The sequence below is a fragment of the Ipomoea triloba genome, chromosome 9, assembly GCF_003576645.1.
Source record: "Ipomoea triloba cultivar NCNSP0323 chromosome 9, ASM357664v1".
NCBI classification, from domain to species: domain Eukaryota; kingdom Viridiplantae; phylum Streptophyta; class Magnoliopsida; order Solanales; family Convolvulaceae; genus Ipomoea; species Ipomoea triloba.
This window is the reverse complement of record NC_044924.1, coordinates 21,540,495-21,612,583: the sequence shown is the minus strand read 5'-3', so window position 1 is coordinate 21,612,583 and position 72,089 is coordinate 21,540,495. Positions and strand designations below refer to the sequence as shown.

At 36.9% G+C, this 72,089-nt stretch overlaps 3 protein-coding genes and 1 long non-coding RNA gene across 6 annotated transcripts; 2 read left to right on the top strand and 2 right to left on the bottom strand.

Annotated features, from left to right (window-relative positions):
* Nucleotides 1-11,448: 11,448 nt before the first annotated feature.
* LOC116030193 lies at nucleotides 11,449-18,097 on the bottom strand. 3 transcript variants are annotated; one of them, XM_031272360.1, is made up of 14 exons: nucleotides 17,983-18,097; nucleotides 17,541-17,600; nucleotides 17,230-17,431; nucleotides 17,008-17,082; nucleotides 16,826-16,927; nucleotides 16,695-16,726; nucleotides 16,318-16,431; nucleotides 14,973-15,087; nucleotides 14,624-14,814; nucleotides 14,393-14,509; nucleotides 13,434-13,514; nucleotides 13,025-13,257; nucleotides 12,901-12,940; nucleotides 11,449-12,192 (listed from the first exon to the last, which is right to left on the bottom strand). In XM_031272360.1, the coding sequence occupies exons 1-14, from the start codon at nucleotides 18,001-18,003 to the stop codon at nucleotides 11,608-11,610; spliced, it is 1,968 nt and encodes a 655-aa protein (XP_031128220.1). In that variant the 5' UTR covers nucleotides 18,004-18,097; the 3' UTR covers nucleotides 11,449-11,607. The 3 variants fall into 3 exon arrangements, with proteins under 3 accessions (XP_031128220.1, XP_031128219.1, XP_031128221.1); XM_031272359.1 differs by lacking the exon at nucleotides 17,983-18,097 and having other exon boundaries at nucleotides 17,541-17,954; XM_031272361.1 differs by lacking the exons at nucleotides 17,541-17,600; nucleotides 17,983-18,097 and having other exon boundaries at nucleotides 16,826-16,925; nucleotides 17,230-17,377.
* Nucleotides 18,098-28,083: 9,986 nt separating this feature from the next.
* On the bottom strand, nucleotides 28,084-31,269 carry LOC116029749. The gene is made up of 2 exons (XM_031271790.1): nucleotides 29,111-31,269; nucleotides 28,084-28,099 (listed from the first exon to the last, which is right to left on the bottom strand). Exons 1-2 carry the CDS (start codon nucleotides 31,267-31,269, stop codon nucleotides 28,084-28,086), a joined length of 2,175 nt encoding a protein of 724 aa, XP_031127650.1.
* Nucleotides 31,270-52,036: 20,767 nt separating this feature from the next.
* Nucleotides 52,037-53,282, top strand: LOC116029748. The gene is made up of 2 exons (XM_031271789.1): nucleotides 52,037-53,198; nucleotides 53,275-53,282. The coding sequence occupies exons 1-2, from the start codon at nucleotides 52,037-52,039 to the stop codon at nucleotides 53,280-53,282; spliced, it is 1,170 nt and encodes a 389-aa protein (XP_031127649.1).
* An 8,362-nt stretch (nucleotides 53,283-61,644) lies between these two features.
* LOC116028525 lies at nucleotides 61,645-62,348 on the top strand. The gene is made up of 2 exons (XR_004100168.1): nucleotides 61,645-61,734; nucleotides 62,190-62,348. It is a non-coding gene; the product is annotated as an uncharacterized LOC116028525 (long non-coding RNA).
* The last annotated feature ends 9,741 nt before the right edge of the window (nucleotides 62,349-72,089 follow it).

The following is a 72,089-nucleotide window of genomic DNA, read 5'->3' as shown; positions in this document are numbered from 1 at the left end:
GGTTCTAGTTGACCGGAGTCCTGAAAAAGGAGTCAGCAGTCGGTCAACCGTGCCTCCTTGGAAAAAGGAGTGGGAAAATGTGCTACAAGGCGGTTGGTTCTAGTTAGACGGAGTCCTGAAAAAGGAGTCAGCACTCGGTCAACCATACCTCCTTGAAAAAAGGAGTGGGAAAAGGTGCAATAATGCGGATGGTTCAGGTTGGCGGGAGTCCTGAAAAGCAGTCGGCACCCAGTCAACCGTGCCTCCTTAAAAAAAGAAGTGGGAAAAGGTGCTATAAGGCGGATGGTTATGGTTGGCCAGAGTCTTGAAAAAAGAGTCGGTACTCGGTCAACTATGCCACCTTGAAAAATGGAGTGGGAAAAGGTGTTATAAGGCGGTTGGTTCTAGTTGGCCGAAGTCCTAAAAATGGAGTCGGCACTCAGTCAACCGTGCCTCCTTGAAAAAAGGAGTGGGAAAGGTGCTATAAGGCGGATGGTTCTGGTTGGCCGGAGTCCTGAAAAAGGAGTCGACACTCGGTCAACCGTGCCTCCTTGAAAAAGAAGTGGAAAAGGTGCTATAAGGCGGATGGTTATGGTTGGCCGGAGTCTTGAAAAAATGAGTCGGCACTCAGTCAACCGTGTCTCCTTGAAAAAAGGATTGGGAAAAGGTGCTATAAGGCGGTTGGTTCTGGTTGGCCCGAGTCCCGAAAAAAGAGTCGGCACTCGGTCAACCGTGCCTCCTTGAAAAAAGGAGTGGGAAAATGTGCTATAAGGGTGGATGGTTCTGGTTGGGCGGAGTCCTGAAAAAGAAGTCGGCACTCAGTCAACCGTGCCTCCTTGAAAAAAGGAGTGGGAAAAGGTGCTATAAGGCGGATGGTTCTGGTTTACCAGAGTCCTAAAAAAGGAGTCGACACTCGATTAACTGTGCCTCCTTGAAAAAAGGAGTGGGAAAAGGTGCTATAAGGCATATGGTTATGGCTGGCCGGAGTCCTGAAAAAGGAGTCGGCACTCAGTCCGTGCCTCCTTGAAAAAAGGAGTGGGAAAAGGTGCTATAAGGCGGTTGGTTCTGGTTGGCCGGAGTTTTGAAAAAGGAGTCGGCACTTGGTCAACCGTGCCTCCTTGTAAAAAGATGCTATAAAGCGGTCGGTGTGATTAGCCGGAGTTCGAGACGATGGTAGCTGCAAATAAGAGCAAGTATCTTGTATCTGATAATCAAGATGATGATCAGACGATCGACCCGAGGCGACAATAGTTGCAAATAAGAGCAAGTATCTTGTATCTGGTAATCAAGATGATGGTCGGACGATCGACCCGAGGCGACGATAGCTGCAAATAAGAGCATCTTGTATTTGGTAATCAAGATGATGATCGGACCATCGATCCGAGGTGACGATAGCTGCAAATAAGAGCAAGTATCTTGTATCTGGTAATCAAGATGATGGTTGGATGATTGATCGGAGGCGACGGCAAATCCCGTTGGTGCTACAAATAAGAGCAAGTATCTTGTATCTCTCATTCACTTGTCAGTACGAGGAACGGTCTCGTCAAGTTGGGGGTCTTCCTAGGGAGTCAGTGCCAGAGGACCAGGAGGAGACGGTGGCTCAGTTCACGGCAGAGCTGGAATCAGAGGAACATGAGAAGAGTCCCATTCATCCGCCTCTATCTTGAGCGGCACATGCAAGGTGTTGGGGGGAGAGTCTTTGGCGCCCACCTCCATCTCCGAGAGGAAATCCAGATAGTCTGAATCATAGTCCGAGTTGGCAGAGGAAAGAACTTCTACCTTGGGTGGCACAAGGACCATTGTTCCTCCTTCCTCGTTTGATGGAACCGACAAGGGGTCGTCCCAAGTATCACCGATCTCGTGGCCACCATGTGCGATTTTTCGTTGTCGAAGCATCTCGAGCCGGGCTAGTTCCGCCAGGCGCTTTGAGCGATGCTTCGGGGTCTCGGTATCAGGTTTCTTTTGGTCTATAACAACCTACAAGGAATGATTCAAGTAAAGATCAAGGTGAGATAGTAAAGAAGGATGGTGCGGCCTATTTATATTCACAAACGGAAGACGAGTCATTGGTATTTGTGATAGAAGGAAAGAATAATGATGAGACCGGAGAAGGCAGCATATCTTTGAAGGAGATTTGGGAGACAGATTTGGTAAGAAATCTCCTTGGTATATAATCGAGTAGATTAGAGATTTGATTGATGGAATGGAGGGAAAAGGGAGGATATTACAGGGATTGCAAATCTTATTGTCAGAACATGTACTTTCCCAGGTCGTATTTTCTCTAGACCTAGGAAAGTGAGGGACTAGATGATGGGATATGAGTTGAGTCCGAGTGGGTGAGCGATTCGGATGGACTAAATAGAGCGGGTTCGGGAAAAGGCAGTGTAACACCCCGACTCGGCTATACCGAACAACCGGAGTAGTTACCGCCACACCTAGACTGAACCCAATCATATGCATATAGGATTCATTCTAGATGCACAGGCTAAAGATAAGGATACTGCACAACATCATCATAACCATCAAAATAAAATGCATTTTCATGGCATTGATTAAGTGTAGCTAAACGAGCTACCAAAAGAACCAAGGTTTAAGATACAGCCCACCAAAAAGCTACCAAAAGAACCAAGGTTTAAGATACAGCCCACCAAAAGAGTTTAGTTAGACCCGGCCTTGAAGATACAGCCCACCAAAAGAGTTTAGTTAGACCCGGCCTTGATAGTCATTCTAGAACTGGCACCGCTACAAAAGATATGTACGATAGTCATTCTAGAACTGGCACCGCTACAAAAGATATGTACCCAAAAGAACTGACTGCACTCCCCACTCTAGACACTACCTAGTCTAACGAGTGGTACACTGGGCTCGTGTAGGTGCCCCAAACAACGTGCCACTCACCCTCAAACCACATGATGTGGTCTAGAAACCGGCACGTGTTCATATACATCATCCACTCGTCGTGGTAATCCGGGGGACTCGGATCCCACGGGTAAGGATAGTGGACCACAAACTCGAGAGGGTTGCTACCGGGTAGGATCTCTATGGGGTAGAACCCATAGCTGGCTTGGAGGGCGTCGAAAGGACACATCGGCTCGACGGGGACGGGGGACCAAACTGGTACCAACGGTGAGACAGTAGCGGGAGTAGGCTCAGGAGTACAAGTCAGTGTAGGCGGATCTAGTGCGTAGCCTGGGGCGTAAGGGTCTCCATCAAGCAGATAATGGGTGTAATCATCATAGTTGAGCACTGGGAACTCGAACTCAGAGGGGTATGAGTCCAGTGGGCTCCAGGAACCCACGCTAGATTCCATCTGGTAAGGGACACAATGAAGTGTAGTTATCATGACGGCTAAGTAAGGAAATCCATTGTCACTCGAAAGTAAACAAAGGTTTCAAAAACAACATAATATTCATAAAATGTAAACTTTACCCAACAGTTGCATTCTACCTGCAGTCATATTAACAACAAAACAGCACAATATAGTATACAAGTGACATCAGCATATAATACTTCCATTTCCAAGAGTTCCATCATTTAATTCAAAAGAGTTTAACAACACACACTTTACTATTCAACTCTTGCGGCATTTTATTCTGCGATCTAGTTACGGAGTAACTAGATTTTTATAATTAGTGAGATCACTTAATTTCCTTTTTGGATAATTATAGGATAATCTTAGGATGTTTTCAAGAACCTCGGGCCACGGCACTCATGCCTCCCGCAGGTCAAACGTCTCAATAATTTCATAACTCCTTCTCCTCTCAGCGAATAGACTTCGCTCTGCAGTATGAATTAATCATACAAAAACATTTCAATAACGTTCTCAGCGAATAGACTTCGCTCTGCAATATGAATTAGTCATACAAAAACATTTCAACAACTTTCTCAGCGAATAGACTTCGCTCTGCAGTATGAATTAATCATACAAAAACATTTCAATAACTTTCTCAGCAAATAGACTTCGCTCTGCAGTATGAATTGATCATACAAACCCCGGGCCGTGGCATTTCCAGCCTTCCTGCAGGTCTCCTTATCCCAACCTCGGGCCATGGCACTCCAGCCCTCCCGTAGGTCCACCCTTATTCCAACCCCGGCTGTGGCATTTAAGCCTTCCCGCAGGTCCCCACCTTATTCCAGAAATTAAGGGTTGTAAACATGATTCTTTATTTTCCTTGAGTTTAATTAGCATATTCACATGATGACTCAAAACAATTATACTTATCCAAATATGTTTCCAAAATACACATATTTGTCAATGGCTTTTCACCACGAAATTTCCAAGTGACAAGAGTCACACTTGTTTCTTAAAAACACAATTCTTCTTCCAAATTGATTGTGACATTCCAAAATTTCGTTACTATTTTTATTACAAAATATTTTTGTCAAAATTGTTCCTAACCATTCTTTTCCAGAAAATTTCAGCTTGGCGCAGTCCGAAAGATTGAGCCGGTAAAAATAGTTCCCGAACTCTTTTTCACTTGAAATTTTTATGGTAGAACCCCAACTTATAGTACTTGATGTCCATAAAAAGTTTTGGTCATTTTGATCCGCGAATAAACACAGAAAATTCCATTTTTACCCTTGGCAGTGTGCTGTCCAGAATTTTTCTCTCTGGACCAGTTTTGGAAAAAAAATTCGAAAACCATACTTATACTACTCCGATAATTATGAAATTTTATATGCAGGTTCTACACTTATAGAACTACATGTCTAAAAAAAATAGGATCAAAATACCTTACCAATATTTCCCAATAAATCTCGGAAGTTACTGCCAGAGACTATCTTTATTATTTTTTTTTCAATATTTTCACAAGTATAAGCCTATATGGACATAAACACAACATATACATGCATAAATTAACTATGAACATGCATACCAAAAATTACTAAACATTAAAGTGTAGTTTCTTTGAGCCAACTTGTAGATCCATAAACTTAATACATAATTTTCACATAAAATTCCTAGTCACATAATTTACTAGCATTTGATCACCTTCAAGTGACTAAACCAACTTAAGGGATTCCTTACCTCTTTAGAAGATTTTAAGACCGTAAAAGTTGATGATTTCCTCCTTCGAGCCTTTCACCCAAGATCCTAAACAAAAAAAAAAAATCACCATAATAACAACATTTTCATGCACCTTTAGTTTACACTTAAGTTCTAGGAAGGATTTAACCGAACAACACCAAAGTCTTACCTATACTAGAGCACTTGAGTTGAGGAGATGCTTAAGGTGTTCTTGATCACAAAGTGGAAGATTAAGTTTTTCCTTCTTCTTTTTTTCCCTTATGATTTTCGAAACTATGGAGTAGGAGAGAGGGGATGATGATGAGTCTTGCTTGATGATTAAGAAACAAGTGCAACATTCCCATACTTCTTATGACATGCATTAATTACCTCCACCATGTGGTAATTAGGAGTGCCACATGTCAACTCCCTATGGTGGCTCTTGAAGAATAAAAATTCACTTTGCCAGTTTGGGGTTAAATCAGATGAAAGTTCGGAGGATTATAACTTAATTCGAGAAAATTCTAACACCACAATCATCCTAAAAATAATCCCGTCGATCACCACTAAAATTGAGAATTTTTCGGTATCTCGCGAAATATAAGTACGAAGGTCCGTAATAATTTTACCCTTACAGTCCGTTTAAATTCTTACTTGAACTAACTAGAAGTTCAGGCTTAATCGTATCATACTTAATAATCTAATCTCTAGGAAAATTCGAACTGTATAAGCATCCTTTAAAATTTTACGGTTCGTGACCGGTACGTAGATCGCAGCTTATTAATAACTAGTCTAAAAAAAAAAAAAAAATTCTTTCGAACACCGAGAGACCTTCTCATAAATGTCATAGCTTAAAAAAATATATTCTCGAACCTTAACTTTGTCGGCAAAATCGAGGGGTTACAGGCAGGTAGTCCCGATAACTAGAACATAAAAGTTGGGTGAGTAGGGAAGGATTAATTACGATTAAGATCACCTCGAGCGATTGGCTTGGCTTGGCAGACGGGCGAAAGAGTTTAGAATTGATCGGCGGAGGCATGAGCTGGGATACGGGCTGAGATGGAACCTTGTGAAGAATATCAAAAGCAAGAGACCAACTGAGTGAGAGCTGGAAGGCCAAGTATAAAACCTTCCCTAGATCATTTGGAGGGGGGACAAGAAAAATACAAGACACGAGGGTTTTTTGAGAAGGAATCTTTAGTGTTTTTACATTTTATCATTGGTCTTATCGGTAGTGTTGGCTCGCCGGCTGACCCCCCGTTGGTTAGAAAACCATCAGGTGCATTAAAAAATAGATCCATGGATAAGATTAATTGGGAGAATTAAAAACGTTGGGCATATGAAGCATTATGATGTGTCATATTAAGCATGTCCCTATGTTGCACACAACACAAGCTTAATATGCACACACCATAATGCTCTATATGCACACTATAGATCTATTTTTCTAATGCACCGGAATGGTTATATATATATAGGATTTGAATCCAGTGAGATCACCTCATTTAGATGAGATTGTGAGATTAAATCGTGGTCATCAATTGTCTGTTTTTAATGGTTTAGATTTCATGTGTATTTTAGTTTATTTTGTGTAATTATAGTATAGAGAGGGATTATTCAGTCTTTTTACAATTTTGTTAATTTATTACCATTTTAAATTAGGTGTTAATTTTTAAGTTGTTTCATTGTGTGATTGGTCCACACAGCCGTTTATGTCTTCCGTTTCTCTCCTTTCCGCGAAACCCAATAGTCTCCGTTGTTTTTCCTCTTCGCGAAACCATATGCCTTCGGTTTGTGCATACCAGCAATCTCCATGGTTAGTTCTTCTTCCAAGCGATCCATGCGGCTTAGGAGGAGTTCGTTCAGTGGTGGTCCAGGTATTCCAATTTTTACTTGGTTTTGTGTTTTTTGTATTCGTTTATATGTTGTTTGGGAGGCATTTTTTATTTTTTGGTAGGGTTTTGGTCTATTTTTGGGTTTGGGCAGGGTGGGAGGTGCAACACTGAGTGTGTGGTGTGTTACGGTGTGGCGCGGCGATGGGTGTTGTTGGTTCGGCAGGGTGCGGCGGTTTGGGTGGTGGTGTTACTGGTGGGGTTTTTGGTTCGGACTATGGATTTTTGGGGGTTTATTTGATTTTTTTTTGTTTTTTTTTTGTTTTTTTTGTTTTTTTGTTTTTTTTTTGTTTTTACTAGTTTGGTTTTTGGTTCAGCTGTTACGTTTGTGGGTAGGGGTTGCACGGCTGGTGATATCTACTATTTTATACAATAATTCACCCCTTATTTTAATTGTATTTCCCTTATCCTAGTGAAATTGAGAATTGTTTGTGTGTTATATTGTCCAAGTGTTGAATTATCTACAAGGAACTACAAAGGAGGAAATTTGGAGCATTTTGGACAAGTTCTGGAAGAAAAGGGAATTACAAGGAAGAAAGGAAACAAGAATAGAAATGGGAAAAGGATTGGAAGTTGCCTAATGGGCCAAGGCCCATATATCTCCTATATATTCTACCTATTCTCTACAATTAAGAGGTTCCCTTACAAAGTTCTGAACCCTAGATTTTAGTTTATATTTCTCCAGCATAGTTTAGACTAGTTTTACATTAGATTATTTTATTTCAAGCTTGGAATCTTGGATTGAAGTTGAATTTGTTATTTATCAGATAAGTTTCTTTTCCCTTTTATTTCTTATGATGTTTACGGTTATTTATTCTTGCTTTGTTGTGTTTACTCCCATCATGCGGGAGTAATTCGTTTATGGGTTTGGATTAGGGGTTCTTGTTAATCTTGATGTTCAGTTTATGATAATTGCATAAATGGTTTGAATCTTTTACCTAGGGTTTATGTTGATTTGGGGATTTCTTTGTACTTGTTATTGATTGATGGTCATAATTAATTGCTAGTCTGGGAGAGGGATTCATTACAACGAAAGTTGGGTGGAGACCTCGAGCCTTACCAATTTCAACCTAATTTTCCTGCTATGAAAGTAGAGGTAATTTTGGGGGCTTACAATGCTTAGGAGCTTAAGGTTATAATTGATGCATCACGACAGTGGGGCAATTGCAGCCTAATTCACTTATTGATTACGAAAGTAGCTAAGTTGGATTCTTTTGTGCATTGCCCATAAATCCCTTGGTTAATTATTCTTTCCCTAATCCTGAGTTGGTTGGAACATCAAGATTACAATCCCCTAATCTGGCCCATACCTTTATCATACAGTTTTCACCTTAATCAATTGCTTTCTTTTATTGCACATCATTCAGTCTTTGTTACTTGGATTTTATAAATTCATATACTCTAGTGCCTAGTAATTCACACAAGTTTCGTGCCATAATACCAATCCTCAGCGGAACGACATTACACCCTTTTACACTCATCATTTGTGCTCATCAGCTGGAGTATGGGGATTGTGGGTGTTTCATGTTTTTTTCCTGGTTTCGTTTTGATGTTGCTCACAATGTCCAAGAGTTGGAACTATTGATGATGCATAATAGAACTTACTGTGCTGAGATTGCGCACAATGTTTCAACCAAGAAACGGAAGGAAATTGTTGAGCGTAAAGTCCAATTAGATGTTGTCGTGACCAACAAATTGGCCAGGTTGCTCAGCCAGGAAGACGAGTGATCACCTTAGCAAAATACTGGGACATTTTCTTCTGCTGCAAAACTTCCTTACATTAGGTGGTCTAGTAGGTTGGGACTAAAAAATTTTCCATTGAAGTTTTCCTTGGATAAAAAAAGAAAAAGAAAAAGAAAAAAAAAGTCTTTGATTTTGATTTATTATTGTTTTTGTTCTTGCATGGTTCATGGTGTGTTTTATCTTGATGCGCGTTAATTTACAGGGAACAATGTTAAAGTTAATCAAAATGTGAGGGTAGATAGTCCGTCTTATGATGATTTTGTATCTCCTCCGGTTGTCTTGTCTCCTCGTGTCCGTACGTGTGAAATGGCTCCCAATTTTTTTACTCGTGTTCGTGTTCAAAATAACGCACACATCTACCACTGATGTCGCACACGCGTGGTAATTACACCGTTCTGCACTCACCGTCTACCTATTACGCATACACTTACGTGTTAGTAACAAAAACCAACGACTTCTGAATGCAGGTTACTCATTTATTAAATTCGGTAATATATTTATATCCCCGTCTTTGTACTAGTAGTCTCGTTCAGAATAACACACATCTACCACCGACGTTGCAAATGCACCGTCATTACACACCTTACATCTCATTAGCTTTGTTTATGGTATACGTTTTGCTCAGTATAACGCACACATCTACCGCCATTACTTTGCACATGAGAATTAAATTATTCGTTCAGTAAAATGCACACTCTGATGACCACACATGCACTCACTTCCATTGGATTATACATATTGAATGTTGGTTAGTAGGGTGGTTATTGCCCATTTTTTTTAAATTTATTTATTATCCTAGTTTCTATTATAACAAACATCATATGCACCCATACAAGAATAAATAAATCAAACTTCTTATCCGGTTACGTTCAGCAAAATGCACACAGCTTCATTACCGTACGCACACTCATGTAGTAGGAGCTATGTTATCAAATAAATGGGTAGAATAATGGTCAGTACTATGCATCCAATTATCTCAGTAAATGTAGCCACATTATCACACTTAATTTTATTATTAACTTCAGTTTTTGTTGAAACTAATGTCAAATGCACCCACACAAGAATGAATTTAATCAAACTCTGTACCTGTTTACGTTCAGTGAAACGGACACAACTTCACTAGTGTATGCACACGCATGTAGTATGAGATCTGTTAATAATTAAATGAGTAGAATAATGCAAACACTTTCATGAAATTCTAAATAGTTTCACTAAAGATGCAAAAAAAAAAAAAAAAAAACAAAGGTGTACAGTTTCTGCATTCGTCGATGATACACCTAATTCTCAAGTTTCTGCACACGCACGGAATCACATATGCACACACCTTTGTATCTCCTCACAATTTAAAATAATCACCCATGTATACATTATAACAGTCTTTTGCACCCATTAGAATTCTCAAGAGCGCACACATACGTACCCCATAATATTCAAAATTACATTGACAAAAAAAGACTTTATAAACCCTTAATTGCCTTATCACTATCTTTGCACGCACTTCCCATGAAGAATGCACACTGCTACCGACAAAACAAAAGGGGGGGTCTTGCACACGCTTACTCCATGAACACAACCACATTCAAACCAAAAATAAAAAAAATAAAAATAAAAAACACGCCTAACTCCATGACCGCTAAAAATTATAAATTAAGTCTTTGGATCATGCTTAACGTCACACACGCACACAATACTCAAATTTGTGCACACGGTCGTCATCTCAATCACACACACCTACGAATATTCTAAGAAAATAAAATAATCGCTCTAATCAAAACATTCCAAACCCTTTACTGCACATACCAATGAATATCAACAAAAAGGGAAAAAATGTTGCAATACACATAACATGCGAAACCCATTGTATTTGCTTTCATAGAAATTTGGACGCACTACCCCAGTAAAAAGCATAGTAGTTCCAATATACAAGCACAGGTTTATGCACATGCCTAATGCCATTAATGCACACACCTAAGCAACAAAGAAAGATTAAAACTTCATAAAATACTTGCCGGCAATGTTGTTTGCCATTATCGAAACTTTGGATTTTGATATATTTTCTTCTCCTTTACCTCATGATTTTTTGTTAAAATCACACAAAAAATTACAATAATATATTATGTGTTACCATGATTAGGATTCTTTTTTTTTTTTTTGACAAATGATTAGGATTCCTTAATATATGGAAATTATTAAATTTCATTTATTTCCATTATAAAAGATCATAATCAAATTACATTTGTATCCTTTTCAATTAATTTTGTCCTAATATAATTTATATTTCAATATTAATCTTAACCATTCATTCTAATTTTATAGATGGTTAAGATGATATATATATATGCGCAGAACCAAATTGCAACAAAGTTGGGAGAAAAAGAATAAAGACGTTTTGGAGGATGAAGAAGAGACGAGTGACGACTGAAGACGGATTCCAATGAATTTTCACGCTTCTAAATGGTTGTTACTTTGTTCCGATGGAGAGGCACAAAGCCGCTCTACTATTGAAGATTGACGATATTAAACGCAAGGGCTTAATTTCATTTTTCATATATTAAAGTACCCCCGCAATTTACTTATAGTTGTTGCCTGTTGTGGATGAGGGGATGCAGGTTTCCTTTATTTTATTTATTTTTTAATTAAGAAACGCCCTGGAAACTTTTGACAAATCAAGAAATGTTCTTCCAAATCTAGTTTTCCTTGAGAACATTTCTGAAACTGGAAACACGACCTCGACTAAGTTTCTGTGCAATATAGCTTTTCATATTGAATATACCCTTTATGCACACTGCTGAAAAAAGATCATGGGGAAATTGCTAAATTCCAATGTAAAAGAAAAAAAAAATTAAATTTATTAAATGCTTCAAGAACCTACAGTAATTTGATCGCCTTACACAGATTGATTCAAGAACATGCAACATAGACAGACAAAGCTTTACTTGTTTGCACAATTTAACCCTGGCCTGAGAGTATACTGGCTTTCCTTGATCATGGAGGCAAAATGACATGTTGGCACAATATGACATCTGATATGGTCTTTCCATGCCTATCAATTCTTCGCGAGCAGTTCACGCCACCATCTAGGATGTTGCGAACCACAACGTTTAAAGAATGGATACCCCTGACTTGATAGATCTCCACCTTCACATTCTCACTCATCCATTTATCTCTTCTTTCAATATCATTTGAAGTCAGAAATGAAGTGGGGTTTAGAAGTGAAGAAACAGCTTCCTTTACCCAGTCTGGGGTTATAACTGCCTTTAGCCTTTCGATATCTGGTGGAAAATGTGGGATAATGGAGAAGTTGAGGTCATTCCCCTTGTCACCAGCCCTGCTGTGTGCTATATCATAGAGGGGAAGCTTTGTCCCAGATGGAGCTGGAGAGCAATTACACTTTGGTGCTAGGGGATCTCTAAAATCACTTTTGGTGTCTTCTCTAGAGACTGGTTGAGATATCGATTCGTGGTTATCACTGGTAAGCATCACTGTCTGGAGGCTGCTGGCACTCGCAGTCTCTGCGTTTGAGGTCATACCCTTTGCCGTGATACACCATTCAACATCTTCACGTCTCACCTAAATTTGTAGCATTAGTCTGTATAAGCTAATGCATGTATACAATAAAACACACTATACCTATGTGGAGGTGGAAGGGGGATGGAGAGATGAATTCTGCAGGTGGTAGTTAATTTACTCTATTTTTAATTGTTATAATAAAAAGAAGGGAAAATGGTCAAATAGACCCCTAAACTTTATACCAAAGGTCAATTAGACCCTTGAACTTTTAAAAGTTACAACTCATGAACATACTATTTTTGTTCATTGAATCCCCATAACCAGTTAATGACCTCTAATAACACGTCACTAGAGTTCCGGCGAGACTTCGGCAACAGTCGGTTGCCTTTGACGAAGGCAACCCAACTGGAGAAGGCGACCGGACTAGTCACTTTCTTCGTCAATCGGAAGAAGGCGACCAGTTCGGTCAACCGGCAGTCAACTTTTTGTGAATGGCAGCAATTTTGTTATCAATAACAGCAGTCAATGGCAGCCAATGACGGTCAACGACGACCTGCATACCGGTAACCTATTGGTTACTGGTAAATTAGACTTATTTGACCGATTTTAATAAGTTGGAGTGTTTAATTGCAACTTTCAAAAGTTCACGAGCTTAACTGCCTTCTCATGTAAAATTGGAGGGCCTATATGAGCTTTTCCCTAAAAAGAAATGGGCCTTTCTTCTCCATTGATGTTTTGTGTGTGTGTGAGAGACAGAGAGAGAGATACCAATCCTTTCTCCAGTATAATCTCTTTCTTGCACCCGGTACTGCATATTAAGAGCCTGGTTTCAACAACATGCTGAAGTTTATATAAATTTAAATGCAAATGTGTACAAGTGATAGAGAAAGACCTGACACCTCCACCACCAGCTGGGCCATTTGTGTACAAAGCTGTGAATTCTTTGGTAAACTGGATAGCTATTTCTTCTTCCTCAAATAGGCCATCCATCCTAAGCCTAATATCTTCACAATTTCTTGCCAAGTTATTGTCCATGCTGATTGCTTTTAGGCTATCCAGACCTATTATGTAGGAAATTATATGTTTGTTGACACCGGGATAAACTTCTTCCATCCATGACCTTACCTGATAGTATATAAAACTCATAGTCAACAGCATTTACAAACTCAAATATCATTCTGCATTTCCTTTCAGAACAGAAGTCTCAATCATAACAAATTTTATGGTCCGTTCTAGAAAAAGCACAATATTGGTATTATCAAGGAGGTAAAGATAAATGTAAAGACTACGATATTACTCACCAAGAACTCGGCAGCTTCAGCACGTTTTACACACTCATAACCCCCATAGGATATCTCTCCCCAACCTTTCCACCCCTTTTCCTGTGAAACAAGGCAACTGCAAGATGAGGCACAAAAAAATATACCTTTCACTTTGTTATGCAGATGATTGCTAAATACAGAGAGATAGGGAAGTAATATTGATAAGTCATATAACTTTATTGAAGTGCTCAAATGAAAATGAAAATGAAGAAATATTATAATAATCCTACAGTTTGAAGATGTTTTTATCTACAGCACTAAAGCTAGATGAATTCCTCTAGGACAATTGTCAACCAGAGGAGTTACACTAGAAAGATTTCGAGAAATATTCTTGAATGAGTTGATTCACTGAATTAAAATAAATATATTCATCAACTGGATCTTTAGTTGCCTGCAAATATTAATAAGAATATCACCAATGAGAGTTTCAATGCCTACATGTAGCATGATAAGTGCCTTAAAGTTTACTGTAACCGCTGGCTATAATTTATAAGAAAAGGCAGTAGTCACTAATGGAAACAAAGAGTTTTTCCCAATTTTGGTCCCCCACGACTGTGGGACCACTTCCACTTTTGATCCCCAAATATTAATCTTTCCACATTTGGTCCCGTACTGGAGAAGTTTGAGCGAGAAGTAATGAAAAATGACAATTTTACCTTTTAAGATAAGTCACCGGTGACCGAAAATTAGGTTGGAGGGACCGAGGGACCAAATGTGGCAAGGATTTGAAAGTCATGGGACCAAATATGGAAAAATTAATAGTCAAGGTCGGGAACCAAATTTGGAAATGATCCCATAGTTGTGGGACCAAAGAAAAAACCCTCTGAAAACAAAATAGTATTGTTCCTTGGTTGGTTGTAATAAAAAAAAAAAAAAAAAAGTAGCAAGAAACACCTCCTTTTTTGATGCATTTCATATCACTCTCTTTTGTGAAGTACCTTTGAAGCCAGCAGTAACAACTTATCAGGTACTGCTTCTACATGTGGTTTTGCTCCAGTGCAGAGGACCCTATCCTTTGACAATGATTGAAATACAACATCTTGGAAATCTACAATCTGTATGAAGGGAAAAACGAAGGGCTCAAAACTTCAAATATACTCTATTTTATTCTAGTCTATTATTTCTCTTATCAAACCAGATGGCACATAGAAACTTATTACAATACTTACAACATCTGGGGTAATGTATCTTCCAGGATCCCCAACCTCATACAGAAGTTGCTCGGCACAAGTGCTAAAGTTTAAAACCCCACCGCTACTTTCTGCCTTTGCCACACATACTGACCCATCATATTTAACTTCCACATATGGGAGAGACAAATCTAGGAGATCTTGGAAGGACATGTTTCGGTGTTTGTCTCCTATGCAAATGTCACACAAGTATCACTCAATACATCTACAAGAATGGCACAAAATTAAAGCAAAGTTGCGCTCTGCCTTTAATGAAAAAAATCAAAGCAAAGTTGGTGCCCAGGTATTACCAAATGTTATTTACGAGTGAAGTCTAATGAAAATTTACCTGGGTGCATATAATACCCTCCTGTGAGCTGACAACCACACTCTAGCAGGTGGCTAGCCAGTGAACCTTGGGCTAACAGCATTGTTTCATCCCAATTCCAACCCAATTCATATACCTGGTTATAAAGATCAAAGTAACATTGAACTTATGTAAAACTAATAATTATCCATGGATTGGTAATATCATTATATTAGTAATCCATCATATATAAAGTGAAGGGTTAATTCTAGTTTTGGTCCCTCAACTATAGTGTTTTTCCAGTTTTGGTCCTTGAGTTCAAAATCGGCCAAATTTCATCCTTCACTATTGAAAATGTGCAACTTTCACTACTAATGGAAGACCAGAAGTGGTACATTTTCAATTATTGGGGACCAAATCTAGTCGATTTTGAACCCAATGACCAAAAAGAAAAAAGAAAAAAAAAAGCACAAACAATAGTGAAGAGATCAAAATTGGAATTAACTCCAAAAAGGAATTACACTGATTAGAATCTGCACAAGTGCATCTACCACTAGATGAACATATCTGCAAAAGAGAACCAGCTAACAAAAGCAGAATCAGATGTCCCAAAATAAAGGGCTCATTAGCCTGAATGATGGATTAAAATATTCTTTTCTCCCTGCCTCTGCAAGGAGTCCAGGTTAATGAAACAGTCTTCTTAAGTTTCTAGTCCTTCCCAATTCTCTTCTACCATGTTACAATATCCCTATATACAATGGCTAGTGTACTGTAGTATAACCTATTTCTAAAAGAAGTTTGGTGCTCCCCAACAAAATCTCAAAATTGGAACATCATAGGGTGAGTTTCTAGACAATCATAAGGTATGGTTTCAAAGTAGAGGTAAGGATGATTTCTTCCCAAGTATCCAAACCACAACTCTATCATTTTACCAACCTGTTCATGGTGAAATGGGGAAAACAATTCACATTTCAAACCAAATTTTGCCCCAATGTTTAGAAAAGCCAAGTGACAAGGTTTGCGGAGAGTAAGTTAGTTCTCCATTTTCAGCTGAAAGTGAGTTGGTAATCTAGCTTATAGTCATTAAAGCACATATAATACTTCTGGATGTATCTCGCTTCCTAAAAATATTTCTTGCACGGACACAAACATAATCACTAATCTAAAGGTTAGGCATGCAAAGCCAGAACATTTTTTTCTCCCCTCTAGAGTTACATGTTCCAGGCCCTTTCAGATGTACAGTACAGTAGTAGTTCCATCTTTAATATACAAGAAGTAATTGTCCCTTGGAGTGTGGGAGGAAGAGGGAGGACAGGAGGGTAGTATCACTCTAAGAAGTTTGGGACAACAGGACAAACAGAAATTAAAATCTTATCCAACTTCATACCATTGGAGCCAAGAACAAGGCGGCATCTGCTACTCGAGAAGTAATAACAAGATTTGGTCTATATCTCTCAAGGCATTCAACAATGGGAGCTGCTCCCAGATACACACTAACATCCTGCATAAAATCAGGCACATAAAACTGTTACATACTTACATTTTCCTATTTTCAAGTCATATTTAGTGTTACCCTCACTTAAAATGAGAAATAAATCAATGCAACCAAGAACTAAAATAGAAAAAGGGCAAACAAGATATTACAATCATAATGCTTCAGTCAAATATTCGCTATGGCTACTCCGGTTACTGAAGAAACAACTTCCTTTAATTCATACTCCGTATAAATTACAGAAACATACTCTAAGGATTAGCAAACCTTACACCATCAACATCTCTCAGGTCATCCTTCAAATCTGCATGTCAATAAGAAAAAAAAGGAGGTCACAAAAAGATACTAGATTCTTGATGCCATCACCATTAGTCTTCTTATCCTCTATGATGTGAGAAATTACCTGATCTAGTGACTTTATGCTGATAGGCCAGACCAACTGTAATACTGATACCCAATCTGCCTGCGATTCTTAAAACCTCATCACGAGCACCATGTGGATCCTCTTCAGCCAAATTGCAAAGATACAGGTTACCAAGCAGAAAGCAAAGATCACTCAAAGACAAGAGTGAAAAAAATAATTACTTGCACCCATGTTGGTAATAATGCAAACTCCCCTCTCCATAGCCAAAGGTAAGAGCAATTGCATCCAGTCAGATACTGTGTAAATTACTCACAGTTAATAATTGCACAGTAATAATTTTCTACTACATAAATAATGCAAATGGAATTAAAAATGTGCATACGCACTGGTATACAATTTCAGTACAACACTCAAGATGATGACCATAGATAATAAGAACATACTACGGGGATCATAGCCCTTGCCACCAGATTTTATTGACTGATAGCGTTCAGCAAGGGTACGTTCTGCCAAACACTCCAATACTAGATAGTCTAATTCCTTGACCTTCTGAAGCAACTTTAGAGCTGCAAATGGTCGATCACCTCCAAAACCAGCACCACAACCAATTAAAACTTTATCTTTTCGCCTTCGAGGGTTCACCCTCTGCAATTAATGATTTGCATCATAAAATGTTCTGCATGTAGAACATGAATTTGTATATATATATATATATATATATAAACATTTATATATAACCAGAAAACAAACTAACCAGCCTGACAACACAGTCATGAATCTCTGGCATACCACAATCTCCGCTTTCTATGAAACCCTGATAAACCCAATGATTGATATAAAGGTTTACGATATGAAAAGACATATAAGTTTGCAATTTACACCAAGAAAACAAAATATTTATCCATTAACAATTTTTTTGTAATATGGCAGCTGACGATTTCAAACAAGTCGTATTATTTTAAAAATCCGTATCAATCAATTAACCAGCAAACAAATAGAACATTTCACGTTCTGGGTCACCTTACATTCTTCAGTTCCAGTTCAAAAGATCATAGAAACTATATATGTAAGAACTAGCCATTATCTATCATCTAGTTAGTAACCAGAATGTAAAGAAATTGAAAAAATAAACGATGAAAAAGAAACACACAAAAACAACAACAACAAAAACAAAAAGGAGAGATTCTTGAAGTTACGGTTGAGCTCTGAGCTTCCATGATGACGAAATTGCTTCTGATCGCTGGTGGTTGAAGGTTTAATTAAATTAAATTTTACGAGGATGATTATCCAATACGGCAATACACCGGTAGCACACCTACTGACCTACCTAAAAGAGTCAGAGTATAACAACAGAAAGTCCACATTATATTTTAGTCTCTAGAGCCTTCTTCATTAGTTCAAGTCTTTTTCTCCAGATTTTTGTGGGCTCAACCTCCACTTCATCATCTATTATTTCACTCAATTAAAAAAATTATTCTTCCCATTAGTTTTAAGTTTTTTTCTTAACTTTTTATGGATCCACCATTTTAACACTATATTTTAATTAATTAATTATTTATTATCATTATAAAATTATAATTACAATTATTATATGTAAATCAAACATATTAAAATTAAAACAGTTTTTAAAAATATAAATATTAAAACAAATTTATAATTATAAATATTTACTTTTTAAAAAATAATTTTACCACAGCTAAAGTTTTAATAACAAAATTTTTATAAAAAAAAAGAAAAAAAAAACAAGCTGGCTGATTCAACGGCCAGCCAAAAAAAAAAATAACAAGAATAAAGAATTAGCTGGCCAACCGTAGGCCAGCTGAAGAAGAAAAAAAAAATAAAAAAGCAAATGAACTTACAAAATCGTGACAAATTAGGGAGTGTTGCAGGAGAAAGAATTCTCCAAAAAACAACACTCTCATTTGTGTAAAGCAAGAAGGAGTAGTCTTTTTTTATTAAAACTTGTGCCAAAACATGCTATTGGGGAGGGCCTAAGTCTATTTTTATCTCTATAAATCTATAAGGGCATCCAATGGTTTGTTTTAAACCAATTTTGGAACAGTAAATGGGTTCATAACTATTGGGGGGTGATGTTTTCCATGGTGAGGCGCAGTAGCTTTTCATCAGTGGGGGCCCACCCATTCTGCAAAATTTTTGGAGCCTGCCTGGGCGCGTAATATTTTTTTTTTTAAATTTGTTTTGTTAGGTTTTGTTTTTTTATTTTTTTTCCTTTTCTTTTTTTTCTTCCACCTCATTTTCTCTTTCTTAATCACACTTACAAAATCTCCTAAAATACAACACCAAAATTTTATCTATTGGAGAAGGCCTTTCATATCAAATTATCAAATTTTCAATTATCTTACTATTTCTTTTATACTACTCCTATCATTTCAACTCATTTTCAAAGTAGATACACCTTTCATATCACATTAAAAAATTATTGTCTTTCATTAATATTATTACGAGTATTATTTGGATAATTAAAAAAAGTAACAAAAATTATCCTCACTTATAATATTATTATACTTTTTCCCACTTTACAAGATTTGCAATCCTTGCAAATCTTACCAAGATTACAAGCCACATCATATTTAAAAATTAAAAAAAAATTAATTAATAAATAGTGACATGGCTTAAGGCATGTTACATTGAAAAGGAGTAAATTTTAAGGATATATTCAGTCTAAAATATCATTGTTTGCTTTGAATTAATTGTAATTTCATGAAATTGAAATTACTATCCCTCCCCCATAAATTTTTATTCCACATTAGATGGGAAGAAAAAATTGTAATGTATGAACAAATTTATCCGTGTTTTCTAACCCTACACAAGTCTCTCATCTAGTCTCACTCATTCGCATCTCTCTTCCCCGTTTCTGGTGGGGAAAGTAAGGGGAAGCAACTGCATATTATTATTACTAAGTGACTTTACTTATTATTAATTTTAATAAGCGACTACTACTACTATTATGACGACGACGATGACTACTGCTACTACCATTACCACTATCCCTACTACTACTACTACTACTCATCATTATTATTATTATTATTATTATTATTATTATTATTATTACTACGCAAGAACATTTTAGTCTTTATATCACTTATTCCCTTTAAATTTTCATATATATCAAACACTATAATTGAAATTCAAAGAATTACCTACCTACCAAACAACATAATTTGAATTCTTACTTTATTCTTATGTTACTCCAGTCCGACTGAATTACAATTTTTTTTCACCCTAATTTCCTCATTCCAACTAAATGGCTTGTAAGTATTTAAAAATGACCATAAAATTTAGTTTAGCTCTTATCCAACAAATAATCAAATCAAATTACTTTGTATGTAATTAGCTAGTTAATTTTGTCATTGGCTAAACAATGTGTATGTTTTGCACACCAACAAGAAACTACTAATCATCAAAGCATGAAAGATCAACTTTACTTAATAAATATAATTAAAAATTTTTATATTTTGATAGAAACCATCACGCATGGAATCCAATAAGAATTCATAGTGAGCTTATCACTACATCCTTAAAGCGCCATTGGTGGAAGAAATAAGAAAGTCCAATAAGAATTTCATTTAATAGAGGAAAGTATTATAGTGGTCCGTTACAAATAATATCATGGATTTGAGACAATGCTTATAAGGTTGATCTTAGGGGAGAATACAATGTCTCTTCTACTTTCAATGTTTTAGACTTGTCCACATATGACTGTACAGATTCGAGGTCGAATCATTTTCAAGAAGGGGATGATGATGCAAACTAGCCCAAATATGATCCATTAAGAGTCCATATTGGTCTCATTACAAGGTCCAAGACTAAACTTTTAAGACAATTATACATTGGATTTGTGCAACAATAGTGGAAGAGTCATGAAAGCTCAATAAGGAGTCCAAGTGAGAATGGTGGATACTTAGACTATTTTACTTGCATTAATGTTGATTTGGAAGAGACCAAAAATACCATCTAAGAAGTCCAAATTCGTGACTTTGCTTGGGAGGGTACAAAAGAGTTGAAATAAGTCATCTAAATAAGATTTTTCGGCACATGGACAGATTTGAAATTTTGACATATTAGGAAGACTATTAGTATCTCCTAAACGAGTGATGTATTTTTCCTATTGATGACTCTTGAAGTCTCCTAGCATGTGTATATATAGGGTGTGTATTTCCTTTGAAGAAGGAAAAGATTTTTTCAAAATCAATCACAACTTCATAAGTTTTCTTTACACTTGTGTAAGAATTTTTTCTTTTATTCGTGGTCTTATCGAATAGTGTTCTTGACTAGTGGCCCTATTGAGTCAAACCCGCATTCTACCAACCTTATATTTTAGGAATTGTAGACCTATCAATTCATAGAATCAAGGGAACTACTAGAGAACCCACTCTAGTTGTTTGAAAATTGTGTTCTTGAGGAACTTGAGGCGTGCTAAGGGTTATTTCTTAGTCCTTCATAGAATCGGGACTTAAGGGTGATCTTGTGTGCACCAAAGGTAATTCTTTATTCATTGAATTTGAGAACATCTTGGGCAATAATCCTTTGTATGAATTATCTTCATGAAAATTCATATCAATTTGGTATCAGAGCTTATGTTTCGTTCTCAATTCTTTGCTATCTTATTTTTCTTACATATCCATAACAAAAAAAAAAAAAAAAAAAAACAACCTCTTAAGAAATTTCTCTTATGTCTTTGATTGTTTCCTTGGATTCCTTGTATATTTCTTCTTGTTATTCCAAAAAAAAAAAAAAAAAAAACAACCTCTTAAGAAATTTCTATTATGTCTTTGATTGTTTCCTTGGATTCCTTGTATATTTCTTCTTGTTATTCCAAAAAAAAAAAAAGAGAAAAAGAATTATTTGAGTCCTTGGCAGTGGGTTGTCTAGAAAGTTTCTACCTTGTGCAATAAAGAACAAAAATTCGCAAAAAAAAAAAAAAAAATACTTGTAAGGCTTATTTTTCTTTGAATTTGTTTTTCTAAGGGGCATACTCTTGTTGAAATTGATATCTAGAAAATTTGGTCTCAAAATTCATTACCAATTTTTCTCAGATAATTCAAAAACTTCGGCGAATTTTATGGTTGGTATTGCCCAGAAAGTCTGTTTGGCGCAGTCGGGAAAAGAAATTTGGAAACAAAACCTCCAAGACTCCTTTTCACTTGAATTTTTTTTTCTAGAGGACGTAAACTTATAGTACTTGAAGTCTATAAAAAGTTTGGTTGAAAAGGTGCTCCAATAAACACAGAATATTCCATGAACTTCTTGGCATAATCTGGTAGTTTTGTTCCTGAACTAAAATAGTATTCTTGAAATTTCTAGTCCCTTTATTCTTCTTTGTATGTTATTTTTTTAGTTCTTATTCCCGTTCTCAAACATTACCTTATTACTTGGATTTCTCTTGTTGTTCAATTTCCAAAGACTGCGAGACTATTGAGGTAAGTCTTTTGTACTTTGAGGGTGAATCCATAACAACCTGAGCAACGACTCTACATTCCTTTTTTTTTTAAATAAAAATTAAAGATTACTTGCGATCAACCAAACCCATGAGTAGAGTGAAGCAAGGGAGATATCCTTTTTATACTAACTTGATTTCTTAATTGCTAGTTTCTTATTGTCATTGTTTTGTGTTCTCTTTTGTGTCATTATTACCAATGGCTAAAGGAGGTTGTAATACCCCGTATTTTCCTAACATTATTATTTTAATAAATATTTTCAAAAAGGGATTATTATTATTATTTTATATAAATCTAACTATTTTGTTATGGACATTGAGTCAACTTATTTTTTTTATTTTACTACTTAAATCCCTAAGCCCAAATGTGATTATTTCGTAATGTTCTGAACCTAACTTTAGCCCAATTTTTGGCCCATTTATAATTCTCTAATTTTTTTCTACCGTAACTATATCTGTTTTAACCCATAACAGTCTAACCAAAGATATTTTCCCTTACCCACCACAAAAAGGTGACAAGTGTCACTTTCTATACCACATGTTTTCATCCTTATCTTATAAGAGATGATATATAAGCTTGATCTCCCATTTGCTTTCCCACTTGGTCGAAATTTAGAGAGGAAAAAAAGAGAGGAGAGAGAGAGTATTAGTCTTCATCTTCTTCCTTGAAGCTCAAGAATCCATAGCCAAATTCTCTTCACAAGTCTTCAAGTAAAGGAGAGGATTTAGCTATTGGTGTTTAAAGGATTTGAAGGAAAATCTAGCCTCTCAAGTTTCTTATCAAGTGGCTAGAATCCCATTAAGTGTTGATGAGAGTTTTGGTCTTCAAGGGTAAGATTTCATGTTCACTAAAATTATATATTTTGCTCCAATATATATATAAGTATATTTTGATGATATATGATATGATATGATATCAAAATTATATGTTTTACAAATTATGTGCATAATAATGTTCATGTGATCACAAGTGCATTGCATAATATGTGTATGATTCTCGAATTATCGAGAATTGATTTTTTTACGGGTCAAACCCGTGTGTTGAGTAAATGCTTGGCTTGGAATTTTGGTGTTATATACATATATGTATTAAGAATGATATATTATTATGGAATGAATTATATGTGGAGAAAAATATATTATTTGAGAAATATTTGGAGAAAATCTATTTATGAAGAAATGATATATTTTTGGAAATTATATGTACATATTTGGTCTTGGAGGATAATGATATTTGGTGTCGGTGTGAGTCGGAAATCTCACAACTTACCTGTTGGAATTATATTCATTATGAAGAATTAATTGATTGATTGTGTGGGTTGAATGCCCCAACTTGGTTTATGAATTATGAAATTTGAGTATTGGTGTGGGTTGAATCCCCCAATTTGATTTTGGTTTGGCTTATGATGCCTATTGGTGGTTATGTAGAGAGCTTAAAGACTCTCCACTTGGTATTTAATCCTCATTGACAAATATGTTATTTTTGGAAAAGTATATCTCCACATATATATTTTTGAAAAAGTATATTATGAGATAAATGATAAAAACCCAAGCCTATATTTTACGGGGTGAAATGGAACTTACTTAGCTTATGCTAATTTTGGGATATACACCCCTTTGTTTTTGTGTTAAAATGATTTTTGCAGGTGAACATGAATAGGATGGAGTTGAGGTTGAGATCTACTTTATCCTAGAATAGACACCCTGGAAGTTTTAGCATTTTGAGAAATACCCGGTTGTATTGATTATTTCCATATGTAGTAAGTTAGACTTTGGATTGTTATTTGATGTTGTAAGTTTAGCCTTAGCGTTTGGGTATAGGAAAGATACCTAAGCGTGGTGGTAACACCCATTTTCTTTTGGTTAGATGTATAAGCTTCCGCAATATATTATTAGTGATTTTGTAATAAATTTAAGATGTGAAAATTGGGGTGTTACAGAGGTGAGCAACCAAACTTAGGATAACAAATGACCAACATGATCAGGATGTTGGAGGAGTTTACCATTTCGCAACAACAAATGCGTCAAGAGGTGAATAATCTAATGACACGTCCACAAAATCAACCTATTGAGGTACAAGTGGGCAATTTCAAGCTTGAGTTGCCTAAATTCACCAGTGAAGGTAATCTCGGAGATTATATAGAATGGGAAGATGTTGTACAATTTTTTTTTTATTGTAAAAGATATAGTAAAATAACAAAAGTTAGACTATCTATTTCATCTTTTAAGGGTTTTGCAATTACTTGGTGGAAACAACAAGAGCAAGAAAGGGAGTTTACTCATGATGCACCAGTTGCTACTTGGGACAGGCTAATGACACGTCCACAAAATCAACCTATTGAGGTAATCTCCTTGATAGTGATGTATTTTTCCTATTGATGACTCTTGAAGTCTCCTAGTATGTGGATATATAGGGTGTGTATTTCCTTTGAAGAAGGAAAATATTTTTCAAAATCAATCACAACTTCATAAGTTTTGTTTACACTTGTGTAAAAATTCTTTCTTCTATTTGTGGTCCTATCGAATAGTGTTCTTGACTCGTGGACTTATCGAGTCAAACCCGTATTCTACCAACCTTAGATTTAAGGAATTGTGAATGACATGTTATATTTGGTGAGTGTAGGTTTAGCGGTGGATGGAAGAAGGTGTAAACAGAGATAGACTCCCCGAGTATCGTTCTCTCAAGCATGGACACTTGGAATTGGAAAGTTGTATTCTTAAACACGATCACACTGTAAGTGTACAAATGATACACATTTGGACCACCCTAATTGGCCTAATTATTAGTCAAAAAACACACCTTATTTTATTAGGTGGTCTTGTTTAGTTCGCTGGATCAGTTCTGGTTTAAAGACAGTATTCTCATCACGCAGACTAGATCAGCGCCAGTGAGTAGTCCAGTGGACAGTTTTATTCAAACCGAACCAAGTCTTTGTGATCCTCTATTTTTGCTCAGATTTATTCTACTGGTTGGAGCTTTATTTGAGGATATCACAGCTGCAAAAATTCAGGATTCGATTGTTATGGGTTCGGCTATATATAGAGCTTATTTTCATGGGTTTTACAACACAATTACTCACGTTATATTGGTCCAGATTTCTACGTGAAGCACTATACAGTTTTTCTCTTATTGTTCTTGAGTTTGATCAGGTTATATGAGTGCTTATTGATGTTGTATTGTTGGTGATCAAGTATGGAATGCATAGTGTCAGCTTGAAGATGATGAAGGCTTAGATAGGAGTGTTTTTGTAACCATTATTGTAGTATGGTTGTTTTGTGACTCCTTGTAACCATTTGTGATCATCTAGTGGATTGGGCTGACATGAAGTGCCCCGCAGACGTAGGAGTGGAGCTCTGAACTGCGTAAACAATTGCGGTGTCTGGTTCTATTTTCTTTACTTTATTGTTTCTTTTCATTATTTTTCTGTTTCTAATCTAATCCTCAACTTAGATAAATAATCTTATAAAAAGAAGTAGGAACCTTAGGCTTATCTTGTACATTCAATATTCACGGTATAATTTCAATTGGTATCAGAGCCCGGGGACTTAAGTTATTATTCTAACCGATCTGGCCTTAAAATCATGCTTCTTGAACTTACAAGTTCACCGTGCTTTATTGTTTATTTTATTTTCTATACTAGTTATCTCATTGCGAGTTAAGTTCACCAGAATGGCATAGACCTCCTCCAGAACTGACAGGGGACAATTACGCTAGAAAGCTCGTACCATGATGCATCTCAGAGCTCAAGGCGAACTCATATGGCGATATGTTTTAACAGGATGGGATCACCCTACCAAGGATGGTGAAAAAGAAGGCGATCTGAAAGTCATTAAACCTGAAGTCGAGTGGACTACTGCAGAACTGACAACAGCAAGTTACTGATGGGTGTCGAAACCAACAAATAATAAATACTTACTCTTATGAATTGCACTAGCAATGAGTAAGGTCGTACCCACAGAGATTGGTTAGACTTATCTTTAGCAATAGATTTAATAAATAATGAAATGAGAATCGAAACTTAAATAGCAACAATAAAATGGAAAATAGAAAATAATATCAAATAGCAAATAATTATCAAGTAAATGTCAATGGCAAATGGTATCCAACCCAAGGAATAACATCAGTTTAGTTCTAACAAGACCGATATTGATATGTAAGCCAAACTAACTTCACTCTTTACTAGATTGGTTATGTTTATTAACAAGCTCTAACAACCTGTCTTTGCTTACTTCGTCGGTAATCAAAACAAGCTCTTTGATTACTTCCCTAGCTAATAAACAACCCTAAACAAGCTCTTAGGATTTAATTTACTAACAACATTATCGAATTAGAAAGACTACCAATCCTAGCCAACAAACTCACAAGCTCGGTTCATTTAAGCTAGACTATATATCTTCATAACACAAACCGAAAATCAATTATAATCAAATTGTGTTATTTGCTACCAACATCAGAACACTTAAACAATTACGGATTCAAGGTTCTAACTAGCAATTTAATAACTTAATAATTGAACAATGGGCCCTATTGCAACAATTAACCAAGCATTAATTCATATATATGAATATAACAGAAGATATATAGATAATAAAGCGGAAGGAATAATTTAGTCTAAATAAAGCTTACTGATCTTGTAGAGTCAAACTTCAATAATCCTCGAATTGAAAAAATAAGAACTGAGCAGTACATCGTAGTGATTGTTTACAAAATAAAAAAATATATAAACATATTAATTCTCTACAAAAACAATGTAATGAAAATATATGTATATATACGTGCTTGGCAGCAGACAAAGGAAATCAATTGAATTCCAAAATTGGATGCCCTTTACAAAGCATGCTGCTCATCAATTTATACACTTAGAAATGCGCCCATTGCGCCCATTGCAAGAAGGAGCGCAAAAATTGGTAGCATGCAAGAAGTCTTCGTCCGATTCCGTCGCTACTGCTGTTGGAGGGCTTGGCACGTTGCAATCCATGATGATTAATGAGCTGCTTGTTATTCTACGTACATAACAAACTAAAGAAATAGGGGATAATCTTATAATATTAATATATATAAATTGGTTCGTTGTTGGCTGCTGAACTAACAAAACAAATCAAATTATTTGGTTTAGATTAAATTTAATTTAATAATTTAAATTAAAGAAACATGATTAGTCCATAAATATTTATTAAGCATAATTATTAACATAATTAATATATTGGTGTAAAACCGTAAAATAAAGTTTAAAATAAATATAATGTAAAATAAATAAAACTAATTTATTATAAAAATTAATTTAAATTAAATATAAAAATAGTGGTTATCAAAATTCCCCACACTAATCATTTGCTTGTCCTCAAGCAAAGACATTATTTAAGAAAACATAAATATATAGAAACTCATAACACTTCATGAACATTGGTCTCAAACACATTATAAATACTCAACTAGCAATTTATTTGAAAAATGGAGTAAACTAAATAACCAAGCCCTCACGGGTATATCACTCGTCACTCAAAAGTGTTTGAAAGGTGTGTAAAAATTTCACTCAAATCAATTCCTATAGAAATGCTCTACCATAGGCTTGCATATCTTCTCATTCTCCACTACAAGATAACATGCATGACCAAATCATAAGGACTTTCTCCAAGGTTGTAATGGGGCTTAGGGCAAAGGGTAGGAATTATTTGGAAAAGTAGTTCAAAAAGCCTTCAAAACTAGAGGAGCATGATTAAATGAACTAACTCAATAATAAAGACCAAATGAACCCAATCACTCTTGTTATTTTGATAGCTCAACTCCAACCAAATAAACTATCACATCCCCATATGACCACAAACTATTCATATCTTATTCAGCAGGAATACTAAGAATAACAAAAATGATAATTTCATTTCATCTTTTTCTCTTTTTTGTACTTCGTTTTTTTTTCTCTTTTTTTTTCTTTTTCTTTTCTTTTGATATTTTTTTTTTTTGTAGAAGAAGAAAGACACTTCCAATCACACATTCCACCGTCTTTAGTGTAGAAACAATCTCAAATCGAAACAACTACATCAACTCTTTTTTCTTTTGAAAATACCAACCAAAAAACTCATAGAACTCCAATGACAATTTCCTTATTCTCACTCATATAGACACTTTTGTCAACATCTTTCCACACACTCAATCCTTATGCATTTACTCAATCAAAGCTCCCCTAGTCCTTCAGGTAAGGTTAAGGAAATTAATTTCAGGTATGAGGCTTATTATAATGTGTGGTTCAATAAGAATAAAATAGAGTCAAAAGGCTCAAAGTGGCTGACAAAGGAGAATAATTACGGTATTAACAGGCTATTTGGCTAGTGAGGCTAAAAATCAAAAGATGGCCTTAATCATATTAAAATCATGCATGAATCAAATTAGCTTTAAAGAGAATCAAGGCAAGTTCTAGAGATACAAGTCCATTGAAGATATCACACAAGAACAAAATAATTGGACTGAAGTGTCAGTCAAAGGCTCAAATATCTCACAGGTTCATGCTTGGTTAGTTTAGCCACCACCATATCAAACAAAACACTAACTAAATACTCATAATATGCAAGATCAATTATTCAATTATGTTATGAATTTTAGTAAAAATACTATTATTTTTTTTTGAAAAACAAAATATTTTAGTAGAATTTTTTTTTTCAATTTGAAGAGAAGAAAACAATCATATCCCCTCCCCACACTTATTCTCAACATTGTCCTCAATTGTTCAATAGAATGTAAAGATAAGAGAAAAATTAATAAAATTGCAAAACAAATGAAGGGAAGAGTAGAATAAACTCCCTTTGGGTTGCTTCCCAAGTAGCGTCTTTCTTTAACGTCTTTGGCTAGACACCATTTTCTTCCTAACACATCCTCATAGTTAGGAAACGCAACATTCGGTTTATCACCACCAATCAAATGACAATTATCTTCTTGCAATAAAATATCCACAACAAAAATAGATGACATACCATTAAGATGTTTCATGGTAGTATTAAATATATCAAATTTAACAATGTCACCATCAAACTCCATTGTCAATATACCATCATGCACATCAATTTTAGTTTTAGATGTTTTCAAAAATGGCCTTCCTAATAAGATCAATGAGGAATTGGGAGAATTGTCTTCTTCCATATCCAACACATAAAAATCAGCAGGAAAGATTAATCCATCAACTTGTACTAAAATATCTTCTAAAACCCCCACAAGATAAACATTCGATCTATCAGCAAGTTGAACAATTACACCAGTTTCTTTTAAGGAGCCAACATTCAAAGATGAATAAATAGATAGGGGCATGACATTAATTGAAGCTCCAAGATCTAACATTGCGCTTTCAACATTAACATTTCCAATTTTGCAAGGGATAGTGAACATACCTGGATCTTTGCATTTAGCAGACAACTTTTTTTGTAAAACAGCTGAAACATTTTCTCCCATGCTTACCATTTCATTGCCTTTCAACTTTCTTTTATTTGTGCACAACTCTTTGAGAAACTTAGCATATCGAGGAATTTGTTTAATAGCATCAAGTAAAGGAATATTTACCTCGACCTTTCGAAATGTCTCAAGTATTTCTTTTTGTTCTTCGGTGTTCTTGGATTTGGCCAACCTACTAGGAAAAGGAGGAGGAATTACCAAAGACTTTGGATGCTCTTTGATAGGTTTTTGATCATTTTGAGGTTGATGGACCTCCTTTTCAGTTTCCTCATCTCGGTTGGGTGTTTTTCTCACTTGAGTATGCTCTTCCAACTCTTTTCCACTTCTTAGGGTAATTGCACTCACATTTTGTTTTGGATTAACAATAGTTTGTGAGGGCAACTTACCTTGAGACTCTAATCTACTCACGGTAGACGCTAGCTGACTTATCTGACTTTCTAAATGTTGAATACTTGTTCTTGTTTGTTGCTGAAATTGTTGTGTTTGTTGCTGAAATTGTTGTGTGTTAATGGCAAGTGACTTAACGATATCTTCTAATGACATACTTGAATTAGAAGATGGTTGGTGTGAAGATGTAGGTTGTTGTTGAATGGGTTGTCTAGGCTGAAACTGTGGAAATTGTGGACGTGGCTTGTAGCTGAAATTTGGATGATCCCTCCATCCTAGATTGTATGTATTTGAATAGGGATCATAATTTCGTTGTGGTTGGCCTGGAAAGCCTCCAATTGCATTAGCTTGCTCACAATAATCATATTGAAGTGTCGGGCACATGTCTGTTTGGTGTCCAGTTGCAGCACATATCTCACAAGCTTTTACCTGCTGCGTACCTCCTAGAGCTAACTGTTGAACAAGAGTAGTTAAGTGAGATACTTGATTCTCAAAGGAAGAAATGTTCACCTCATTCACTCTTCTAGAAGGTATGTCCTGTCTACATCCAAATTGTTGTGAATTGGCAGCCATTATAAATATCAAATCTCTAGCTTCATGAGGAGTTTTGTTCACTATAGCACCTCCACTAGCTGCATCCATCATCTTTCTTTCCATAGGAAGCAATCCCTCATAAAAGTATTGAATGAGGAGATGTTCGGAAACTCCATGTTGAGGGCAACTAGCACACAGTTGCTTGAAACGTTCCCAGTACTCGTGGAGAGTTTCTGTGTCTCTTTGCTTGATGCCACATATTTCCCTTCTAATGCTGACAGCTCGTGATGCTGGGAAAAACTTTTCAAGAAATAATCGTACCATTTCATCCCATGTGTTTATTGAGCCCGAAGGAAGGTAAAATAACCAATCCTTTGCTCTATCGGCTAATGAGAATGGGAAAGCATGTAGTTTAATTTGATCTTCCGTCACTCTTTGCGGTTTAAAGCTCGAACACACCACGTGGAACTCTTTCAGGTGCTTATGTGGATCTTCATTTTCAAGACCACAAAATGTTGGGAGTAGTTGAATCAATCCTGACCTTAATTCAAAACCAACCTCTAAGGCAGGATGTTGAATACAAAGGGGTGTTTGATTTAGATTTGGTGCAGAAAGCTCCCTTAAAGTTCTTTGGTCTTCAGCCACTACTTGTTGTTCGGCCATTGTTTGCTCTTTTTCAGAATCACAACAAGATGCAATTGGTTCAGTTGTGGTAGTTGATTGAACAGATGCTGATGGCAGTACTTTATTTTTATAATCTAGCCTCCTTCCTTAAGTTCTTTGCAGTCTTCTCAATCTCAGGATCGTATTGCAATTGACCCGTATGAGAAGAACGTGGCATAAAATAAATCTAATTGACACCATTCCCCGGCAACGGCGCCAAAAATTTGATGGGTGTCAAAACCAACAAATAATAAATACTTACTCTTATGAATTGCACTAGCGATGAGTAAGGTCGTACCCACAGAGATTGGTTAGACTTATCTTTAGCAATAGATTTAATAAATAATGAAATGAGAATCGAAACTTAAATAGCAACAATAAAATGGAAAATGGAAAATAATATCAAATAGTAAATAATTATCAAGTAAATGTCAATGGCAAATGGTATCCAACCCAAGGAATAACATCAGTTTAGTTCTAACAAGACCGATATTGATATGTAAGCCAAACTAACTTCACTCTTTACTAGATTGGTTATGGTTATTAACAAGCTCTAACAACCTGTCTTTCCTTACTTCGTCGGTAATCAAAACAAGCTCTTTGATTACTTCCCTAGCTAATAAACAACCCTAAACAAGCTCTTAGGATTTAATTTACTAACATCATTATCGAATTAGAAAGACTACCAATCCTAGCCAACAAACTCACAAGCTCGGTTCATTTAAGCTAGACTATATATCTTCATAACACAAACCGAAAATCAATTATAATCAAATTGTGTTATTTGCTACCAACATCAGAACACTTAAACAATTACGGATTCAAGGTTCTAACTAGCAATTTAATAACTTGATAATTGAACAATGGGCCCTATTGCAACAATTAACCAAGCATTAATTCATATATATGAATATAACAGAATCAAACTTCAATAATCCTCGAATTGAAAAAATAAGAACTGAGCAGTACATCGTAGTGATTGTTTACAAAATAAAAATATATATAAATATATTAATTCTCTACAAAGAAAATTTAATGAAAATATATGTATATATACGTGCTTGGCAGCAGACAAAGGAAATCAATTGAATTCCAAAATTGGATGCCCTTTACAAAGCATGCTGCTCATCAATTTATACACTTAGAAATGCGCCCATTGCGCCCATTGCAAGAAGGAGCACAAAAATTGGTAGCATGCAAGAAGTCTTCGTCCGATTCCGTCGCTACTGCTGTTGGAGGGCTTGGCACGTTGCAATCCATGATGATTAATGAGCTGCTTGTTATTCTACGTACATAACAAACTAAAGAAATAGGGGATAATCTTATTATATTAATATATATAAATTGGTTCGTTGTTGGCTGCTGAGCTAACAAAACAAATCAAATTATTTGGTTTAGATTAAATTTAATTTAATAATTTTAATTAAAGAAACATGATTAGTCCATAAATATTTATTAAGCATAATTATTAACATAATTAATATATTGGTGTAAAACCGTAAAATAAAGTTTAAAATAAATATAATGTAAAATAAATAAAACTAATTTATTATAAAAATTAATTTAAATTAAATATAAAAATAGTGCTTATCAGTTACAATAGTAAAGCTCTTGATTTTATTTTTTCTTTAATTCATGAAAGTCAATTTAATTTAATAACAGATTGTGACTCCGCCAAAGAAGTGTGGGATATTTTAGAAACAACTTATGAAGGTACCACTTCAGTCAAACAATCCAAGCTCCAGCTTGTTCAAAGAAGAATGGTGGTACTTTAACAGTGGCTGTTCGTGCCATATGACGGGAAACATCAAGTTTCTAAATGATATCAAAGAGAGCAAAGGCGAGGTGACGTTTGGTGATGGTGTAAAAGACAAAATTACTAGAGTTAGCACGTTAAATGTTGCAGGATTGCCCAGACTCAAAAAGGTGTTACTTGTAAATGGTTTGCATGCCAATCTTATCAGCATAAGCCAGCTATGTGATCAAAATTGGAAAGTCAACTTCACCAAAGACAGCTGCAACGTTTTGGACAATCAAAAGCAATGCATTATGGAAGGTAAGCGCTCTTCTGATAATTGTTACATCCTAACTAATGATGTTATGTGCTGCAAGTCAAGTATGAATGAAGCTGAACTATGACATCAAAAGTTAGGGCACCTAAATTATCGTTCCCTTGACAAGTTAGTCAAAACTCAAGTAGTTATCGGTCCACCAAATCTGAAATCTGATTTAGAAGGAATCTGCGGTGCATGTCAGGTTGGAAAATAGACGAGAACATCTGATGTTGCGTGTACGGTGTGAGTGAATGTGGAGGGTGGTAAAACGAAGAGTCATGAACTCCCCGAGTGTCGTGTCTCTCGCGGATGGCAAATTGGAGAATATACGGATTTCCTATCTTGAGTTGTTTGGATACACTAAGGTCGAACATGTAGATATTGTTGGATTGAAATAGTGAGGGTGCAAAAGGGTGATATGATTTGAATTAAGTAAATGTAAATAAAAGCGGATGGGAGCTAGAGTATCGTGGAGATTGGTTCGAGGCGTAAAGTAGAGTATTGATTTCCATTGAGTCATGGTTGAAGGAGCTTGGAACATTGTCCTGAGTGGCGTCACACTCAAGCTCCCAATCCTCAGTCGGTTGGGGAATTTTGTCAAACACTTTGTCTACAAGTTCCCTCCGGATCTCATCTTTTCAGATTGAGAGCGGGAGATGTGGGTAGTGGGCTACATCTCTTTGCGATATCTCGCCAAAGAGATGATCCTACACTCTTGAAGAGATCGGGGCCCTCGATCTAACAAGGTCATAGAAAACATACACACAATTTCATCATTCCCCAAAGAAATCAAACTCATTCATAGATTAGATCATGAATACCAAATCTCCATTCTACCTAGCCCTATCCTAGGGATTAGCCCATCATAGGCTTTAACAACATCATCTCATTCAAATAGAAAGGCATATTTACAAGATCAAGATAAAAAGCAAATAACTTTAAGGAAAAGGAAAAGTAAGAGAAGTCCCAAGAGAAAACAAGTTTTAATGAAAGAGGTTACCCAAAGGATCTCAAGGCTATGGAGATCCAAGTTCCCTTCTCCAAGGAGCTCTTCCTCCTTCTCCTAATCCTATCTAACCCTAACCTAAAGTGAGAAGTGAAAAATTGACAAAAGACTCCCTCCTCCTAGATGAAATGTCCCTTAAATACTAAAACATCGTGCAGGATTCTAGTGCCCGCCCACGCCTGCTGACACGCGTGTGGACTAGCGTGGATGGTTACTGGAATGATTCCACGCCAGCTCACACGCGTGGTGGTGCTCGTGGGCGTGGGTTTCTTCGTTTTCGTCTCTTTTGTTTTTTCTGGTTTGGTCTTTGCGTGCTCCCGTGTGGCTTGATTCTTCCTTTTACTGGTTTATGCTCTCTTTGTTTGATTTCAGCCTTCATTCCTGTGGGAATCCTTCAAAACACTCCACAAAAAACTCTTTTGCAATTTGTTAGTAAAATAGCATGAAAACACGTAATTGCATTCTTCAAGACTTTGTTTTGGCAAGAAATCAACTTAATTGGTTCTAGATAATTAGGTACTTTTGGCGTCTATCAAAGTTTCCACACTTTAGATTGCTCGTCCACGAGCAAATTATACATTCAAAGCCTTCTCATTTAGATGCCAAAAGTATGTAAGCTATAGATATGCTCAATACAATGATTAGTATTCATTCAAAACACAATCTACCAGGAGATGTGAAATCCTTCACAATATCTTCAAGGAATGATAAAAATGTGCCATACACTGCTATGAATATTCAAACAAAGCAAAACCCCTGTTGGTAACGAATTGGACAGTTAATTGGTTTTCACAATATCAAGCATGCAGTCCAAAATTTCATTCACCTCTTATTGTGCGAAGGCCTTAAGCTGATCCCCCTAGTGGGAACGATGTACAAAACCTAATCAATCAGCCTCCCTTATCGCCAAAGCCCAACGTAAAAGTAAATGAAAATAGATACATGGGCCTCTCTCCGCCAGTGGCTTGGGCGGTAACTCATTCTTCTCACTTCCTAGGGTAACATCATCAAGCGACCCGACTTCACATGGAGCTCCATGCTTTTTCGAAGACAGTGCAATGGGTGCTTGAACCCTAGCGAAGTGGCTTCCCTCAACTCAATTTTCTCATCTCCTAGGGCCATTTTATTGTGAGCAACCGACTCAAGATATAACATTTATGTATTTTGAAGACTATGGTTGCTAGCCACCTAGCGAGATGGCTTTCCTCGTATCTTATCTCGAGGATTGGCCTTTTTGCCTTTTCTACTCTTTTCTCTGAACAACCCTTCATGCCTTTTACTTTGGGATAAGGGATATTTCACTCAGCTCATCAGAAAGCTCTCCTTTTGCCCCATGTTCTATTCTATGATTATTCAATTCCGGGCTTCGCTTAACTTATCTTTCTGAAATTAGGGGTTGCACACTCCTACTTCGAGAGATCCTGTAACCCCTCACCTATTTCAGTAAAATTAAGGTTCGAAAAATATTTCTTTAGGCTATAACATTCATGAGATGATCTCCCGATGCCTCAAAAGAATTATTATAAGTAAGGACAGTTAGTAATAAGCTGCGATCGTACGTCCCGGTCACGAACCGTAAAAATTTTAGGAACTAGTATTCAGACCCGTTTGTCCTAGGAAATGGATTTTTAGACACCATACTATTATTCTGGAATTTTCTATTTAATTAGATTAGCCCATAGCATCAAAAATTTATTTGTGATCGTACATCGCGAAATTTCGCAGTGTACCGAACCTAGCCCAATTTTGTGTTTTAGGCTGGAATAAATTTTTGGGTTCGAGAATTATTTGAGCACTTGCAAGATCTTTACGGAGCTGTGGTGTTTGCCCTGAAAATCTGGCGACATTATCTTTATGGAGTCAATTGCAAGATCTTTACGGATCATCAGAGCTTGAAGTACATCTTCACTCAAAGGGATCTTAACGCGATGGAAAAGGAGATGGTTGGAGTTAATCAAGGACTACGATCTGGAAATCCAATACCAAGAGGGTAAGGCAAACAAGGTAGCAGATGCTTTGAGCCGAAAGCCAAATCATGCTCTCTGGGTATTACCTGAACAATTATGCAAGGATTTTTAGAAACTCAATCTGGAAATAACAATGTGTGGTCAGGCAGACCAAGAGATGAAGCTATATTACCTATCGGCCACTCTAGCCCTATTTGAAGAGATCAAACAAGCCCAAGGGGATGATGACTGGGTAAAGAATATCAAGGAGAAAATGGTGGATGGAAAACAGGGTCCATTTGAATTGCATCCGGATGGGAGCATGAGATTCAAAGGCTGATGGATCATACCTGCAAGTTGTAAGGAATTAATGAACCAATTAATGAGAGAAGGTCACAACACACCTTATTCTGTTCATCCAGGAGGAGACAAACTGTACAAATATCTGAGGCAAAATTTCGGGTGGATGGGCATGAAGAAAGATATTGCGGAATTTGTTGCTAAATGCTTGAATTGCCAAAAGGTTAAGGCAGAGAGAAGTAAGCTGAAAGGGTTGCTACAATCGTTGGAGGTTCCTCAATGGAAGTGGGATTCAATCTCCATGGACTTTGTGGGAGGATTGCCAAGGACAAGAGCCGGAAATGACCAAGTATGGGTTGTTGTTGATCGGTTAACCAAGACAGCAAGATTTATTCCGATGAACAAAACTTGGTCAATGGAGAAAATGGCAAGAGCCTACATCAAGTATGTGGTTAAATATCATGGGATAGCACGCGATATTATTTCAGACCGAGATTCACGGTTCCTATCAAGATTTTGGGAAACATTACAGGTAGCCATGGGTACGGAACTCAAGATGAGCACAGCATTTCATCTTGCCACCGATGGTCAAACGGAGCGAACAATCCAAACCTTGGAAGATATGCTAAGAGGTTGTGCACTCGATTTTTAGGGTTCGTGGGATGAGCAGTTGGATCTAATTGAATTTTCATACAATAACAGCTATCATGCCACTATAAGAATGGCTCCTTACGAAGCATTATATGGACAGAAGTGTCGAAGTCCACTATGCTGGAGCGATAAGAGTGATGCTGTTACTCTTGGACCTCAGTACTTACAAGAAACCATTGAGGCAATCAAAGTGATTCAGGAGAGAATGAAAGTCGCATAAGATCGCCAAAAGTCCTATGCTGATCTAAAGCGACAATTCATAGAGTACCAGGTGGGAGAGAAGGTGTTATTGAAAGTCTCACCCACAAAAGGGGTTAAAAGATTTGGAAAGAAAGGGAAACTGAGCCCTCGATTTATAGGACCCTATGAAATTTTAGAAAGAGTGGGAAATCTAGCATACCGATTGGCCCTACCCATCGAGCTGGACCGAGTACATAATGTGTTTCATGTCTTTCAATTGAAACGATATGTACCTGATGTATCTCATGTACTGGAGCCGGAGGGACTGACAATGGATGACTCATTGACGTATGAAGAAAGGCCAATTCAAATCTTGGATTCTAAAACCCGAGACACGAGGAGAAAGTTGATCAGGATGATCAAAGTTCAATGGTCAAACCATAGCCCAGAAGAAGCTACCTGGGAATTGGAAGACGCGATGATGGAACGATATCCAGAGTTGTTTAACTCAAGTAAGTAAGAGTCAATCTACTTGTTGTGTATCTAAGATACCTGATGTGCAATGTTCTATGTGCTAATTGCCATATGTGTGCATGAAAGTAGGTAGCGGTCTACTGAGAAAGTAAGTTTCGGGGACGAAACTTTTCTTAAGGAGGGTAGACTGTAACCCCTCACCTATTTCAGTAAAATTAAGGTTCAAAAATATTTCTTTAGGCTATAACATTCATGAGATGATCTCCCGATGCCTCAAAAGAATTATTATAAGTAAGGACAGTTAGTAATAAGCTGCGATCGTACGTCCCGGTCACGAACCGTAAAAATTTTAGGAACTAGTATTCAGACCCGTTTGTCCTAGGAAATGGATTTTTAGACACCATACTATTATTCTGGAATTTCCTATTTAATTAGATTAGCCCATAGCAGCAAAAATTTATTTGTGATCGTACATCGCGAAATTTTGGCAGTGTACCAAACGTAGCCCAATTTTGAGTTTTAGGCTGGAATAAATTTGTGGGTTCGAGAATTATTTGAATTAAATTAGTTTCTATCGAGAATTCATCTGATTTAATCCCAATCAGTCTAAGCTAAGATATTTTAGATTATTTTATTCCATTTTATTTTAGATCTTATCCATAAGAGTGGACTAGTGAACCAAGTGGGCAAATATTTAAGCTTTTTTTTTTTCCCTTTTCCCTTGTGTTGGCCGAAAATAGAGAGAGGGAGAGTAGCTTGGGATTTTCATCTTCTTCTTCAAGCTCCAACACTCCATAGCCAAGATCTCCACACAAGTCTCCAAAATATTCGGTAAAACTCCAATTTTATTCGGTAGATAGCTTTATTTTTCATCCTAGAACATGAATCTAAGTTAAGATTTCTTAAAATCATGTGTTATGTTGTTGTTGGAATTCTAGGGTTTTAAGGTGAATTGGGGAAAATCAACTACAAGGATTTTTCTACGAATTAGAAACCCGATTGAGGTAAGGAATCCCTTTAATTGGTTGAGGTTGTTTGAAACTAGATAAATGATAACTTGGTTGAAATATGATGAGTTCTAGGTAGAATTTTTTGTGTACATGATGAATGTATATATATGTATTGTGTACATATTTGAGTATATGTACGTATAGTGTAAGATATATATATTAATATGCATTGTGTACCTAGTTATGTGTATGTAGTGTAATATATATATTTATAAGTGTTATGCACATAAATATAGTATGTATGTACGTGTTGTGTAAAGTATATATATATTAATATGTATTATGTACATATTTATGGGTACGTGTAGTATAGTATATATATATATATATATATTTACATATGTGATTTATATATATATATATGTAGTGTAGGTACGAGTGGTGTAGTATATATATATATATATAATTATAAAGTATTGTGTGTATATTGGTGTTGTACGTGAATTATAGTATATATATATATATATATATATATATATATATATATATATATATATATATATATATTTATGTGTATTGTATATATATATATATATATATATACGTGTGGTGTGTGGGTATTTAAACCATATATATATATGTACATATATGGGTATGTATGTATTAATAAATGTTGTATTATGTATATATGCATGGTAAAATGTCACATTTTGTGTATAGTATATGGTATGTATAACCCACAATTATATATGTGGTTAGTGAGAAGAATAAATATATTTTATGTGTTATGCCTATGTTGAGGTTGGGAAGTGTATATACTATATGCATTGAGATGTATGTGTCAAATATGAGACTTATGTGATAAATGTGGGGTGGAAAGTGTAGAATTGTTACACTTGAATTACTTTTGTGAAAGGATGTTAGTGGATCATCCAAATGTTTTGCAAAAGAAAAGGCAGAATTTTTGAATTGGGGTAAAAAGAGAATTAATTTCCGAGTATTGGAATTGACCCAAGTATGTCCAAAATATTTTCAATGCAAGAAAAGGGAAAGAGTAGATAAATGTTTTCAAACCTTAGTTCTAGTAAAAGTGGTGAAGGATCTTGTTAACCACGGAATAAAGATGAGCTTAAAGTGCCTATTCCGCATGGTAATTATGTGTATGATCAATCATACTGTGGGCGAAGTCTATTCGCCGAGTACTATATCACCCGGAAGGAAAAGGTACTCCTACGGGGGTGTGCACACTTAAGTATAGCCACTCTATGTAACACCCCAATTTTCAACTCTTACATTTATTACAAATCAGTATTCATATGCTGCGGAAGCTTACATCTTATCAGCAGAAAACTGGGTGCTACCGCCACACCTAGAGTGAATTCTATCACCTCTTTGACAAACTCCACTCTAAGTGCACAGGCTAAACTTACAACATTAACAACAATCCCTGTCTACATCAAAGAGTAGACCCCAACCTCAACTTCCATCCTATTCAGAGCTCATCGGGCTATAGGAACCCACCCTATATAACATCTGTTAACAGAAAACACATTGAAGTGTAGTTAGCACGACGACTAGGTAAGGATATCCATGGGTTATTCAAAACTAAATAAAGGTTTTGTAAAAATTGTTACATAGAAAACCCTATACCTTACTCATCGGCAGAGATTTTACCTGCAACAGTTATAAATAGCAACTTGCATACACTATGAGCAAAATTCAATAACGTCTCAAATCACTTTCCCTCTTGACAAGGTCATTTGGTAATCATTTTCATACCCAATAAGATATTGTTAAACAATTAAGCATACTAGTAAATAATGGAAAACATAAATCACACATCTTGCTTGTAATCACCTTAGTAGAAAAACCTTTCCCTCATAATGAAATTCTCATCACTTTTCACTCTTCAAAGAGTGAGATCACCCACAACCTTTGGGTACTTAATTACTTGTCACATCTTTCTTACCCGTAGCTACGGCGTAACTACATTCACATTTCAAAATTCCTCTTAGTCCTAGATAGAAAGTGAGTGTGAGGCCTCAGAGTATCCTTTCTCCACTTTAGAAAGTGAGTGTGAGGCCTCAGAGTATCCTTTCTCCACTTTTGAAAGTGAGTGTGAGGCCTCAGAGTATCCTTTCTCCACTTTTGACTGACCACTTGGATCGTTCAACTCGCCTTTCTCCACTTTTGACTGACCACTTGGATCGTTCAACTCGGGTTTCTCCACTTTTGACTGACCACTTGGATCGTTCAACTCGGGTTTAGTGGTCATTGACTGACCACTTGGATCGTTCAACTCGGGTTTAGTGGTCATCGCCCGGTCTAATACTGATCCCCTGGACTTATAGGAGCGTTGGAATGATTCCTAGCTAGCCTCACTAGGTTCATAAGAACGACCCCTACCTGAAAATAGAGTGACTATACTTAAGTGTGCACACCCCCGCAGGAGACATTGTTTTTGGTAAGCACATCACAATTGCTCAAGTTTACGTAGATGACATTGTTTTTGGTTCTACGAAGATAGGTGCAACGGATGAACAGGTCAAAGTTATGCAAAAGGAATTTGAAATGAGCATGATCGGGGAACTAACCTATTTCCTAGGGTTACAGGTAAAGCAAACAGGTGAGGGCATTTTCATATCTCAAGAAAAATACGCTAAAAACCTGTTAACAAAATTTGGTCTAGAAACAACAAAAGATGACAAAACTCCAATATCAACATCTACGAAACTGTTCAAAGACAAGAAAGGCAAGTCAGTGGATCCCACCTTGTACCGAAGCATGATTGGAAGTCTGCTATACCCTTACAGCTAGCAGACCAAATATTATGCTTAGCGTTGGAATGTGCGCCAGATATCAAGCAGATCCAAAGGAATCGCATCTCAAAGCAGTGAAACGTATTATAAAATACGTAAAAGGTTCATTAAACTATGGTATATGGTTTTCAAATGAAATTAACCTGAACCTTGCAGGCTTCAGTGATGCTGACTAGGCAGGAAATGCCGATGACCCAAAAAGTACATCAGGCGGATGTTTTTTTATTAGTAAAAAAGCAGAATTCCATCTCGCTTAGCACAGCTGAAGCAGAATACATAGCTGCTGGGAGTTGTTGTACTCAACTCTTATGGATGCGCCAGATGCTCTCTAACTACGGTCTAGATCAAGATGTTATGACTCTCTACTGCGGCAACACCAACGCAATCAACATAAGTAAAAATCCTGTCCAACATTCCCGAACGAAGCATATTGACATCAGGCACCATTTCATCCGGAGTTAGTTGAGGACAAAGAGATAGAACTGGACTATATCTCAACGGAGAAAAATCTTGTTGATTTATTAACTAAACCTCTAGATTAATCGCATTTCGAGATATTGTGTGCAGCCCTCGGAGTTTGCAAATTGTCCAATTAAAATATCTCCATCAACAATAAATGCCAGGTATTAGTAAATAAATTGAAGTTTTTTCCTAATCAATCTATCTCTGTCTCAGATCTAGACGTTCTCCAGAATCTAATCCAGACTCACCCTGTCTAGCTTCGAATTTCAAATTCTCAAAAGTTGACAAAGTCCAACCTTTTAATCTGATCCTTCTATTTATTCGGTCAGCTACAAGAGTTCAAAAAAGAGTTAGAGTTGTCATCTTTACCCACTAAAGCATAATTAAAATCCATGTCACATCAATCACTCCACAAATCACTTTTTGTCCTCCCACCTACCCCACTTGCCCAAGCCGTAACTCTCTCCCTATCGCTATCGTCTTCCTCTCCACTCCCTTCACCATAGCCGAAACTCCATCAAGCTCCAAAAATGGCGTCGAGTTCTTCTCCACCTCCATCCTACAACTCGTTCATCTTCTATGTTACAGCTGATGAGAGAGACGATCTCCTTCGCCAAATCCTCAAGGGTTCTACGCCGCTTACTCCACCGGATCAAGAACAGGTCTTGGCCACTCTCAAAGCCAACCCATGGCTTCTCAACAATCTCACTGGAAAAGAATCAAGGTAGCTTCTCACCAAGGCCACTCATGTCACCGCCGAACCACTCCCGATCTCTGAAGACGAACTCGAAGATGAGGCTCAAATATTTGTGGAAATTGAAGCTGCGAAAATCCCTCGAGAGTCAAAGGTGTTTAATCTGCCATATCCTGTCACCTCTGTCCCTTCTTCTCTAGAGGGCACCACCCCGATGCCAATTCCTAAAGAGTCTAATTTCTCAGTTAATCTGCCTTCCAATTTGTTAAAATCGCATGTTGCTCAATTAGGTTCGATTAATGCCCCTTTACATGTGCTCCCTATGTGTTTTTCTGATATTATGAATATCCGCCCTCTATCTCTGGTGAAATACACTGGCAAAATACCTTGCCCATCTGACCCCAAAGTGAATCCTACTGAATCTGCACCTGTCTCACCGCCTGGATCTACTCCAGAGCCTGTGCCTACGCTAGTATCTGTTCCTGATCAGTCGGATATGTAGGCTATGAATATTTCTGCTCAAATGGCTAATCTTTCTGCCTCTATTCAAGAATCCATTCTATCTGATCTAGTCGCCGGTCTGCTTACTCCTCCTAGGGAGTCCATTCTAGTTGTCTAGGTGTCATTTGCAAAATATCTCGCAAAGGAAAGGAAAAGGTTTCTGAGCCTAAATCTGTCCCAGTAAAAGCGAAAGATTCTAGATGATCCAGATGATGTGGTTATCTTATCTAAGACTAGAGCTCCCAAGAAGCATACTTCGGCGCCTTTTATGCGTATGACTCGCTCCAGATCTGCAGGTACTACTCCAGCTGCTCCATCTGTTCCAGCTTCTATCCCTGCTCCAGCAGTGAAATCAAAACGATCTGTCGGGTCTGCTCCAGCTTCTTCCTCCATGCCCCAAGCGTTTCAAACCCATTTTGCGATGTCCGTCTCTACTATCAAATTGAGACACTGATATTCAGCGTGACTTGATAGTTGAAAAGGTAATTGATATTGATCATTTTATTGCTAAGTGTAATGTGATATCTCTCCTTCGGGATCAGAATCTTCTACATACTCTCCGTGATATGGGATCTTATTCTGAGTGGCTAACTTTAGAATTCTACACTAAGTTAACGTTTGAGATCACTACACGGCTCTCACCTCATTATCATCAAGTTTTCATTCGGAATTTATGGTATAACTTTTATCTAACGGTGATCAATTCTTATCTTCACCGTTTTGCATTGGAAGAAGCCTTTGAACCTGCTATTGATTTGTTGGCGTCATCTCTGACTCATTCGCATCTTATTACATGGCCGAAAGGGGACATATCATCCAATCTGTTGACAACAGTATACTCGGTGTTATTTCGTTTTGCATTCCATAACTGGCTGCCTAATGCCTCTCGTCATGTTGTGACTATGAAGATGGCTTCTCTTCTATACAAAATGTGGAACAGAATGAGTATTGACTTGGGTTCTTTTGTTTTTGAGCATGTGATGTCCTTTACACCACCCAAAGAGGCTAAAGTGCACTTGCCATATCCGTGTCTGATTCTTGGTATTCTTAAGGAGCAAGGGTTCAAACCATATCCTAGTGAGCCTATTCTGGCTTTCTCAAGAAAATTTACTATAGACTACAGATTATTTCATGGCACTCATTATGATGGCCGGGATTCTCTTGGTGATGCTCTTGTTCAACTTCCTGTGAATCCGCCAGAAGCTATGTCTGGTTCATCTTCAGCTCCTCCAGACCCTACCTCAGCCGCTGCATCTGATCCAGTCCATCCTCCTGCTCTGCTCCAACTGAAACAAGCAGCCTATTATCAGAACACGGTGGATAGCCTCAAAGCTATGATATCTTCTCTCGAGACAGTTATTTCCTCCACTTAACCGAAGCTAGTTGATGTTCTTCGACATATTACAATTTTAGAATACCAGATTGTATCCCAAACTGCTCAGAATTAAAATCCAGCTACCGTTGATTAGGGCACTTCATCCGGTTCTCCAATCCACTAGACTATGACCACCTTTGGCAACTTCTTTGTCAATAATGGGGAATAACGACTAAGGGGGAGCAGTGCTGCTGTTGGTTGGGTTGTTTTTGGTTGTTGGTTCGTGGCTCGTACTAGACATTTCTTTTGATGTTTTATGGTTGACAATAATTGATCATGGCTTTTTGGTAAGTGTTTTTTATTTTGATTATCCATCAATGTGTTCTTCAATGTTTGTCAATGTGTTTTTATTGTTGGTGTGCTTTTTGTCTATAATCTGTTGAATATGTGAATGTGTTTTTAAAATGTGCTATGTGTTCTCTGTGTCTCTATGAGATTTTTTGTTGATGGATGATCTTCATGAAGACCTTGGGAACTATTGTCAGGTACAGCCAACTCATCAAGTCTGTCTAAGTGTCTTTTTGATTCTTAGGATTCTTTAAATGTAAACAAATATACTTGAAGGCTTATATTAATAGAATCTGATTAAGTTTTTTGTTTTGCCTCAAGAGTATATTTGTAGCTTAGGTTTTCGACAAATAATGGCCAAAAGGAGAGATTGTAACTGTACAAATGATACACATTTGGACTAGGGGTGTAAATGAGCCGAGCTGCTCGTGAGCCGCTCGGTCAAAGCTCGACTCAAGCTTGGTCAAATTCGAGCTCGAGCGGCTCGTTTAATAATCGAGCCGAGCTTGAGCTCTAATGTCTTAGGCTCATGGCTCGTCAAGCCATATATATGTGTGTGTGTGTGTGTGTGTGTGTGTGTGTAATATATATACATATAAAATTATAATTTATTTTTAATTGAAACATGAATTCAAAATTAAACAGGTTAAATTTGAGCTCAAAATCGAACTCGAACTCGAGTTCAACCCTAATCTCGAGCTCGAATTCTAGCTCGAACTCAAGTTCAAGATCGAGCTCGGGCTCTAATATTAGTAGTTTTGTGAGTAGGGTTGAGATGTCAAAAGATGTTTGTGATAAAACGGAAAGTCTGTGACTCCCCGAGTGTCGGTCTCGAAGGAGGGACGTGGAGGTGTGTCAAACGTTCGGGGGTTTACTTGATTGAATTATGCATTGGATTCGAGTGTGGTGAAGGGTGGATTTGTGAGTGAGAGTAGTTCATTGGTTGGTTTGAGTGCAAGAGAGAGTAGTAAAATAAAAGTGATTTTGTGAATATGTAAAAGGGGTAGGGATTGGATAGTGTTCATGAATATTGCATAGTGAGTGTCTAAGGTCATGGATTAGGATTGCTAGGATATTGTCTATTCAAGAATGTGTTGTCTTAGTCCTTTTCCACCTTGTGTACTAAGGCTTCTTTGACTTAGGAATGCCTTCAAGCATCCAAAGTTCTAAGAGAAATTTTATCAAACACTTAAGCTACACACTATCCTACTATTCTTAAGGAGTCTATAGGAACTTTGATTGTGTAAAGCTTCAAATCCTAACTCTAATCAAAGACATGAAAGAGTCAAGAGCTCAATCTCTCATCTAGATTGGCGAAATCCAAACAAGATCTCATCAAAACAACAATCAAAAGACAAGAATAGATAATCCATCAACACAAACTCATAGATCCAAGATATAGAAATAAGATCATCACANGAGTGCCTTCAAGCATCCAAAGTTCTAAGAGGAATTTTATCAAACACTTAAGCTACACACTATCCTACTATTCTTAAGAAGTCCATAGGAACTTTGATTGTGTAAAGCTTCAAATCCTAACTCTAATCAAAGACATGAAAGAGTCAAGAGCTCAATCTCTCATCTAGATTGGCGAAATCCAAACAAGATCTCATCAAAACAACAATCAAAAGACAAGAATAGATAATCCATCAACACAAACTCATAGATCAAAGATATAGAGATAAGATCATCACACAAACAATATTCAATCACACAATCGAAATCCCTAGACTAAATTAGCTACTCATGATATGAAATGCAAGCAAAAACTAATTTAATCCAAGAACAAGATAGCTAAAATTATAGAAATGAAATAGAGATCACCTAGAAAGAAGAAGATCTTCAATCCAAGCTTGTTGTCTTCTACAATGGAGATTGTTCTAATCTAAAAAAGGGAAAACTAAAATTCTGGAATCCTCCCCTGAAATTTCATCAAAGGGGTTTAAATAGTCTCCGAAATGACAACCCTAGTTGAAATTCGCGCATCACCGTCTCCACGCCTCTCACACGCGTGTGAGCGTGCGTGGGAAGCTTCTGGAAAGTTTTCACGGTTGCTCACATGCGTGTGGCTTTCCATATTGGTCCTCCGGGGCTCCGCTCTTGCCTGGTTTGCTCTTTAAGCTCATCTTTTGGTCCTATTTGCTCTCGGGGCTCCTGTTTTACTTCTTTTAAGCTAAAAATGGCTTTTGTGCATCAGTTAGTGATTTTCAAGCATTTACGCACATAATTTACCAAATAAGGATGCTATAGACGCGATAAAACACCCTAAAATGTGCTTGAAATAAGGGTATCTCGGAGTCTTATCAAATTTTCCACACTTTGTTTCTTGCTTGTCCTCAAGCAAGACATTTTACTCTCTAAGCATATAAGTCTCCGAGATACTCTCTCATGCAAAACAAAGCTTTTGGCAAGTCAAAATAATGGGTGTCTAAGACTGTTGAAACGGGGGAAATCATTTGTGTTATCTATAAAGGATTTTGGTCAGATGTCAGCAATGTAATACCCCGTATTTTCCTAACATTATTATTTTAATAAATATTCCCAATACGCTGCGATCGTACGTACCGGTCACGAACCGTGAAATTTTTGGAAGCTTGTGTTCGGACCCGTTTGTCCTAGGAAATGAATTATTAGACACCATACTATTATTCTTGAATTTCCTATTTAATTAAATCAGCTCATAGTAGCGAAAATTTATTTTGATCGTACATCGCTAAATTTCGCGGTGTACCGAACTTAGCCCAATTTTGAGGTTTAGTTTGAGATAAAATTTTTGGTTTCAAAATTTTTGGATTTAGATTATTTTCTACTGAGAATTCATCTGTTTCAATCCCGGTCAGTATAAGCTAAGATATTTATTCTACTTACCACTAGAAAGTGACACATGTCACTAATTTTCACCATGTATTATTATTATATTATTTTAGAGTTGATATAACTAGCTTAAGTCTTCAATTTTATCCATTTTCCCCTCAAAAATTCGAAATTTCCAAGAGGAAAACAAGAGAGAATATTTCATCTTCATTCTTGAGTTCAAGCTTCAACAACTAGGGTTTTCCATATCAAGATCATCTTTGTTCGGTAAATTTCTATTTTAATCGGTTCAAAAGTTTTGTCCTCCGTCCTAGATCTTGAATCCAAGTATAGTTTTCTTAAAATATGTGGTTATGATGTTATATACTTCCTAGGATTTGTAGGAAAATTTTGAGGTAAGAAAATCCTATTTTACTGATTATTTTAGTATAGTTAGTGTTCTCAAGGATCTAATATTATGTATGTTGTGGATAATTTATGGATTGTGTAGAAGAACCAAAGGAAGTGGAAGAGTGAGCATCTAGAGGAAGTTAGTAACATTTTCAAGAAGATAAGGTAATCTTTATGTCCACCAAAACCTTTTTCCACCATGATATTCATGAATTTCTTGATAAAGTATGGATATAAAGATTTTAGTAGATGAAATTTGGTGTGATTGTGGTATAGCAAGAGTATATGTGTAGATATGGGTATGATATGTTGTGGTGAATATATGAAGAAGACTTGTATAAATATGTANGGTGAAGGGTGGATTTGTGAGTGAGAGTAGTTCATTGGTTGGTTTGAGTGCAAGAGAGAGTAGTAAAATAAAAGTGATTTTGTGAATATGTAAAAGGGGTAGGGATTGGATAGTGTTCATGAATATTGCATAGTGAGTGTCTAAGGTCATGGATTAGGATTGCTAGGATATTGTCTATTCAAGAATGTGTTGTCTTAGTCCTTTTCCACCTTGTGTACTAAGGCTTCTTTGACTTAGGAATGCCTTCAAGCATCCAAAGTTCTAAGAGAAATTTTATCAAACACTTAAGCTACACACTATCCTACTATTCTTAAGGAGTCTATAGGAACTTTGATTGTGTAAAGCTTCAAATCCTAACTCTAATCAAAGACATGAAAGAGTCAAGAGCTCAATCTCTCATCTAGATTGGCGAAATCCAAACAAGATCTCATCAAAACAACAATCAAAAGACAAGAATAGATAATCCATCAACACAAACTCATAGATCAAAGATATAGAGATAAGATCATCACACAAACAATATTCAATCACACAATCGAAATCCCTAGACTAAATTAGCTACTCATGATATGAAATGCAAGCAAAAACTAATTTAATCCAAGAACAAGATAGCTAAAATTATAGAAATGAAATAGAGATCACCTAGAAAGAAGAAGATCTTCAATCCAAGCTTGTTGTCTTCTACAATGGAGATTGTTCTAATCTAAAAAAGGGAAAACTAAAATTCTGGAATCCTCCCCTGAAATTTCATCAAAGGGGTTTAAATAGTCTCCGAAATGACAACCCTAGTTGAAATTCGCGCATCACCGTCTCCACGCCTCTCACACGCGTGTGAGCGTGCGTGGGAAGCTTCTGGAAAGTTTTCACGGTTGCTCACATGCGTGTGGCTTTCCATATTGGTCCTCCGGGGCTCCGCTCTTGCCTGGTTTGCTCTTTAAGCTCATCTTTTGGTCCTATTTGCTCTCGGGGCTCCTGTTTTACTTCTTTTAAGCTAAAAATGGCTTTTGTGCATCAGTTAGTGATTTTCAAGCATTTACGCACATAATTTACCAAATAAGGATGCTATAGACGCGATAAAACACCCTAAAATGTGCTTGAAATAAGGGTATCTCGGAGTCTTATCAAATTTTCCACACTTTGTTTCTTGCTTGTCCTCAAGCAAGACATTTTACTCTCTAAGCATATAAGTCTCCGAGATACTCTCTCATGCAAAACAAAGCTTTTGGCAAGTCAAAATAATGGGTGTCTAAGACTGTTGAAACGGGGGAAATCATTTGTGTTATCTATAAAGGATTTTGGTCAGATGTCAGCAATGTAATACCCCGTATTTTCCTAACATTATTATTTTAATAAATATTCCCAATACGCTGCGATCGTACGTACCGGTCACGAACCGTGAAATTTTTGGAAGCTTGTGTTCGGACCCGTTTGTCCTAGGAAATGAATTATTAGACACCATACTATTATTCTTGAATTTCCTATTTAATTAAATCAGCTCATAGTAGCGAAAATTTATTTTGATCGTACATCGCTAAATTTCGCGGTGTACCGAACTTAGCCCAATTTTGAGGTTTAGTTTGAGATAAAATTTTTGGTTTCAAAATTTTTGGATTTAGATTATTTTCTACTGAGAATTCATCTGTTTCAATCCCGGTCAGTATAAGCTAAGATATTTATTCTACTTACCACTAGAAAGTGACACATGTCACTAATTTTCACCATGTATTATTATTATATTATTTTAGAGTTGATATAACTAGCTTAAGTCTTCAATTTTATCCATTTTCCCCTCAAAAATTCGAAATTTCCAAGAGGAAAACAAGAGAGAATATTTCATCTTCATTCTTGAGTTCAAGCTTCAACAACTAGGGTTTTCCATATCAAGATCATCTTTGTTCGGTAAATTTCTATTTTAATCGGTTCAAAAGTTTTGTCCTCCGTCCTAGATCTTGAATCCAAGTATAGTTTTCTTAAAATATGTGGTTATGATGTTATATACTTCCTAGGATTTGTAGGAAAATTTTGAGGTAAGAAAATCCTATTTTACTGATTATTTTAGTATAGTTAGTGTTCTCAAGGATCTAATATTATGTATGTTGTGGATAATTTATGGATTGTGTAGAAGAACCAAAGGAAGTGGAAGAGTGAGCATCTAGAGGAAGTTAGTAACATTTTCAAGAAGATAAGGTAATCTTTATGTCCACCAAAACCTTTTTCCACCATGATATTCATGAATTTCTTGATAAAGTATGGATATAAAGATTTTAGTAGATGAAATTTGGTGTGATTGTGGTATAGCAAGAGTATATGTGTAGATATGGGTATGATATGTTGTGGTGAATATATGAAGAAGACTTGTATAAATATGTAGAATCTTATATATATACATATATACGTGTAATATTATTATTACACTTGTGAAAATATTGACAAGAAACTAAGACAGATTTCTGGCTGTAACTTCCGAGAATTTCTGGGAAAAATCGGTAAAGTATTTTGATCCAATATTTTTTTANATCCCGACAAGGGGTGTGCACACTAAAGGTCCTAGATCTGCTTCCCCTAGTTGGAATAACTAGGTTGTGGTGAGGTGGTGGAAACGAGAAGGAAATTGTGGTGTTAATCGGAATATCTTTAACGTTATTATGGTAAAAGCTGGTTATTTCTATTTAAATGTTTATATGATTATGAGTACGAGTATGAGTATGGGTATGATTATGAGTATGATATTGTGTATACAGGTGGAAATTGTGATTATTGGCACATATTTTCTTTGAAACAATAATGAGGAAATGAATATCTCTTATATGAGAAATCTTGTTGAAAATGGGTTATCATGTGAAATGAACTGTTTTTCGAAAACAAAGAATAAAACTATTTTCCAAAACCATGATTTTACACGGTGGAGTAGGGATTACTTAGCACTATGTGCTAATTCTGTTTCCCAAATGAATTTCAGGTATGGAATAGATCTTGATATCCGAGAGCGATAGAAGAGAAAATGGATCTACTCTTGATGATAGAGATCACTATGGTTTTTGAGTTGTATATTACTGGGATGTAAGGCAGTAATAGTATGTATTAATAAGGATAGTAGATGTAAAGACTACCTTAGCATCTAAGTTGTAATAAACTTAGGTGTGGAGTAGCACCTCTGGATTTTATGCGCTTCCGTTTTGGGAAATTAGTAATTATGATTAATTATGCCTTTTAGTATGATGGAAAATCTGGGGGTGTTACAGTTGGTATCAGAGCCCTAGGTTGAGACCTAGGCATGAACTTTAGGGTGGAACTTTAAGAAATAAGTATTGGATCTTAAGAAGGTAAAGATGAAATTCTAGGGAGGAAATTTTTTTTAGGACTCGTGGTGAGGGTGTGATATTATTTTACTTTGTTAAGATTATGTTTGATACTTAGAACTGGCACTATTGCACCCGATTTGGTGTACACCTGTGTAAGTTAGATAGTGATTTGTGCTTGTCTGAACTTCGTATTGATTCTGCAGTAGTTTATAATGGCTCCGCCTGGAAGGAGACCAGAACCTCGTGGAACTCCTACCGAGGAACTGCTAGCGCAGAATTTGCAGCAGTTGACCCAACTGACTCAAACTTTGGGAAATGCGCTTCTCAATAATCAACGGGGAGGGCCAGATGTGGCTAAGATCATAGCTGGGCATCGTCCTCCATTCTTCACTGGTAAGGAAGATCCACTAGTGTTAGAAGATTGGATAAGGACTTTCGACAAAATGTTTGAGGCTGTAGAATGTCCTGAAGAAAGGAGGGTGGAGATAGCTACATTCTATTTCCAGCAAGAAGCTGACAACTGGTGGAGTATGATGGGACCCATGTATCAACAACAAGGAGAATTTCAATGGACTGACCTTAAAGCTCGAATGCGGGATCATTTTTATCCCGAGCATGTTAAGTCCGCTAAGTACGAGGAATTTCTACATCTACGTCAAGGGACGACATCTGTTCAGGACTACTATGCTAAGTATCTTGAGCTGGCACGATTTGCCCCTGCCTTAGCCCCGGATGAGCCAAGCAGGGCTAGGAAGTTTGTAAATGGATTAAATTTTGAGACTCAAAAAGCCGTTTGTGTGTTTGAGTGTCAGACTCTTGGAGAGGCTTATAACCGGGCTGCCAAACATTATCGAGTCCAACAGATGCAGAAGGAGGTTCGTGAGAAGGGTAAGAGGAAATTTGAAGGTAGTAGCAGAGGGGGAGAGAAGAACTCTAAGATGAGTCAAGGAGAGGCTATTCGGGATTACCAAAGAAGTGGGATTCCCAGACCTAGGAGGGATTTTCCAACTCAAAGTACGGGGATGACTAGTAGAGGATGGATGAAGGAGAGGCATTTCTACTGTAAAAGATGTGGGAAGGATCATCCCGGTGTCGATTGTATAGGGATGCCGGTAGAATGCTTCAATTGTGGGAAGAAGGGCCATCGCTCATTTGAATGTCAAACTAGCAGGAGGGAAGGGTCATTCCGTCCTAGCCAGAGTCAAGAAAAGACCCAACAATCTGGAATACAAGTGAAGGCTAGGAATGGAGGGAACATGGCAAATAGTAACACTGAGAGCACCAGCAAGGCACCAACTAGCAGGAGTGGACCCCAGCAAGGGAGGATCTTTGTGATGAGTAAAGCTCAGGCGGATGTGAGCGATGTGGTGGCAGGTACTTTTCCGCTTCGTGATATACCTGCTTATGTATTATTTGACTCTGGAGCATCTCATTCTTTTATATCCTCAAGGTTTGTAGAGAAATTGAAGTTAGTACCTAGTTCCCAAGTACAATTTAAAGTGAACCTTGCATCGGGGAAGGTGGTGACCTGTAGTAATATCTTTGAGAACATACCTATAAGCATAGAAGGGGAAAGTTTCCCTTGTACCTTAATACAGTTTGGATTAGACGACTTTGATATAATATTAGGGATGGATTGGTTAGGAAAGTATAGGGCTCAGATCTGTTGTAGCAAACAAAAATTGGTACTGAGGAGCCCAAAAGGAAAACGTGTGTCCTATAAGGGAGCTGCAAGTCAGCCCGATGTGAGATTAGTATCGATGGCCAAGATGAGGAAGTATGTGGGAAAAAGGTGTGAAGTGTTCTTATGCATGGTGGAAGATTTGAATGTGGATAAGAAGGGAATTGAGCAAATCCCTGTCGTAAGGGAGTTTCCTGACCTATTCCCTGATGAGATTCCAGGCTTCCCTCCAGAACGGGAAGTAGAGTTCACCATTGATCTGGTACCGGGCACTACTCCTATTTCAAAGACCCCGTACCGAATGGCCCCAATAGAATTACAAGAGTTGAAGGAGCAGCTTCAAGACTTGCTAGATAAGGGATACATTCGCCCGAGTGTATCGCCATGGGGAGCTCCAGTATTGTTCGTGAAAAAGAAGGATGGGGGGTTGCGACTCTGCGTTGACTACCGAGAGTTGAACCGGGTGACTGTTAAGAATAAGTACCCACTCCCTCGGATTGATGATCTGTTCGATCAATTAAAGGAGGCTGGTACTTTCTCAAAGATAGATTTAAGGTCGGGATATCATCAAGTGAGAGTGGCTGAGAAAGATATATCTAAGACAGCCTTTCGGACAAGGTACGGCCACTATGAGTTTACGGTGATGCCATTTGGGTTAACAAATGCACCAGCAGTATTCATGGATCTCATGAATAGGGTGTTTAGACCTTACTTGGATGAGTTTGTCATTGTATTCATCGATGACATTTTAGTCTACTCCCAGAATCCGAAAGAACATGAGGATCATCTTCGGATCGTGTTGCAAACACTAAGGGAAAATCAATTATATGCCAAGTTGTCTAAGTGTGATTTCTGGAAGGATAGTGTGGCATTTCTAGGCCATATCGTGACTAAGGAAGGAATCTCGGTAGATCCAGCTAAAATTCAAGCTGTGATGAATTGGCCTACTCCTACGACAGTTACTGAGGTCCGAAGTTTTCTGGGATTAGCAGGGTATTATCGAAGGTTTGTGCCAAATTTTTCTCGAATAGCCCAACCTATCACAAATCTCATGAGGAAGACTACTGTATTCCGTTGGGAAGAAAGTTGTGAGAAGGCTTTCCAGAAGTTAAAGGAAAAGTTAACCACTGCTCCTGTATTGACTTTACCATCAGGAACTGAGGGATTTGAAATATATAGTGATGCATCAAAGAAAGGTCTTGGGTGTGTGCTAATGCAAAATGGGAGAGTGGTGGCATACGCATCAAGACAATTAAAGAAACATGAGATAAATTATCCCACCCATGACTTGGAATTAGCAGCAGTTGTGTTTGCTTTAAAGATTTGGAGACATTATCTTTATGGAGTGCAGTGCAAGATCTTCACAGACCATAAGAGCTTAAAGTATATCTTTACTCAAAAAGAATTGAACATGAGGCAGAGGAGGTGGTTGGAATTCATTAAGGACTATGACTTGGTAATCAAGTATCATGAAGGAAAGGCAAATGTAGTAGCAGATGCTTTGAGTAGGAAGACGAGTCATACTCTTAATACTATTTGGGTACTACCAGATGACTTATGCAAGGAATTTCAAAGACTAAATTTGGAGGTAAGAGAGCAAGGTGGGACCAAAGCTGAAATTGAGTTATACCACATGAGAATTATTCCCAACATGTTTGAAGAAATAAAGAAAGAACAACTTAAGGATCTAGAGTTGAACAAAGTAAAGACTGAATTGGTTGATGGAAAGAAAGGACCATTTGTACTATACAATGACGGAAGCCTGCGCTATAATGGTCGATGGTGTATTCCAAAGGCATGTACAGAGATCAAGCAGCAAATTCTAGAAGAAGGACACAATACCCCTTATTCAGTACATCCTGGGGGAGTCAAGTTGTATAAAGATATCAAGAAACATTTTTGGTGGCCTAACATGAAGAAGGAAGTAGCAGAATTCGTGAGTAAATGTTTAAACTGCCAAAAGGTCAAAGCTGAAAGATGTAAACCTAAGGGATTGGTGCAACCATTGGAGACACCCGGTGGCAAATGGGATTCTATTTCTATGGACTTCGTGGGGGGGATTACCCTTGACAAGGTCAGGGAAAGATAAAATATGGGTAGTAGTGGACAGGCTTACCAAAACAGCAAGGTTTATTGCCATGAAAGACACGAGGCTTACCAAAACAGCAAGGTTTATTGCCATGAAAGACACGTGGCTTACCAAAACAGCAAGGTTTATTGCCATGAAAGACACGTGGGCCATGACTCAATTGGCAAAATCTTATGTAAACCAAGTTGTTAAATACCATGGAGTACCTAAGGATATAGTCTCTGACAGAGATTCCCGATTCCTATCACCTAAGGATATAGTCTCTGACAGAGATTCCCGATTCCTATCTAAATTCTATATAGTCTCTGACAGAGATTCCCGATTCCTATCTAAATTCTAGCAAGCTTTACAAGCAGCTATGGGTACAACGTTGAAACTTAGTACTGCTTTTCATCCTATGACGGATGGGCAAACTGAGAGGACTATACAAACTCTGGAAGATATGTTAAGGGCTTGTGCATTGGATTTTCAAGGATCATGGGATGAACATTTGGATCTAATTGAGTTTTCTTACAATAATAGTTATCATGCAAGTATCCAAATGTCACCGTATGAAGCTTTATATGGACAGAAGTGTAGAAGCCCTCTATGTTGGGAAGATCTAGTCAACCCTGTGATACTAGGACCTGAATATCTTCAAGATATGACAGAAAAGGTCAAGTTGATCCAAGAAAGGATGAAAACTGCACAGGACCGACAAAAGTCTTATGCTGATTTAAGAAGGCAATCGGTTGAATTTCAAGAAGGTGATAAGGTATTGCTGAAAATATCTCCTACAAAAGGAATAATGAGATTCGGGAAGAAAGGAAAGTTGAGTCCGAGATATATTGGACCGTATGAAGTCCTTGAAAGAATTGGGAAATTAGCTTACCGATTGGCGCTACCTGCGGTGCTAGATCGAGTTCATAACGTATTTCATGTGTCTCAATTAAGGAAGTACGTACATGATGCATCGCATGTACTTCAACCTGAGGTAAATAAGATCTTTGGATTAAACTATAAAGGTTGTCAAAGTTATGTTATAATGAGTATATTATAATTCTTATAGGTTGTGACTTTGGATGAGAACTTATCATATGAAGAGAAACCGGTAAAAATCTTGGATACTAAGACCCGAGATACCCGCAGAAAGTCCATAAAGATGGTAAAAGTGTTATGGTCAAACCATTTGGTGGAAGAAGCCACATGGGAGTTGGAAGAGGAAATGAGAAAACGATATCCAACTTTATTTGAGCAAGGTAAAAGATAACCTAGGTGTGCTCGTTATTAAAATGGGGAGTTTAGTATTTGGGAAATAGTCGTCGTCTCTCTTTCTTTCTTTATCAAATCCAACCCCTTTCCTTTCCAGCTAAACTTTTGTCTCTGAAATAACGATAACCTTAGTTTCGAGGACGAAACTCTTTCTAAGGGGGGTAGAGTGTAATACCCCGTATTTTCCTAACATTATTATTTTAATAAATATTCCCAATACGCTGCGATCGTACGTACCGGTCACGAACCGTAAAATTTTTGGAAGCTTGTGTTCGGACCCGTTTGTCCTAGGAAATGAATTATTAGACACCATACTATTATTCTTGAATTTCCTATTTAATTAAATCAGCTCATAGTAGCGAAAATTTATTTTGATCGTACATCGCTAAATTTCGCGGTGTACCGAACTTAGCCCAATTTTGAGGTTTAGTTTGAGATAAAATTTTTGGTTTCAAAATTTTTGGATTTAGATTATTTTCTACTGAGAATTCATCTGTTTCAATCCCGGTCAGTATAAGCTAAGATATTTATTCTACTTACCACTAGAAAGTGACACATGTCACTAATTTTCACCATGTATTATTATTATATTATTTTAGAGTTGATATAACTAGCTTAAGTCTTCAATTTTATCCATTTTCCCCTCAAAAATTCGAAATTTCCAAGAGGAAAACAAGAGAGAATATTTCATCTTCATTCTTGAGTTCAAGCTTCAACAACTAGGGTTTTCCATATCAAGATCATCTTTGTTCGGTAAATTTCTATTTTAATCGGTTCAAAAGTTTTGTCCTCCGTCCTAGATCTTGAATCCAAGTATAGTTTTCTTAAAATATGTGGTTATGATGTTATATACTTCCTAGGATTTGTAGGAAAATTTTGAGGTAAGAAAATCCTATTTTACTGATTATTTTAGTATAGTTAGTGTTCTCAAGGATCTAATATTATGTATGTTGTGGATAATTTATGGATTGTGTAGAAGAACCAAAGGAAGTGGAAGAGTGAGCATCTAGAGGAAGTTAGTAACATTTTCAAGAAGATAAGGTAATCTTTATGTCCACCAAAACCTTTTTCCACCATGATATTCATGAATTTCTTGATAAAGTATGGATATAAAGATTTTAGTAGATGAAATTTGGTGTGATTGTGGTATAGCAAGAGTATATGTGTAGATATGGGTATGATATGTTGTGGTGAATATATGAAGAAGACTTGTATAAATATGTAGAATCTTATATATATACATATATACGTGTAATATTATTATTACACTTGTGAAAATATTGACAAGAAACTAAGACAGATTTCTGGCTGTAACTTCCGAGAATTTCTGGGAAAAATCGGTAAAGTATTTTGATCCAATATTTTTTTATACATGTAGTTTTATAAGTGTAGAACCTACATATAAAATTTCATAATTTTTGGAGTAGTATAAGTATGGTTTCCGAATTATTTTCCAAAACTGGTCCAGAGAGAAGAAAATTCCGGACAGCACACTGCCAAGGGCAAAAATGGAATTTTCTGTGTTAATTCGTGAACCAAAATGACCAAAACTTTTTATGGACATCAAGTACTATGAGTTAGGGTTCTACCATAAAAATTTCAAGTGAAAAAGAGTTCGGGAACTATCTTTACCGGCTCAATCTTTCAGACTGCGCCAAGCTGAAATTTTCTTATAAGGAGGTGGTATTATGTATATGAAACCTATGTATATACGTGTAGTATATATATTTATGTGTGTAGTATATATATATATATATACACGTGTGATGTGTGTGTGTTTAAACTATATATATATATATGTACATATATGAGTATATATGTATAATTAAATAAAGGTTGTATCTCTGTATATATGTGCGGTATGTGTACTTTATGTGAGTATGCATAAATGTGGAAAATGTTATGTTAAATGCATATATACATATGTGTAGTGTGATGATGGGAAATGTGTTGAGCAAAATGTTTTGAGAGACAACACCATACACGAAGGTAGGTTTATACTATTTAAAGTGTGTTATGTGAGAAAGTAAAGAATGAGATAAAATGAAATTATGGTGTGAGGTTGGAGACTATTCCTTTTAACATTCACAATGGATTCACAAACATTGGGCCCTGAAGTGATTGGTGTTAACCACGTTGAGTAACCTTGTAGAAACAGATCCAGGGTTATTAGAGCTAGTGACTAACCTGCGGGCTTGGAATCCCGACAAGGGGTGTGCACACTAAAGGTCCTAGATCTGCTTCCCCTAGTTGGAATAACTAGGTTGTGGTGAGGTGGTGGAAACGAGAAGGAAATTGTGGTGTTAATCGGAATATCTTTAACGTTATTATGGTAAAAGCTGGTTATTTCTATTTAAATGTTTATATGATTATGAGTACGAGTATGAGTATGGGTATGATTATGAGTATGATATTGTGTATACAGGTGGAAATTGTGATTATTGGCACATATTTTCTTTGAAACAATAATGAGGAAATGAATATCTCTTATATGAGAAATCTTGTTGAAAATGGGTTATCATGTGAAATGAACTGTTTTTCGAAAACAAAGAATAAAACTATTTTCCAAAACCATGATTTTACACGGTGGAGTAGGGATTACTTAGCACTATGTGCTAATTCTGTTTTCCAAATGAATTTAAGGTATGGAATAGATCTTGATATCCGAGAGCGATAGAAGAGAAAATGGATCTACTCTTGATGATAGAGATCACTATGGTTTTTGAGTTGTATATTACTGGGATGTAAGGCAGTAATAGTATGTATTAATAAGGATAGTAGATGTAAAGACTACCTTAGCATCTAAGTTGTAATAAACTTAGGTGTGGAGTAGCACCTCTGGATTTTATGCGCTTCCGTTTTGGGAAATTAGTAATTATGATTAATTATGCCTTTTAGTATGATGGAAAATCTGGGGGTGTTACAAGCAACTCAAGAAATATTTTCGGGAAATAAAAACCTTTCGTAGATAAACAAATAAAACAAGGGATCACACTTCTCACACCATACGCAAGCATGCATTTCCAAAGTTTTGGTTCACCTTCTATTTAAATAGGGCCTCTAGCCGATCCCACTAGTGGGAACGATGTGCACTAGCTAATCAACTTTCCATCCTTATACGCCAAAGCCCAACGTGAATGTAAATGAGGGTAGGGGCATGGACTACTCACCGATTTTGGCTTAGCGCGGTCCCTCTTTCTTCTCACTTCCTAGGATAACGTCATCGAGCCACCCGACTTCACATGGAGATTCATGCTTTTTCGAATGTCAGTGCAATGGGTACTCGAATCCTAGCAAAGTGGCTCACCTCAACTCTATTTTCTCAATTCTTGGGATCTTTTTATGTGAACAACCGACTCCAGATAAAGCTTTTAGCTTACCGAAGACTATGGTTTGGACACAACCCAACGAATTGGCTTCCCTCAATTTTAAACTCTTTGGTGATTGGCCTTTTGCCTTTTCGACTTCTCTTCGACTCTTTGGTGATTGGCCTTTTGCCTTTTCGACTTCTCTTCGTGTCAACCCCTCATGCCTTTTTGCCTTTTCGACTTCTCTTCGTGTCAACCCCTCATGCCTTTTACTATTTAATGTTCAAGGGTTTTGTTTTCTCATGAAGCTCACCATTAGGCTCACCTTTTGCCCCATGCCCTACCAAGGTTAGTTCAATTCCGGGCCTCGCTAGTTTTATCCTTCTCAAATTAAAGAGTGCACACTCCCACTTCGAGAGATCCTTGACTAAGGTCCTACGTAAATAAGAGGTGAACATCATGCAAGCAGGCAAGAATATAAACTTATTTGGCTCTAAACACTCTCATGGGTGCGAAAAGTAACTTCCTCAAAGATATTTCGAGAGTAAAAATTTTTGGGCATCTAGTCAAAATTCTCCCTAGATAACACAAATTATAACTCTCTTTTCAAAACTGCAAATGCACCCGCTTATCATTCCCAAGAACTTCAACTTCTAAAACTAAGCATGTAAGCATATAAAGCACAAAGTGCGTCCTTTCCACACTTTAAAGTAAACATCGTCCTCGATGTTTCCATACGTACAGGGTAAAAGAATGAAATAGGGATTCTAAGGATAGACAAATAAAAATCCCTTTCCACACTTTGGAAATTGCTCTGAGATAAAGGGTATGCATCAAACGATCATATTAATCATGGTAAGCTCTAATATACTCATACACAAAGCTATAAAGAAAACATTTCCACACTTTAAAGATCAAAACGGGGCTTAAAATTAGAAAATGGATAAGAGGATAAACCAAGTATGCATCCCTATTTCCACACTTTATGTGATACCCCGAAATTTTAAACTCAAAATTTCTTTGCAAATTGAGATTATTTTGGATTTATTATTAAATCCAATATTATTTAAGAATATTTCGTTATAATTATGTACCTTTCAAAACAAAGGTTGTTTCGCGAACTCTGGACCAACATATTGCGAATCAAGTTATTATTTTAAAAATGGGTCCAGATGTTATGTGAATTTAACCTATTGTAAAATTCTTATCTCAAAGGATTATTTTGTGCAAAAATATTAATATTAATATTTTAGTACCAAGCTTATGAGATAAGTTTCATCTATATTTTATTATTATTATATATATATGAATAAGCTTGGAATATTTTATTATTATTATTATTATTATTATATATATGGATGGATAAGAATTCCACATATTATATTATTATTATTATGTATCATATGTACGTGTATATAAGATGGGAAGAAAGAAGAAGCAATTTCATTTTCTTCATTCCCATCCTTTCATTTCGTGAGAGAGAGAGAGAGAGAAGGAAAAGGGAAAAAAAAAATAGCTTCATCTTCTTCATCTTCAAGCTTGACTCCATGGCCAATTTCTTCACAAATTCATCATTCTTCGGTAAATTCTAAATCTATTCGGTTATAAAGCTTTGTTTCCTTCCCTAGAACATGAATCTAGGAAAAGAATTGTTAAATATGTTGATATTGATGATGTATTCTACCTAGGGTTTTGGTAGAAAGTTGAGGTATTTAGCTCCTTAAAGCTATGATTTATGTTAATTGATGATGATTTACGGTTAATTTGCATAATAGTGTATTTTGGGTACATGGATTACGAAATATGAGTTGAAGAATTGATGATGGAATATTGATATTGTTGGTAAGAAATGATGATTTAAGCTATATATGGTGTTATTAATGGATAAATTTCGATATTGATGTTATGTTGGTTCATAGATTATGAACTTCGATTAGTGTTGAAATAAGAATAAAAATTGTATGTTGGCGGTGGATTATAGCTAATTATGAATCTTGTTTTAAAGAGGATTATGTGATGAAATGATTAATTCGCAGGATTTGATATTAAAGTGGTTAATAGGTGATTCAAAGTGTTGATAATAACTGGGGACTTTGAAGGTAAGATTTCATGTTCACTAAAATTATTATTTACCCCATATATATGTATATTCATATATGGTATGCTATGATAACAAAACTACGTGTTTTACAAAATTATGTGCATAAGAATGTTCATGTGATCACAAGTTAATTGCATAATATGTGTGTGGATTCTCGAATTATCGAGAATGGATTTTTACGGGTCAAACCCGTATGTTGAGTAAATGCTTGGCTTGGAATTTTAGTAAAACCCGTATGTTGAGTAAATGCTTGGCTTGGAATTTTAGTATATGTACATTCCTATGAAGAATGATGTATTCTTATTTTAGTATATGTACATTCCTATGAAGAATGATGTATTCTTATGGAGTGAATTATTGTGTCCTATGAAGAATGATGTATTCTTATGGAGTGAATTATTGTGAAGAAAAATGTGTTTTGAGAACTTATATATTTTTGAAGAAGATATTTATCATGAGGAAATGATATATTTTGGAAATTATATGTACATATTTAGTCTTGGAGGATAAGAATACTTGCTACCGGGGTGAGCCGGAAATCTCACAAATTTTTTTTGGAAAATATATGAGAATCTTGGGCTGCGGTCCAGATTATTATGAGCACTAGAGCTGCGGTTCTATTTGCTATTGAGATGAGAATCTAGGGCTGCGGTCCTATTGGTGGAATATTGGTTTTTTTTTTTATTGGTATCTAATCCTCCTTGACAAATATGTTATTTTGGAAAATGATATCTCCACATGTATTTTGGGAAAATATTTTATGAAGATTATGAGACTAATGATATATATATATATATATATATATATATATACGTTTTTTTGGAAAAGAATATGATTGTTGAAAATCATAAAACCCAAGCCTATATTTTACGGGGTGAAATGGAACTTACTTAGCTTATGCTAATTTTGGGATACACCCCTTTGTTTTTGTGTTAAAATGATTTTTGCAGGTGAACATGAATAGGATGGAGGTACAGGTTGAGGTCTACTCTATCCTAGAATAGACACCTTGGAAGGGTTATTTCCATATGTATTAAGTTTGATGTTGATGTTGTATATTGATGTTGTAAGTTTAGCCTTAACGTTTGGGTATAGGAGAGATACCTAAGCGTGGCGGTAACACCCAGTTTTCTGCTGATAAGATGTAAGCTTCCGCAGTGTTTATTACGGATTTTGTAATAAATGTAAGAGTTGAAAATTGGGGTGTTACACTTTAGCTTCCAGCATAGGCCTGCTCCCGTTATAGATGCTCTATAAGAAATGGAGACATAACATACAAAAAGGGTTTTCGGAGGACTATTCAATTATTATAAGCTGATAGAAATATAAAAGCAATAAAAATAGCAAAAACTTAGATAATAAAGCATAAAAAATAAGTAGAATTATCTGAATAGAAATGTACAAAAAGTAAAGCATTTGGAAAGTAAATAACATAAAGCGATAGAGATAAATAAAGCATAGTAAAGAAATAATAAGAAAATAAAAAGTCGGAACCCCGCGCATAGGGATCCTAATGTTCAGATAGGGCTAGCAACCATGGTAACCAATAGTCACAGAACTCAGAATCAAGTGTCAATCAGTCAGGACCGAGAAAAATCGAAGGAAGGTATCACTCATCACCGAAGGGATGGAATTGCCTGTCGAATCTAGCTTCAAGAGCGGCAATTCTTCTATCATTATTCTCCACCGCTTGTCTCATGCGGTTGAGGTCCTCGGTGTGAACATCATGTCTTGCAGAGATGGATGTGAAGTGGCCTTGTTGCCAAGTATGCTCCTCACGCCAATAGTTCATTTGTTCCTCACGGAGCTGTCTATGAAAATTCTGTGACGCGGCCCAATCCATTGGAGTAGGGCATTGCTCCTGTGCAGCATCCTCCTCCTCATTCTCTTCCTCGTCCTCATTGTCATCATCAGAAGCCTCTAGATCAGGTGCATCATCACCTCCAAGTCTTAGTTCTGCAGCAAAGAACTCACCCACGGTAAAAGAGACTGTACAACCATCGGATCTCTCTCCCATCAACCGGTTCAGTAGGCCCAACCCAATGCACAGTTTAGTAACGAAAGGTCCAATGAACACAGTCTGAACCTTAGGCTTTTGCTGGGTCTGGAGCCACTTTTTAGCTTGAACGCCCATGTTGATGCGAACATCATTCTCCATGCACCACATGTAGAATAGATCCTGCTTGTATACCTTGTTGCGATTTGTGGTTCTTCTTGAGAGATTTATAGCAAAGGCTAATCTGATAGCCTTCAGAGCATTCCTGGTGATGAGCTTTGCTTTCAAGTTTGAAGTGTTATACGGGGCATTGTTGGTGATTCTTCTCCAATACTGTCTAGCAACTTCGTCAGTATCAAAATCTTCCTTGAAATCTCTGAAATATGGCATGGATACGCTTGCTGCATCATGAAAACCGAGTGTAACACCTAAGGTGTTGACAGACATACTGTAGTGGTTGCCGAAAAGAGTGAATGAAATAGACTCTCTTGCATCGTTTACTTCTCTTCTGATTTCCAAAGTTGCCAAGAACTCATAAGTGACAGGTGCATAGGTGGGTCCTCTCCACTGAAACAGATAGCGGAGCTGTGGGTGCCTAAGAAGTCCATTTACCTCTTCCAAACAACCAAATTCTCTTAAAACATTATCCTCAAAGTGACGGCCAACAGAAAGCTGCTTCCCTTTATAGTTATCCACTGTTGCAAGTTGAATAGGTGTCAAGTGTCGCAATGACCTTGACCCCGGCTCTTGTATAGCCTGTTGAGCAGTAGCTTGTTGTCGTGTCCTTGATCGACTCGATTCTCCTACATCATGTTTTGATTTCTTTGCAATTTCTTTCGAGCGTCCCATCCTACAAATTATATAAATTAAAATTCATGGTAATTGGCTTTAAATAAGTCACCATCATATTAGTGCAAAATTCCTTGTTAAAATAATGGATTTCAAACATATGGGGTTAAGAATTTTTGAAAATTTCACCATAGTTTCCCCTATATTTTGGACAATTCTATCATAAGAATATCAACAATATCATTCCATTATCACACACATGCATAAATTCATCATAAGATATATCAATTTGATAGTCAAATAAGAAGTCAACTACAAAAGTCAAGAATTTCAAAAAGTCAACTTCATCTTCTTCTCCAAATTCAAAATTAGGGTTTGAAATTGAAAATTTAATTTGGGCAATGTAGCATGTGAAAAGTCAAATTGATGGCATATAATAGTTCTATAACAAGTTTACTCATCAATTCAAGCATCAATTTCATAATTTCAACAAGAAATCTAACAAACCCATTTGTTCATCAATGGTATTCACACTTGAAGTTCAAAAATATACAACAATCCATCAATGTAACCATCAATAATGAAAGAAAACATCAAAGGATAGTTCTATGAAGCATTATAACCAATTTAATCATTCAAAATCATGCTAGGCAATGTAGAATAACTTTCATATTCAAGCTTTTCCAAACTCATGAATATTCAAGGATAAAGAGTTAAAAAGATGGAAAATTACCTTGATGTTGATGTTTTGATCTTCCTTGAAGGTAAAAAGTAAGAAATATGTTCAAACCTTGAGTTTGGTTCTTCCTTGGGTGGAGAAGAGAAGAGAAAAATGGTGTTTTGGGGCTAAGGGGCGTGGAGTGGCCGAACAAGGGTTTTAAACCCGTAGGGGGCCTTCCACACCGGTCACACGTGCGTGGGAGCTCTCTGCCTCGCTCCCACGCATGGCAACACGCGTGTGAGCGTGCGTGGGAGGCTACTGCCTCGTTTCCACGCACGGCTACACACGTGTGAGCCTCGTGTAGGTCCACTGCATTGTTTTCTTCCGATTTTTGGCCTTGCCTTCCATACCTATGTCCAAATTTAGCCTTTCCAAAGCAATTTTTAGTCCCGACTCCTACAAGTTAGTCCTCAAAATATGGTTCCATTTGATTGTAGCAATTTATTAGAACAAAAACATTAAAAACTAAGGCATAGAAATAATGTAAAGCATATTATTAAAACCTTGGGTTGCCTCCCAAGTAGCGCCACGGTTTACGTCATTGGCTAGACGCATCATTCCTCGGTTGAAATTCAACCATATTCCTTGGTAGTGGGTAGAAAGCATTTTGGTACCCACGTGTTCTTCCAAGTAAGCTTATCATTCTTCAGCTTCGGTTTTGGTTTCACCTTTGATTTGACCTTTGCCCTTTCATCGTCATCAGTTCCTTCTTTTGCTTTTTCCTTGTCGTCATTTGTGGCTTGTCCCTCGAATCGCGGGGTAATTTCACCTGAACTAACATATATTCGTGCACGACAAGTAGCCAGAAATGGTTTTCCAAGAATTAAGGATTCATGGGGATCATCATCACCCATCTTACAAACAATAAAATCGACAAGCACAGGAAACTTTCCTATTCTTACTAGAACATCTTCCGCTAAGCTTTCAGGATACCGTGTGGTTCCGTCAGCTAAACGTAGAGTCAGCTTCGTCGGTTTCAGACGTGGTAAGTTCAATTTTTCAAAAAGATTTGAAGACATGACATTAATAGAAGCACCAAGATCAGCAAGAGCATTTCTAGGTTCCATGTTCTGTATAGAACAAGGAATCAATAAAGCTCCAGGGTCACCCTTCTTTCTGGGGTTTCCCTCAGTTAAATAAGCCGAAGATTCTTGGCTTAAACAAGTAAAATTATCACAAATGTCATTCTTAAACATCTCACAGCATTCTTTGCTATTGAAAAATTTTCGAATAAAAGCTTTAATTGTACCTTCTCGAGCTGTTTCTTTTTCTTTTAAACATTTGATGTTGTCTCGTAGTAGCTCTGTTTCTTTTGGACATTCTTCCGAAGTGGTTTTCTCCTTGTGTTCTTTCATTGATATGGTGCACGAGCTGTTCGCATTCTTCAATTCAAGATTTGGACTACAAGAGGTAGTCTTGTTTCTTTGGTCATCTACCTTACATTGACATGTTCCACAGATAGCATCCATTGGATCACACTTTACATGAGTTTCTTCTGTGGCATCAATGGCGTTGACTCTCTCTTTCGGATTATTTTCAGTATTACTCGAGAGTTGTCCGTAGTGTCGATCTGACATCATCTTAAACATTTGAGAGATTTGATTCTCAATTGTCTTAAGCGTGGTCTTAGACTCTTGTCGAAGGCTAGAAATTTCTTGTCTAATCTCTTGAGTAATCTCTTGTTTCAGATTTGCCCGATCATTTTTCAGTTCCATGATCGTCCTTGTAAGTCTTTCATCTACTTCACGGATGTCATCCCTCCTTTGTTGAGTAAAATCAAGTTGAGAGTCGTATTGTGGCCTGAACTGGGTTATTTGATTTCCATTTCCTTGGTTTTGATTGTACATCAGTCTGCTCTTGTCATTTTGTCCATATGCAGGCTTGTGTCCATAATTGTATTGTCTTTGCGCTTGATATCCGTCATTGTGGCTATTGTTCCAACCCTCTCCCTGTTTCCAATTGTTGTTTGATCTTTGGTTTTGTCCATAAGCATTGAAGTTGGAGTTCCTTTGATAATCTACCGCCTCAACTTATTCAGATGCAGACGTAGAAGTGCAAATATTGGTGTCATGAGGTCCTCCACAGATATTACAATAAAGAGCCAATGCCATGCAAGGCTTGGGCTTTCCTTCCATTTTTTCTACCATAGCCTGTAGCTTTTTGATTTCGTGATTCATTGCTTCGATTTTAGCCTCGCTTGCCACTCGATTATCAACTTCATAAATTCCTCCATGATCTTCTCTTCGTTCATACCAACAGGATGTGTTTTTAGATATTCTCTCGATTAGTTCCTCAGCCTCTTGCAAAGCTAGGGAGACAAAGGCACCGCTGGAAGATGAGTCAAGCGACATCTTTCCTTCATCCGTCAACCCTCCATAGAATGAGCTAATCATATCCCATGGGTGCATCAGATCTTGTGGGCATTGCCTTTTAAGAACTTTAAATCTTCGCCAAGCCTCTCCCAAACTTTCAAGTCTTCCTTGTTTGAACTATTGTATCAACCTTCTAATCCTCATAGTTTTTGTAATGGGAAAGAACTCGTTCATGAATTCACGATGCAACTGTTGCAACTTTCTGAAATGATTGTCGTCTTGGCTTTCCAACCATCGTGCTGCCTCTCCTATAACTGAAAATGGGAATAATTTGAGTCGAACTATTTCCTCGCTAACGCCTTCTTGTCTGTACATCCCACATGCTCGTATAAACCTTTTGATGTGTGCGTTGGGATCTTCAGATGGTAATCCCAAATATTGACTATTTTGAACCAGTGTGAGAATAGTTGGATGCACGTGAAAGTTGACGTTCTCCATTGGAGGTACATAGATTGAGTTGTGCATGTTAAAATCCGGAGTCATGTAATCTGCAATTGATCTTTGTGGTTCTTGAGGATTTCCATAATATTCCTCTTCACGAATGTTCTCTTGGTTGTTTGCTATGTTAGCTTGTGGTTCTTCAATGATTGGTTCTTCATGGTTAATCGGTACTTGTGGGTTAATTGGAACTGGGGGTGGATTTGGTACTGTTGTGCCTCTTCCTTGTGGATTTCTTGTTGCGCTTGATGAAGCCATTAGTGATCCTTGGCTATTTCTCCTTCTAGTTGCTCTATTAATTTCAGGAATGTAGGGTAGTAAACCTTGGTTTCCTTTTGCTCTCGTGTGCATTCACCTAATAAAATTATCAACGAAACGAAAATTTCCACAATTGACTAGAAGTAGTCAATTGGGTTAGTAGCAAAAACAAGTAAAAATAAAACAAAATTAAGTGGAATGGATTAACATTTCTCAAATCTAGCATTCATGCAATCAAAGTAAACAAAAACATATGACAACCTGTTGCCCTCCCTGGCAACGGCGCCATTTTGACATTAGTAGTTTTGTGAGTAGGGTTGAGATGTCAAAAGATGTTTGTGATAAAACGGAAAGTCTGTGACTCCCCGAGTGTCGGTCTCGAAGGAGGGACGTGGAGGTGTGTCAAACGTTCGGGGGTTTACTTGATTGAATTATGCATTGGATTCGAGTGTGGTGAAGGGTGGATTTAAGAGTGAGAGTAGTTCATTGGTTGGTTTGAGTGCAAGAGAGAGTAGTAAAATAAAAGTTATTTTGTGAATATGTAAAAGGGGTAGGGATTGGATAGTGTTCATGAATATTGCATAGTGAGTGTCTAAGGTCATGGATTAGGATTGCTAGAATATTGTCTATTCAAGAGTGTGTTGTCTTAGTCCTTTTCCACCTTGTGTACTAAGGCTTCTTTGACTTAGGAATGCCTTCAAGCATCCAAAGTTCAAAGAGGAATTTTATCAAACACTTAAGCTACACACTATCCTACTATTCTTAAGAAGTCCATAGGAACTTTGATTGTGTAAAGCTTCAAATCCTAACTCTATTCAAAGACATGAAAGAGTCAAGAGCTCAATCTCTCATCTAGATTGGCGAAATTCAAACAAGATCTCATCAAAACAACAATCAAAAGACAAGAATAGATAATCCATCAACACAAACTCATAGATCCAAGATATAGAGATAAGATCATCACACAAACAATATTCAATCACACAATCGAAATCCCTAGACTAAATTAGCTACTCATGATATGAAATGCAAGCAAAAACTAATTTAATCCCAGAACAAGATAGCTAAAATTATAGAAATGAAATAGAGATCACCTAGAAAGAAGAAGATCTTCAATCCAAGCTTGTTGTCTTCTACAATGGAGATTGTTCTAATCTAAAAACTAAGAAAAATGGAGAAAGTTCTCCAAAGGAAAAACTAAGAATAGGGAAAACTAAAATTCTGGAATCCTCCCCTGAAATTTCATCAAAGGGGTTTAAATAGTCTCCGAAATGACAACCCTAGCTGAAATTTGCGCATCACCGTCTCCACGCCTCTCACACGCATGTGAGCGTGCGTGGGAAGCTTCTGGAAAGTTTTCACGCTTGCTCACATGCGTGTGGCCTTCCAGATTGGTCATCTAGGGCTCCGCTCTCGCCTGGTTTGCTCTTTAAGCTCATCTTTTGGTCCTATTTGCTCCCGGGGCTCCTGTTTTACTTCTTTTAAGCTAAAAATGGCTTTTGTGCATCAGTTAGTGATTTTCAAGCATTTACGCACATAATTTACCAAATAAGGATGCTATAGACGCGATAAAACACCCTAAAATGTGCCTGAAATAAGGGTATATCGGAGTCTTATCAGGCTCGAACTCGAACAGTCGAGCTGCTCGAGCCGAACTTGAGCAGCTCGCAAATTGGCGACCTTGAGCTCGAGCTCGAGCTCGAGCCACCCTATGCTCGAGCTCGGCTCAGCTCGTTTACACCCTTAATTTGGACCACCCTATTTGGCATATTTATTAGTCAAAAAACACACCTTATTTTATTAGGTGGTCTTGTTCAGTTCGCTAGATCAGTTCTGGTTTAAAGACAGTATTCTCCTCACGCAGATTAGATCAGCACCAATGAGCAGTCCAGTGGACAATTTTATTCAAAGCGAACCAACTCTTTGTGATCCTCTATTTTTGCTCAGATTTATTCTACTGGTTGGAGCTTTATTTGAGGAGATCACAACTGCAAAAATTCAGGATTTGATTGTTATGGGTTCGACTATATATAGAGCTTATTTTCATGGGTTTTACAACAAAATTACTCACGCTATATTGGTCCAGATTTCTACGCGAAGCTCTATACAGTTTTTCTCTTATTGTTCTTGAGTTTTGATCAAGTTATATGAGTGTTTATTGATGTTATATTGTTGGTGATGAAGTATGGAATGCATAGTGTCAGCTTGAAGATGATGAAGGCTTAGATAGGAGTGTTTTTGTAATCATTATTGTAGTGTGGTTGTTTTGTGACTCCTTATAACCCTTTGTGATCATCTAGTGGATTGGGTTGACGTGAAGTGCCCCGTAGACGTAGGAGTGGAGCTCCAAACTGCGTAAACAATTACGGTGTCTTGTTCTATTTTCTTTACTTTAGTGTTTCTTTTCATTATTTATCTGTTTCTAATCTAATCTTCAACTCAGATAAATAATCTTATAAAAATAAGTAGGAACCTTAGGCTTATCTTGTACATTCAAGATTCACGGTATAATTTCACACACATTTACACTAGGAAGCTAGGAGAGTTCATGGTAAGGAATGCAAGAATTAGAGAGCAATAAAGGTAAAAAGTGCAAGAAAATAAAAGAAAATAGCAATGGAGTATGAGGTGAATGGATTCCCTTGGATTGTAATGTAGAGAGTTCGATGAGAAGTGAAACTATGTAAGGATTTGAGGTCAATGTGAGATGACTTCCATTGACTTAGCCAATTTTGGTCTCTAATGCCTATCATAGGGAAATGTTGCACCCAAGTGTCAATATTCCCTATGAGACATTTCATCGAACATGTGTTCTACATCCCATTCCGGACCTTATCCTCTGATAAGCGCCAAGAATAGTCAAGTTTAGGGTCAATTATAGGACAATATTATGTGATTTTGTCACCCATTGGTAACAATTTTGTGCATAAAAGACTCTGATGTGATCAAAATTTCTAATTCAACTTTAGAGCATGTTTTGAAGTCATTTCCACATAACGGAACGGGATTCGAGGCCGAAACAAAGCAGCAAGCGAAGAAGCAACCGGGCAGGATCCATTCACGAAGGCTTCACGCGTGAAGGGAGCGTGGACCACTTCCAGTATGCGTCCACGCCCCCATACACGCGTGAACACAACGTGAATCGGCCATTAAGGGAAATTTCGGGATTTTGACTTTATGATGGCTATTTAAACCCTTCTCCTGCATTTTTTTAGAGAGCCCTAATTTTCTAGATCTCAAATTTCTTTGTTTTTCTCCCCT

What these genes read in the sequence shown, in the direction of transcription:
- LOC116030193 (XM_031272359.1), bottom strand. Translation starts at nt 17,648, where the DNA reads ATGTCTTTTCATATCGTAAACCTTTATATCAATCATTGGGTTTATCAG. An exon ending in CAAGGGCTATGATCCCCGTA is followed by an intron (nt 17,083 to 17,229) that starts GTATGTTCTTAT and finishes TAATTTACACAG; the next exon opens with TATCTGACTGGATGCAATTG. An exon ending in CCTTGTTCTTGGCTCCAATG is followed by an intron (nt 15,088 to 16,317) that starts GTATGAAGTTGG and finishes CTTTATAACCAG; the next exon opens with GTATATGAATTGGGTTGGAA.
- LOC116029749 (XM_031271790.1), bottom strand. Translation starts at nt 31,269, where the DNA reads ATGGCCGAACAACAAGTAGTGGCTGAAGACCAAAGAACTTTAAGGGAG.
- LOC116029748 (XM_031271789.1), top strand. Translation starts at nt 52,037, where the DNA reads ATGGCTCCGCCTGGAAGGAGACCAGAACCTCGTGGAACTCCTACCGAG.